This window comes from Mustelus asterias, chromosome 17 (genome assembly GCF_964213995.1).
Source record: "Mustelus asterias chromosome 17, sMusAst1.hap1.1, whole genome shotgun sequence".
NCBI classification, from domain to species: domain Eukaryota; kingdom Metazoa; phylum Chordata; class Chondrichthyes; order Carcharhiniformes; family Triakidae; genus Mustelus; species Mustelus asterias.
The window spans coordinates 37,088,339-37,160,427 of record NC_135817.1 but is presented as its reverse complement, the minus strand read 5'-3'; positions in this window follow the sequence as shown (position 1 = coordinate 37,160,427).

Here is a 72,089-nt window from a genome sequence, read left to right as displayed (position 1 = left end):
GAACAGGATTAGATTTTTGTAGGGCTGTGGAATCAAATGAGGTTAATGGACTTAAGTATCCATGGCAGCCACATGTATTTTCACTCCACAATATTCGGCAAAAATAAATTCTGCAAAAATAATCACTTGCATTCGGAGCATGGTACGAACACTTTTCCGTATTGTTTAACCATGTTTCATGTATCTAGGAGCTTGACTCTTTCCAAATCTTTCTTCATAACATCATGATGGGGTCGGGGTGGACAGGCCAAGGCTGGGGGGAAATGTGGGGAGGGTTAGGTTTTTGCGGAATGAGGCTTTGATGGGCCCAAGGAGTCAGTAAATACAGTACCTATCACCAGGCCTGGAACCTGCCCAAGCTCTCCACTTGCTGCCGGCCTTTGCCTGCAGCCGGCAAGATTGCAATGGGGGCCGGAAGAGGCCCTTAACTGGCTATAAATTGGTCACTTAGAGCCTCAGATGGCCCACGGGCAGGCGCCCTGCCAAATGCCTCCTCCTTTGCAGGTAAAATTGCAGCCAAGAGGACAAATAGGCACCAGGAACAGAGCCCTTGGCATTGTGCCCAATTTTGCAACCTCTGCCTGCCTGCCAACCCACCTATTGGGGCACATAGACTTCATGATATTGACTGTCTACTGATGCGTCCAGTGAATGAAAAGCACAGTTAGCACTGGCTAGGCACAGAGATTATCCAAATGGGCAGTCAACATAGAGTTGGCCCACTGCCTGCATTGTAATCACATATCACTATCCAATTCATCCCCCTTAGACTCTACCCACTTCCAACTAATGGAGGGCAGCAGTGACATAGATCAACGAAAGGTTACAATGGACAGCACGGTACCACAGTGGTTAGTACTGCTGCTTCACAGTGTCAGGGACCCGGGTTCGATTCCCGGCTTGGGTCACTGCCTGTGTGGAATCTGCACGTTCTCCCCATGTCTGTGTGGGTTTCCTCTGGATGCTCTGGTTTCCTCCCACATTCTGAAAGACGTGCTGGTTAGGTGCCTTGACCTGAACAGGCGCCGGACTGTGGCGACTAGGGGAATGTTACAGTAACTTCATTGTAGTGTTAATGTAAGCCTTACTTGTAACTATTAAGTCAACTTTAAATGATTGCAATAAGGAATTCAGGGGAAACCTCTTACCCAGAGTTATTTAAATGCGGAACCCACCACCACAGAGAGACTGAGGTTTCACTGTGCCGTGGCACAATAGTTAACACTGCTGCCTCACAGCACCATAGGCCCGGGTTCAATTCCCGGCTTGGGTCACTGTGTGGACTTTGCACATTCTCCCCGTTTCTGCATGGGTTTCCTCTGGGTACTCCGGTTTCCTCCCACAGTCCAAAGATGTGCGGGTTAGGTGGATTGGCCATGTTAAATTGCCCCTTAGTGTGAGGGGGACCAGCTAGGGTAAATGCATGGGGTTATTGGGATAGGATTGTGGTCAGTGCAGACTCGATGGGCTGAATGGCTTCCTTCTGCACTTTAGGATTCTATGATTCTACATGATACTAGGAAACAGCATAGTCACATTTACAGCAAAGTTAGATGAGTATAGAAAGGAGTTTGAGAGGACGGAAGGTTGTTTGTGTGGAGCAGAAATAATTTCGTAGACTTGTTAATGTAAATGGTCAGACTCTCTGCTGTGAATTCTTATAATAAACAATTTAGTTCAATATCAGCTACAGCATATACAAACATACGAATTAGGAGCAGATGCAGGCCACTCAGCCCATCAAGCCTGCTTCAATAAAATCATGGCTGATCTGATTGTAACCTTGTAATAAGTCCTCGGAGGCAGAGGTCCCTTGACCAAAATCCCTTTATTTACAAGTCTGACAACAGCATACAGAGTGCTTTCAGTGAGTAGTCTACACCAGGAGTCCCAGAGGAACTGACACTCATGGTTAAATACAAAGCAAGCGGCTCCCTGATTGGCCCATCAATTTGGCCCTTAATCAGGGAGTTCATATTCGAACAGGCCCACCTCAATTGCTTGATTAAAGTCATTACAAACCTCAGCCCCACATTCCTGTCTACGCTGATAATATTCACCCCCTGTTAATCAAGAATCTATCTAGCTCTGCTTTAAAAATATTCAAAGACTCTGTTGCTCAAAAGACAGAGGGAACAGAGTTCTAGATTCTCATCACCTTCAGAGAAAAAAAGGTCTCCTAATTTCTGCTTTAATGAGTGACCTCTTATTTTTAAACTGTGACCACTAGTTTTAGGTTCTTCAGCAAAAGTAAAAATCCTCTCCACATCCAGCCTGTCAATGCCCCTCAGGATCTTAAAGGTTCTAATCAAGTTGCCTCTTACTCTTCTAAGCATTAGTGGATACAAACCTAACCGGTTCAACTTTTCCTCATGAGACAACATTCCCATTCCTGGTATTAGTCTGAACTGCTACTAATGCATTTACATCCTTCCTTAAATAAAGAGACTAATACTGTATAAAATACTCGAGTGGTCTCACTAGTATCCTGTACAACTGAAGCATTGCCTCCCTAGTTCTGGAATCAATTCCACTCACAATAAACAAGAACATTCTATTAGCTTTCCTAATTACTTGCTGTACCTCTATTACAGCATTTGTGATTCATAATCAAGGATACCAAAATCCCTCTACACCTCAGAGCTCTCTTACCATTTAGATAATAAGTTTTTTTATTCTGCCTGCCAAAATGGACAATTTAATCTTTGCCCGGATTATACACAATTTGCCAGATCTTTGTCCAATCACTTTACCTATGCCTCTTTGAAGCTTCCTTACATCCACTTCACAATTTACTTTCCAACTTATTTTTGTGTCATCAGCAAATTTAAAGTTTAAACCACATCTTCAGTCCCTTCATCCAAAATCATGAACAAACTATACATTTTTTAAAGAAGGCTGATCAGGTCACTCATCACCTTGTTTCAATGGAAGAATGTGCATGGCATACAACAGGACATTTTTAAATCAGAGCATAACTTAAGTATTGTATTCAGTTTAGCTCAAGAAAAATCAATGAAGCAATAAAATCTGTGCTGAGGAGAACCCTGAGGCTGGTGTCAGGGGTCCAAGTTATGAAGAATGATTGGAGAGGATCAAACTCCAGATATATGAAACATAGTTAAATGATATAGTAAGGAAAATCCCACAAAGTGTTCTCAATGCGCTTACAATGCAAGTGATTATTTTTGTAATAGTTGCCGCTAGGCCTGTGTTATGGTTCAGGTTAGAAACTCCAAAGTGTTTTATAAAGCCTGCTTGAATCATAGGTTTTGCATTTTGAATTTGGCTAGGATAAGCATGAAAGGTTTCACTTCAGGTATGATTCAAGTGACTCACTAGGGGGCTTTTATCAAACAAAGTTTATTTAAGAGTATAGTTAGAAAATTAGAAAGACCTTTTATCAATTAATCATAGAAATCATAGAAACCCTACACTGCAGAAAGAGGCCATTCAGCCCATCAAGTCTGCACCGACCACAATTCCACCCAGGCCCTATCCCCATATCCCTACATATTTACCCGCTATGCATCTCGGAACATTAAGGGGCAATTTAGCATAGCCAATTAACCTAACCCGCGCATCTTTGGACTGTGGGAGGAAACCGGAGCACCTGGAGGAAACCCTCACAGACACAGGGAGAATGTGCAAACTCCACACAGACAGTTTCCCAAGCCGGGAATCAAACCCGAGTCCCTGGAGCTGTGAAGCAGCAGTGCTAACCATTGTGCTACCGTGCCGCCCACGATTACAATCACAATAATGTATAACCCTTAATGAATATATATATATATTACAATCACAATAATGTATAACCCTTAATGAATATATACGCTGTCCCAAGCAAAACCAACATCTATAGACAAAAGACCCTTTTCACAGGTTTAATACAGCACAGACTAATGCTCACATGATACTGGGATCGAGGCCGTTAGTTGAATTCTGCAGTCAAATGCTCTTGAGCCTCAGATCAGTTTGAAGACAAGATAGCTTCCCAAAACACAGAGATTTTGCTCCAGCCCCCAACAACAGCAGGTTTTCACCCTTCAGGAAAACAATATATTGTTTTCAGCGAACCAACATAATTTTCAAAATAACAGGGAGAGAGGGAAAATACTTCTTGTTAGCTTGCTGTAACTTCTAAAACTAAAAACTCAAAACTTGCAGCTCAGAACTGAAACTGTAAATGGAATCCCTGTCACCTTAGCTACACAGTTTTTTTCTCCTCCCAACAATGACATCACCCGAGACTGTGAGCATGAATTTTTAAAAAACCTCTTAAAGATGTACTAAGATTGCACCTGTAAGATACCATTACCCAGTGACAGTCTATCTGCAATCAACAACACCTACTTACCTCTGGCTTCTGACTCTCAGCTAACTCAGCATTGGGGACTGACTGGTTTCCTGCACTGCCAGAAATGTTGAGCTACAATTGGACAGTTGTTTGGACCCTTCAATTCACTGCTGAAATATAAACGCAGCCCTGGTCTCACACTGGCAAGACAGGCAAATGGTGGGTGAACTCCTCCCATCCATTCTCCACGCAGAGCAATATATTGGTCATAATTATTTATTCTTAGCTGCAAGGGCCATTTCTTAAAGTCTTCCATGACAATAATAACTATAAGCTGAGGAAATTTTGAAAATGACATCTAATTCCTTGATGAACATTAGATTTGTATAATTAGACTTTTCGCCAGTTTTCACATAATTAATTCATTAGTTTGTCTCAGTCTTTGAAAATTTCAGTGAACTTGCAAAAATGGTCAGTATGGAGCATAAATAAGACTTTTGATGGGAATTGAGGGTTTACTGAAAAATAAATGACCCACTGAATTGGGACTACACAAATCACTCACTTTTCTGTGAGGTGACTTACGTGGCTGCCCTTGTTTAGTGGTTTGTATTGACCACCAAAGATCACTCATGGTCCGAGTGCACACAGCTACATAAGAACATAAGAACTAAAGGGCAGGAGAAGGCCATCTGCCGCCTCGAGCCTGCTCTGCCATTCAATAAGATCATGGCTGATCTTTTCGGGGACTCAGCTCCACTCACTCACCATAACCCTTAATTTCCTTACTGTTCAAAAATTTATCTATCTTTGCCTTAAAAACATTCAATGAGGTAGCCTCAACTGCTTCAGTGGGCAGGGAATTCCATCGATTCACAACCCTTTGTGTGAAGAAGTTCCTCCTCAACTCAGTCCTAAATCTGCTTCCCCTTATTTTGAGGCCATGCCCCCTAATTCTAGTTTCACCCGCCAGTGGAACTAACCTCCCTGCTTCTATCTTATCTATTCCCTTCATAATCTTATATGTTTCTACAAGATCTCCCCTTATTCTTCTGAATTCCAATGAGTATAGTCCAAGTTGACTCAGTCTCTCCTCATAAGCCAACCCTCTCAACTCCGGAATCAACCTAGTGAATCTCCTCTGCACCCCCTTCAATGCCAGTGTATCCTTTCTCAAGTAAGGAGACCAAAACTGTACACAGCAAGGTGTTATGTTGGATGAAGAGGATGTGGAGGCCAAACAACCGGGCATCGCTGGAGAGGAGGCAGCCCAGCAGGAAGAGCTGCCCAGCAGGAGGAGGAAGAGGAGGAGCTCGACAACAAAGAGCAACACGACCAAGGCGCTGGAGGGCTGGCGGCAGCAAGTCAGGCATGCAGGGGCAGCGAGGGAAGCCCTGATCAACAAACAGCTTGGCCACTAGGAGCCTGTGCTGCAACACGTTGGTTCCATCCGCCCCCTCCCCCCACCCCCCTCCCTCCCAGAGTCCTACAATCTCCTGCAGCATTGTAACACCATTGTAACAACATGCTCCATGTCTCCAATGCAACATGTAATACCCAACCATCATAGAGACTGTTGTGCCCTGGCTCAATGTTTGATAATGTCAAGTTATTCTTGGTGAATCTTCTGGATGATTTTCAGGCAGAGAGCTTGTGGTACCACCAATCGGTTATGAAGAGGTCATCTCTGATGCTAATGTGATGTTGATCAAAGGACTGCCTCAAGACAGGGTCACTAGGAATACACTGTGGCCATCCATCAAGGAATGTATGTGTAAATCTGCATACACTTTTTCATCTAGTCTTTGTACCTCTCGAAATTCTTGCAACTTCTGCTTTGTTGCTGTCAAATATTGAGTGGCTAAGGTCACAAAGACCTTGACTTCCTTAATGAAAATTTTATCTGTGTGTTCTGGGGAGTTGATGGCTATCCGTAATTGAGGGTCAGCTAGCTGTAGTTTAGTATTTGCCCTGCATAATATAGTGTTGTAATGCATGAGCCTCAATTTGAATCTCTGTATTGGGGGTGGCATCTTGGTGATTTCTTACATATTCAAAGTTACCTGTGGCTTATGGTCAGTTTCAACTTTAAAATGTAGACCCAAGATGTAATCAGAGAATTTTGCTGCAAGGGCTTCTATTCCTTTGACAGTATTGCACAGTCACCAGCCATAAAAGTTCTATTTTACTTGTTTACTTGATGCTCTGTCCAGCACCACACCTTGTCTTGTCACAAAAGTTGACTCAGTTAGCCCAAGTAAATGAACTCCGAAGCGAGGTAGGGATTTTCCAGTCGGTTCACCATCCCTATAAACATATTTTGTAGTTCGACAATATTCTTGAACAGGGGGAAGTCCTTATGACTTTTGTGGGTCTGCAGGGACTCCAGTTGCCTGTATAATATTCCCAAGGAGTTTTATTGCTAGTTTGGAAAACTCACATTTCACATTGAGTGTCAAGTTAGCATCTTGCAGCATTTATAAGCCTTCTCTTATTCTTTAGCCTTATTCTTTCTTTGTTGAGCCATGGATTAACAGGTTGTCTATGTGACAGATGAAATCTTCCATATCCTCTCGTATGTTGGACATCGTCCTTTGGAAAATTTCTGGTGCAAATATGATGCCAAAAGGCAGGTGGTTAGGAGTTTGGGTCCCTGATTCAGTGACAACTGCCACAATTAACTGTTTGTGTTGAGCTTGGTAAATGGTGTACTGTTTGTGTTTGGTGAGGTTCTCATCTACCGATACATTCGATGCATTTCTCATTCTACTGCATTATTCATTTGCATCAGGTCCACACAGATTTGGATGGAGCCATTTGGTATAGAACTGCACCTTACCAGAGCACCACCTGGTTGGTTTAATGGCTGGAGAAATAGCCCCTTGTGAAGTATTGCCTCAGTCTCATTTCTGACCTATTTCAGAAGTGGGTGTGGGATCTTCTTGGGTATAAATAGGCAAATGGGTTTTGCATCCATCCTGATCATGATTTTCAATGTTCTCAAGCGTCTGAAGACTTTTAGGGATTAAGTTTAGACCTGTGCAGGTTTTCCTTCTCAAAGAGCATTTGTGATTCTCATCATTGTACTTTAGGGTTGCATTGAGTTGACTTTTAACCTTTAGCTTGATTCGTCCTGGATCTTGGAATTGAATTGATAAGGCTGACAGGGTCATTATGAAGCAATTGAACTCTGTCAGATAAAACTGAGACTCCAGTTCCTGGATCTAATTTAAATTCTGAATGATGCCCATTTACTTGAAGATGAGCATTCCAGGATTAACTTTTTTTTTCTATATCTCCTAGGTAAGTGATTTCTCCCTGATATCTAAGCCCATTTTACTTCCTGCTTCTTCCACGACAAGGCCAATCAAATATTCAGTAATTGACCACTTACAGGCCTTAATTGGGACAAAGATGACCATCTCATCTGAGGCCTTGCCTGTCCCAGTATAAAACCGCTGTGTAGTCAGGGCGGGTGAGAAATAGAGGGAATCCCATCTCTTCAACTTCATGCTCTCTCCCCCACTTAAAAACTCACGGATCACATTTCATAAAATTCAGGTCCTGGTAAGGACACAACAAGTTATGTGTCCAATGTAAACGAGTTTGTAGTTCTTGGACACAAGAGAACAAAATCTGTGCTATAGAGGAAGTTTTACTAGGATCAAGGTATTAAAGGTCAAGGTGGAGGAATTGTTAGATAATTCAACAATTGCAGAGGTATTATAGTGAATAGAAAACTAAAAGCTATGTGATTAGAGGTTTTGAACCACAGTTACAAACGATTTGAGGAAGACCTTAAATGGCCATGTCACAATCTCTTCCTAGAATTAAAGCAAGCATTGTTCATAAATGGAAAACGTCAGGACTATGACAGTAGCCATTCCATTTGAGTAATTTACTATAAATTATTTCAGTGTACTTCTCACAATGACATTATAATAGCTAATTCTTCAAGTGCTTGACTGCATAACAGTCATTGAATTTGGAAGTAATTCGTTGTATGCGGAATGTCTCTAGATATTTGGGAGATGTAATAAGTCACTATATGAAAATGTAAGTTTCTCTTTTGTTCCGATCATCAAGACACTATCAATACTCAATTAGCACAAAAGTAGTCTCAGAACTGAATAACATAATCAAATAAAATTAAAGTGACATATTATTTAACAAAGAACCTATATCCTCTAGGTGATTTCAGGGGAATAATCTTATTTCAATTGACGGTTATGGATGTCACTTGAACATTTTGACTAGACTTCTGTCTCGGAGACAGTATGAGAAATACATTATTCCCCTTATAATCCTCTTAGTAACCTTTAGAATACATTTTAGATTTGTTCATATTGTCAGTTTATTCTTCTGGTTCAACCATGGCTTCCTAAAACGAATGTTGGAGGAACTTGTTATGCCTTTACCAACACAGCAGTTAGCACTGACAATATGTTCCTGATAGTTGTTTTGTTCTCAATATTCTAAAAGTATTATGTTCCTGAATGGACAATAATCTGGAGGTTCCTCCAGATTGTTCAATATATATAGGCATGCGTGTACACACATACCTAAAGCAGAAGGAACAGAAAGATGACTTGATACTGATAAAAAGTAATGCAGACGGGGAAAGAACTACTACAACAATTATTTTAATGGCAATATTGGTTTTAAAGGGCTATTCTGACAGAGTTAAGCATGCTGGGACCTTTGGTTGTCAAGTTGCTGCAAACCATGGCCTGGTTTGGGAACAGTGATCTGAAGCTTCCTCTGTTGACCAAACATGGGAAGTTGTTTACATTGACTTAACCTTGACGGAATCAAAGTTTATGGGGTTTATGTGAGCTATGTGCAATCTGAACCATGCATAATGGCGTCGTTTACAAGTAATTTTATTGGCTGTTCGAGTCATGGGATCAGTTTCCGGTTACACCATTGGCTGGATGCCAGAGGATTTTCTGGAATCATGTGAAATATTTTTGAGGATAAAAAACACACATGCAGCTTTATCTCCAGCGACAACTCTAGAGATCAACCATCACAAGAAGAAGTGTGCCCTGAAGAACATCTTCAGAGAGACCATGCGGAACGGATTCTATATCGGGAACAAACCTGACCACTTCATTCTAACTGGGTAGTTTTTGTTTTCAGTTAAAGCGCTAGGAGGCAATTCTCCCATCCTGCTGCACTATTTTTTTAGCGCAGCGGGCCGGGAGATTCTCGGTTCGGCTGATTTGCGGGATTCGCGCATGCGTACCCACCCCGATAGCATCTCCCAATCCAAGTTTTTTGGCAGCGATGGAACCATGCTGAAAATCAGCATAATGAATATCTGCATGTGTTTACATACCTTACCGTCTGATTAGTGGATCCGCGACAACAATCTCCGCCCTCGTTAGCATCTCCCACCTCTCTGGCGTGATGTCACTCTGGTGCGGTTTACAACTGCTATATAAAAGTCGGGAGCTGGTGTGGTAGCGTTGAACAGGAATAAGGAGGTAGGTTTTATGGAGCTGCAGCCCCTGGAGTGCTGGGCAGGTTGGAGGTAGGGCTTGGAGATTTGCTGCTCGCTGTGGGGAGCTTCCTGGAGATCTTCAAGTGCTGTGTCCTGGCCCTGTGGGGGGGGGGGGTAGGGCCCTTAATGGAGTGCTGGCCAGGCTGCTCTCTGCAGCCAATGTGCTGTTCCTTTGTTCTGGCTGTGGGGTGTGGTGAGGGACTGGACTGAGTGCTGTGGTTTTAGGGGGCCGGGGGGTGGCGGGGGCGGGGTTGGTGAGAAGGGCACCATGTGCTGCTTGAGGGCTAATCAGTTCAAGCAGCTGGTGCTCCAAGCAGGGGTGTCCCGGTTAACACAGACACTCATACTGCATGGAAGTGAATGCAGTGAATGGGAACCCACCTTGTGATAATTAGGAGCCTGTCCCTGCCCCGTGTTCCTGACCTGTAACACATGCCTGGGTGGGAATGCTGTCGTTACACTCATGGCAATGGCACAAGAGGGGGCAATGGCCACACCCGCACACCAACCTGCATCCTCTCCCTGCCAGCCCCGTCCATGGTGCCAATGGCAGGCAAATTAATCAGGTGATGGATGGCACCCCAGATTGTGTTGTGTTGCCAGCATCTACAAGTGGGAGAACTGGACACAATGAAGGATTGGCGGGTGGGGGGGAATGGTGCTGGGATAGATGCGAGCAATGACATGAAAGTACCAATCTCTCTCTCTCTAACCCCCTACTGTGCAGAATGGATCTGGGACTGATTGATTTAGAGCTGGCCATCATGGTGGCGGTTGAGGAGGAGGAGGCGGCTCAGGAGGTGCAGGGTGCAGTGGCAGGCCATCAGGAAGGAGGGGATGGGGCTGCCACTGAAGGCTAGGAGGTGGGAGAGCAGGCTCCCGAAAGGGTGCCCCGGTGAAGTAGGATGCGGAGGCAAAGACAGTACCAGACCAGGCATCCATTTGAGGGGCTGTCGGAGGTTAAAGTTATAGCAGCACTTAATTTCTATGCAACAGGATCATTTCAGGCACCCAGTGATGACCTCTGTGGGTTCTCACAGGCCTCCATCCACAGATGTATTCGCCAGGTCATGGTTGCCTTGTACACCCGGGCAGCTCAGGCTCACTGTCATCAGTCTGTGTCCTCTCTTTCCAGTTGTGTGCGTTTTTCTCCTGTGGGGACATAAGGGGGATTGAAAACATGGATATATTGAAGTGCGTGGGGTGCAATGTGTGCCTGAGGATTGGAGCTTGGGTTGGCAGTTTCACGGAAAAGGGGCACCACTGGGGGGAGTTGATTGGAGGGGAAAGGGATTGGATACAGATCTTGTGAGGGGGGAGTGATGGGGCTGGTGTTGGATGCTCTTGAGGTGTCTGAGCATAGTTTGACATTGTTAGTACACAGATGTGCAGGTTTCAGAATGGGACGCACACTCACCCTTGCTGCCCGAAGAAGGTCGTTTAGTATCTTTTGACACTTGTTCCCTGGACTGAGATGTCAAGGTCCTGACATTAAGTGCATCCGCCATCTCCTCCCACAATGCCTTTGTGACGCGACCCCTTGGGCGATGGCCCTAAATGGGGAACAGCAGCTGGTGCCTCTCCTCCACTGCATCCATTAGACGGACCTGGTCAGCCTAGCAGAGCCTTGGGGCAGGTTTATTTCCAGCCATCTTCCTGGTGTGACTGGCTGTGTGTCCACTCTTGCAGCTTATATACAGCTCTGGCCTGTTAGGGGAGTCCAGGTGCAGTCAGTTTGGGCCAATCATGGGCCCATTGGCAAAGAATCCTTGTGAGAAAAGTGAAGGGAACCTGATCTCAATCGAGGGTGAGCCATTTCCCAGGGTGCTGATTGACTCTCATTCAACAAGGTCCAGGGGGTGCAATGCTCAAGGCTCTCAATCAACAAGGGGGAACGTTCGCAGGCAGGGCTCGTGCATGGCAGCACAGCGCTATTTGTGTGCAAGGCAGCAGTGAGGCCTGCACGTGTGAATGGTGGCGGCGGGGTGGAATGGAAAGTGAAAGGCCAGCAATGTCTGTGGGGCGGTGAGAGGTCACCAATATCCATGGGGGTGGGGGGTGCGGGGGTGGGGTTGTGAGAGGCCAGCGACATCCGTGGGCGAGATGAGGGGAGGGGTGAGAGGCCAGCGATATCCATGGGGGATGCGGAGGCTAGTGATCTCCGTGGGGGATGTGGAGGGGGGTGGGGAGATGAGAGGCCAACGATGTCCGTGGGGGATGTGGAGGTGGGTGGGGGGGTGAAAGGCCAGTGATGTCTGTGGGGGGAGGGGGGGGCGAGAGGCCAGTGATGTCTGTGGGGGGAGGGGGGGTGAGAGGCCAGTGATGTCTGTGGCGGGAGGGAGCGGGAGGTGGGGTGAGAGGCCAGTGATGTCTGTGGGGGGAGAGGGGGTGAGAGGCCAGTGATGTCTGTGGGGGGAGAGGGGGTGAGAGGCCAGTGATGTCTGTGGCGGGGGAGGGGGTGGGGGAGGGGTGTGTGCGGGGGGAGCGGGAGGGGGGGGTGAGAGGCCAGTGATGTCTGTGGGGGGAGGGGGGGTGAGAGGCCAGTAATGTCTGTGGCGGGGGAGGGGGTGGGGGAGGGGTGTGTGCGGGGGGAGCGGGAGGGGGGGGGTGAGAGGCCAGTGATGTCTGTGGGGATTGAGGCCAGCGATCTCAATGCCGGGAGGTATTTTTTAGTAATCTCCCAGCAACGTGCGCATGCGCAGGGTCCTGCTCATCGTGCCGATTTCAGCCTCTTCAGCGGGAATAGGCCCGGCCCCCTGGTTTTTAATGATAATCAGACTAGTGGCCTCTGCAGTGCACAGAGTGTGGGAGATTCATTTCGGGAAACATGCTGAAAAAACCAGCACAATTTACTCCAGCTTTCACGCAAATTTGATACTTAAGATTTTTTGGGGAGAAAATTCCAGCCCTAATGTTCAGTTAAGAGTTAAAGTTCAGTATAATAATTAAAAATTGTTGCAACTGTTTAAGTTAGTACCTAAAGTGTTAAATAAAGGAGAATTGTTAAGAGAATTAAGAGTCAACTCCTGTTCTTCTTTGGCACATTAAACTGGAATGCTTGGAAGGTATTTAAATTAGTCGCTGAATAACAGTAAGAAGAATAGTGACACTGTGACTGATATATGAACAGTATACACAGCCAGCCAAGGAGAAGGTGTTGCACACGTCACAAAAACAAAATGGATGTCTTGGCGTGTACTATCAATAATATCAAAGTTGTGTGATCAACCACACCTTCACAGTGGACAAAACTTGGCAGTTGTATTACACAATTTTAGATACATTCCATTATGAATTATTATGTATAGAATACCAGCCGATTTCAAATAGAAGTGACGTGAGGTTCCAAGCCTGCTAAAATTCAACCTACTTTACCCCTGACTCCTACAGAATACAGGCATTAAAATTCAGGGAGCGATATGATAAAATGATGCTAAAGTTAATCTGGGAGTTGTTTACTGCTACCGGAGCTGGCTTTATATCCTGAAGATGTCCATCAACATTGCAGGATTAATTTATACTGGCACCTTTCTGCAACACTGACCTATGGGATTCTATACTGATTGTCAATGATATAGCTGTGTTTTATGAAACATGTGCATGGAAAGCTTTTCAGTTTTAAATACCAACATTCTTTACTACATGCTAATCTCTGTGTTCTTGCTATGAAATTTTGCTGACACATCAGAGAAAGGCCATGAAGAATAATGATCAATAATTTACTATGTCAGGTTGTAAATGGGAGCACATATTTTACTGTGATTCTCTTGCATGTCCTGTAATAGTGGTTCCACTTGACTGCACCAGATATCGGAGAATAGTAAAACCAATAAATGGTGATTACCTTTTATGCATGTTAAATTCAACTACAATTATACTTGCATGCTTCATTTTACTAGCAACAGTGCAAAATCATGAAACATTTACAAATATCATCAATATGAACGTGGCTTGAAAATTATCTCCTAAACCAGGTCAGCACAAGGTGCAGGATTTTCCCTGTGCAAAAGGGGAACATTTTTCAATCCTCTTGCATTGCTCCTGTAAATGCATGATGATTTCCCTCCCTCCACACGATTCAGAACAGATGGATTACTGGCCTGATCAAAAAGAGTTGTTGCACATGCGTCTCAGCCGAATAAACTTCAAAAGTGACAATAAGGTTAATTCTTAGATACTATCATTTTAACAAGCTGAAATTTGAAATAAATGGAAGGGTTACTATTGTTGGGCTGAGTGAATACAAAGTCCCATAGGGCGCATGAGTTTCCCACACTGAAGAATGAAAAGTAAGCATGAATAATGCACAGCGGCATTAGCAGTACTTTGTAGATTCACAAAAATGGTTTAGCAATATTGTTGCTGGCATTTCCTACTCTGTAACTTCCATAAAACAATCAGTTGCAGATGTGTTAAATAAAAATGACTTTCAGGAATCTCACTGGAAAACTCTGGTACATATAAAATCCATAGAATCATAGAATCCCTACAGTGCAGAAGGAGGCCATTCGGCCCATTGAGTCTGCGCCAACCACAATCCCACCCAGGCCCTATTCCCGTAACCCCACATATTTACCCTGCTAATCCTCCTGACACTAGAGTCAATTTAGCATGGCCAATCAACCTAACCCACATATCTTTGGACTGTGGGAGGGAAACCGCAGCATCAGGAGGAAACCCATGCAGACATGGGGAGAACGTTCAAACTCCACACAGACAGTGACCCAAGCCGGGAATCTGTTGCTGCTGATTTCAGCTGCAGAGAAAATGTTGATTTTGATTGGAGGATTTGTGCTGTTGTTAGTTTTAATTTTGCATATTGTTGGAATCATTTGTTGTTTGTACTCTGACACACTGTGGCAATGTTACAGTGATTTTGCGAAAGTTTAACCAATGTGCTTGATTGTATGCAACGATTATTTTCTTCCCAATTGTAAAATATCTCTCTAAGCTTCTATTCATATATAGATCTGTTGCCACTCAATGCCTTGTCGAATTGATTTTCTGGGTAGTTCATGATATGTGAGCTGATGCATTTCATTTTTTTCCATTTAGTAATTCTTGCAACATCCTTCCAATATTATTTTTATTCTGTTGGTCTTACTAGTTCTAAGATTCAATGTACAGTAGGTTTAATTTCTTACATGTCACATTGATTTTAGTGCCAACTTTGAGCAGAATTCAGAAAAATGTCAACTCTATTATAGATTAAATTGATCATTCGAAAAGAATGGCCAAATTGCTGGGCATTTATAGAATCATAGAATCATAGAAACCCTACAGTGCAGAAGGAGGCCATTCGGCCCATCGAGTCTGCACCGACCACAATCCCACCCAGGCCCTACCCCCACATATTTACCCACTAATCCACGCATCCCAGGACTCTAAGGGGCAATTTTTAACCTGGCCAATCAACCTAACCCGCACATCTTTGGACTGTGGGAGGAAACCGGAGCACCCGGAGGAAACCCACGCAGACACGAGGAGAATGTGCAAACTCCACACAGACAGTGACCCGAGCCGGGAATCGAACCTGGGACCCTGGAGCTGTGAAGCAGCAGTGCTAACCACTGTGCTACCGTGCCGTGTTACTACAGTGTAGTCTGTAGGCTGAGCAAATAAAAAAGATAAGTTGAAGGGTTAGACAAAATATAGAAGATGCCTGGGGAGCATAAACTCCAGCACAAATCAGTTGGGCGTAATAATCATGGGGGACCTCAACCTGCATATTGATTGGCTGACTCAAGTTGGAAGGGGTGGGATGGAGGAAGAGATACAAATGGAAGAGGAGAAAGTAGGGTCCCATACCACTGTCCTCTGTTTGAACAGAGGGAAGTACGATAGGATGACGGCTGAATTGGCTAAGGTGGACTGGGAGAGCAGACTGGTAGGTAGGACAGCTGAGGAACAGTGGCGGATTTTTAAGGAGACCCTTTTCAGTACTCAGCAACAATATATTCCGGTGATAAAGAAGGGTTGTAAGAAAAGGGATAACCAGCCGTGGATAACAAAGGAAATTAAGGAGACTATTAAATTAAAGACCGATGCGTACAGAGTGGCCAAAAATAGTGGAGAATCGGAAGATAGGGCGGCACGATGGCGCAGTGGTTAGCACTGCTGCTTCACAGCTCCAGGGTCCCGGGTTCGATTCCTGGCTCGGGTCACTGTCTGTGTGGAGTTTGCACATTCTCCTCGTGTCTGCGTGGGTTTCCTCCGGGTGCTCCGGTTTCCTCCCACAGTCCAAAGATGTGCGGGCTAGGTTGATTGGCCAGGTTAAAAATTGCCCCTTAGAGTCCTAAGATGCGTAGGTTAGAGGGATTAGCGGGTCAATATGTGGGGGTAGGGCCTGGGTGGGATTGTGGTCGTTGCAGACTCGATGGGCCGAATGGCCTCCTTCTGCACTGTAGGGTTTCTATGAATCTATGAAAACTTTAAGAAACAACAAAGAATGACTAAGAAAGCGATAAAGAAAGGAAAGATAGGTTATGAAGCTAGGCTAGCCCTAAATGTAAAAAATGATAGTAAAAGCTTTTACAAATATATAAAAAGGAATAGAGTGGCAAGAGTGAATGTTGGATCCTTGGAGGACGAGAGGGGGGATTTAATAGTGGGAAATGAGGAAATGGCTGAAACTTTAAATAAGTTTTTTGTGTTGGTCTTCACGGTGGAAGACACAAATAGTTTACCGAATATTAACGATAGAGAGTTGGTAGGAGGAGAGGTATTCAATACAATTAATGTTACCAGGGAGGCAGTGCTTGGTAGACTAACGGGACTGAAGGTGGACAAGTCCCCGGGCCCGGATGGAATGCATCCCAGGGTACTGAAAGAAATGTCAGAGGTAATAGCGGATGCGTTACTGGTCATTTATCAAAATTCGTTGGATTCTGGGGTAGTGCCGGCGGATTGGAAAACGGCTAATGTTACGCCGCTGTTTAAAAAAGGAAATAGACAAAGGCGGGTAACGACAGGCCGGTTAGCTTAACGTCTGTAGTTGGGAAAATGCTGGAATCCATCATTAAAGAAGAAATAGCAGGCCATCTGGATAAGAATAGTTCGATTAAGCAGAGGCAGCATGGATTCATGAGGGGAAAGTCGTGCTTGACGAACTTGTTAGATTTTTATGAAGATGTGACTCGTGCGGTTGACGGAGGGGAACTGGTAGATGCAGTGTTTTTGGATTTCCAAAAGGCATTTGATAAGGTGCCTCACAAAAGGTTGCTGAAGAAGATTGGGTCACACGGAGTTGGGGGCAGGGTGTTAGCGTGGATTGGGGATTGGCTATCCAACAGGAAGCAGAGAGTCGGAATAAATGGGTGCTTTTCTGGTTGGCAGATGGTAACTAGTGGCGCGCCGCAGGGATCGGTACTGGGGCCTCAACTATTTACCATTTATATAGACGATCTGGAGGAGGGGACTGAGTGTAGGGTAACAAAGTTTGCAGACAACACAAAGATAAGTGGAAAAGTGAATCGTGTGGAGGGCGTAGAAGGTCTGTAGAGAGATTTGGACAGGCTGAGTGAGTGGGCGAGGATCTGGCAGATGGAGTATAACATTAACAAATGCGAGGTTATTCACTTTGGAAGAAATAATAGCAAATTGGATTATTATCTAAATGGAAAGAAATTACAACATGCTGCTGTGCAGAGGGACCTGGGGGTCCTTGTGCATGAGACGCAAAAACCCAGTCTGCAGGTGCAACAGGTGATCAAGAAGGCAAACGGGATGTTGGCCTATATCGCAAGGGGGATAGAATATAAAAGCAGAGATGTCTTGCTGCATCTGTACAGGGCATTGGTGAGGCCGCAGCTGGAATACTGTGTGCAGTATTGGTCCCCTTATTTGCGGAAGGATATATTGGCCTTGGAGGCAGTGCAGAGAAGGTTCGCCAGGTTGATACCAGAGATGAGGGGTGTTGATTATGAGGAGAGACTGAGCAGATTGGGTTTGTACTCGTTGGAATTTAGAAGGCTGAGGGGGGATCTTATAGAGACCTATAAGATGATGAAGGGGCTGGATAGGGTAGAGGTGGAGAGATTCTTTCCACTTAGAAAGGAAACTAGAACTAGAGGGCACAGCCTCAAAATAAAGGGGGGTCAGTTTAGGACAGAGTTGAGGAGGAACTTCTTCTCTCAGAGGGTGGTGAATCTCTGGAATTCTCTACCCACTGAAGTGATGGAGGCTACCTCGTTGAATATGTTTAAATCACGGATAGATGGATTCCTGATCGGTAAGGGAATTAGGGGTTATAGGGATCAGGTGGGTAAGTGGAACTGATCCACTTCAGATCAGCCATGGTTTTATTGAATGGCGGGGCAGGCTCGAGGGCTAGATGGCCTACTCCTGCTCCTATTTCTTATGTTCTTACGCTGTACATTCTATGTAATTCTGTGCAAGGTTGGTAAAAGCTGTTCTAGTTTTCACAATCATGAAATTTTCTTCACTATATAATGATTAACCTTAGTACACAGAGCAAATTAATGTAATCACTAATTGGGTATGGGACAATAATAAATTTGGGTATCAGTATTAATGAAGAAGATGGTAACAGTTAACTAATACTCAGAATAGCTCCCAGGAGTGAAAAGGTCCAATACAGAAAGTAAACTGACCTTGAAGTAATAAGCACTCAAGTCAAAAAAGTCAGTTAATTAATGGGGCATGTACACAATTTACGTAGTGTTTATTTGATCCACACAGCACCTTGATTTATATCATTAAATTGCTTTAAGCGTCAAAATTAAATGAGCAAAGTTTGAAGACAACTAGAACAGAGAGATTAAAACTCAAAGAATATTCTTTTGGCGATCACAATAGCAAGGTGGCAACATAACATTTCTTTTTCCTGAAGACAGCAGAAGATGACTGTTGTACTATGTGCCTGCATGCCAATGTAATGTAAAAGTGCTCAGCAGATCAAGGGTTAATGTGGGACTGGAGAATAGCACCGCCCATGGTATGATGTATCGAGACACATGGTAATAGATTCATAGAGAACACTCTGAAAGCAGCCAACATGGAGAAGTAGCTTCATAGAATCATACAGTGCAGAAGAGGCCCTGTATCAGAGTCTACACTGACACATAGAAACACCTGAACTCCTACCTAATCCCATCTGCCAGCACTTGGCCCATAGCCCTGAATGTTATGATGTGCCAGTGCTCATCCAGGTACTTTTTAAAAGGATGTGAGGCAACCCACCTCTACCACTCGCTCAGCAGTGCATTCTGGACTGTCACTACCCTCCGATTAAAAACATTTTTCCTTACATCTCTTCTAAACATCCTGCTCTGCACCTTGAACCCATGGCCCCCCAAAAACTGACCCTTAAACTAAGGGGAACAGCTGCTCCTTATCCACTCTGTCCATGTCACCCATAATCTTGTACACCTCGATCATTCTTCTCTGCTGCAACGAAAACAACCCAAGTCTACCCAACCTCTCTTCATAACTTAAATGTTTCATCCCAGGCAACATCCTGGTGAATCTCCTCTGCACCCCCTCCAGTGCAATCACATCCTTCCTATAATGTGGTGACCAGAACTGTACACAGTACTCTAGCTGTGCCCTTACCAAAGTTCTATACAATTCCAACATGATTTCCCTGCTTTTGTAATCTATGCCTTGATTGACAAAGGCAAGTGTCCCATATACCTTTTTCACCACTCTACTATCATGCAGGACAATATCTGGGATCTCTAAACAGTTGAAAACTAACAATAAACAATTCATATTTAAACATAGTAGTCTCAAGATCTCTTCATTGAGACATCTAAAGAACCCATGTTACAACAATGGCAATTGAGAGGTTCAGGGGCATGGAGACAAACCTTCAGGATTCAGTTATCCGTATGTAGTGTATATATTGCAAATTTGTAAGCAACTTGGACTTTTGTGAATAATGGAATGCAAGGAACCTACAGATCCCCATGACTATAATCTCAGCTGGTAGAACCACACCTGCAAACAAGGAAAAGCAACCAGACAATGCACTCAATAGAAATCAAAATGTTCATTGTTTTATCCCAGTCAGTGATTGCATCAATACCTTTCATGCAACTATAGAAGATGCTGTCCTTTAAAACAACTCAGAATATATGGTTAATAGCTGCATTAAAAATGTAAGATTTTATGCAACTACTACATTTTAAAAAGTGCTAATTTTCTGGGGAAAACTGATAATGCAGACATATCTATGGGTTCATGGCTTGCCCAGTTGTTCAAAATGGGGAACTGAATACAAAGTTGATGTCTCGAGGACATGATTTATATTTTCCTAATGTTGTTAACACCCCAGTGAAATTTCCAAAGTCAAAGAAAGCTTGATACACGTTTCATAGTCTAATTATCATAGAGGAGACCACCAGCTTCTTAAAACATCTGGACATACTGCTTCTAATTGCCCAGCCTTTATTGAACCTACTGTAATTTTATTCCATTGAATTCAATGAAATAAAATGAGGTGGGTTCTCTAATAGGTATGTGATGTGCCCCCTAGATCACTAGTCAGGTGGTGAAGAAGAAAATCTCTGGGCAGGATATTTCATCACCCCCGCAACACATACACACATGGCAATGGGTTTACCATTGGTAGGACTGGAAGATCTCACCAGAGGGAATAGCTGGAAAATTTAAGCCTATGTCTTAACACTTAGCCTCCTTGTTAAAATTAGGAGCTGGAGAAAGTTGTGGTGCTAATTATAGCATACTTCATTATACTTCCATTGAAATAGCCTTTCAAGTTCTTCCTAAATAGGAAGTGCAGTAAATTCCCTTCCTAACATCACTCTGGATGGACCTACGCCAGAAGAACTACAGTGGTTCAAGAAGACAGCTCACCACCACCTTCCAGGGAGCATTAGTGATGGACAACAAATGCTCTGGTGATGCACACATCCATGAAGGAATTTTTTTTTAAAAAGGTTTTAGGAAGAGAATAAGGCAGAGCAACATGCATTCAAAAAACAGCAGGAGGAGCTGTCTAAACTCTTATAGGTGTCAGGGCACTCTGCCACAATTGCTCTTCCTTGAGTTCTGACAGTCCTTTTTGTTAATGAAAGTAAAGATGCCAAACTTTGGAAAGACTAAGCAAAATTGTTGGGCAACCTTAAAAATAAATAAGTGTTGTCCTTTTTTATGCTATATCCAGTTATACAGTAACAAGAACCAGGGATAAGATGTTGAAATGGTTTGTATGTTGCCCAATGATTTTATTTTGTTCAATAAGTGGACTAACTACACTTAACAAAACAAAAATTAATCATTGAACTGATTTGGTTTAATTAGAACATTTAACAGTGAAACATGGAACATTTTCCTTTTCCTCAATACGTAGTAAATATACCACTTACTTTTTCTTCTAACTGGAAGTTTACTTGTGATAGATTTAATGTTATCTATTTGTCTTCCTAGGCCATGATAAAAGCTTACAAGCACACTGTTCTGCATCTTTAAAATACAAATACTGACCGACTCCCAAGTAAAACAAGTTTCCTGCAGAACCAAAAAGGCACTTTCAACTGCTTTTGATAAACAATTTTCTACAATGAATGAAAAAGCAACCTTTTGCAAACACAGTAAAGTTTGTAATGGTTGTAGTCAAATGAGCGGTGCATACTTCACATCATTCAATATTATTGGCAAAGACCTTCACCTTGACAAGTCCTTTCAGCCAAACTCTCTGATCTGAATGAATGGCTTTTTTCTCAAAACACATTTTGCATGGCATTTGATGTTAACCCCTTGCATTTTGTTTCTAGCAATGCAAAACATAAGTTAAAGATTCCAGACAGGAAAAAAAAAAATCCTTACTTGCCATATTGCCTTTTTTCTCACTTATGAGTTTCTCAGTCTCTTAAAGTTTAAGTTTATTTATTAATGTCACAAGTAAGACTGACATTAACACTGCAATGAAGTTACTGAGAAATGCCCCTAGTCGCCACACTCCAGCACCTGTTCGGGTACACTGAGGGAGAATTTAGCATGGCCAATGCACCTAACCAGCACGTCTTTTAGAATGTGGAGGAAACCAGAGCACCCGGAGGAAACCCATGCAGACATGGGGAGAACATGCAAACTCCGCACGGACAGTGGCCCAAGCTGGGAATTGAACCCGGGTCCCTAGCACTGTGAGGCAGCAGTGTTAACCACTGTGCCACCATGCCACCCCAGGAGAGAATAATTAAATTAATCTACTCTCGTCATGGCTTATTTTGGCAGTTTTATTCAAATCAGGTAACTATTTCCATATTCTTATTACTAAAGTGGAGAGAAAACATTTTATTCATGTCATGACCGGTTGACTCTCACCGACACCATGCCCTTGATTTAATAGTCCATTTTACTTATAACCCAGAAAAAACATGAGCAGTAATTGAAAAAGGCCTCTTTTATGAAGCAAGTGATTAACATACACAAAAATGTTCCATAGCACTTCAATTTGTGTGTCTCACCAAGCAATCACCAACAAACCATTTATTTGTAGTAATTACCTACATCTTCTGAAGTTTACCTGGTGGCCAAGCTGCATTATTTCAGCTCTGCTAATACTGGTTCATTAGTTGTGCATTAGTGGCAAGACATATGTCCATGAAAGTATCATGAGCAAAATCATGCGTTCCTTCAAATGGACTGAAAAAAAGAGAGAAGTCATTATATATTTAACTCATACTCAAAAATCCAACAGAATATTAACCCCCCCCCCATATCTTTATGCTAGTCTTATGACCTTGGGTAATAATACAAAACAGAAATTATGGGCAGGATCCCCCGGCTGGGGGGGGGGGGGGGGGGGGGGGGGAGGACGGGGAGGACGACATGGTGGCAAAGTGGTTAGCACTGCTGTCTCACAGCACCAGGGATCCGTGTTCGATTCCTGGCTTAAGTCACTGTCTATGCGGAGTCTACATATTCTCCCCATGTCTGCATGGGTTTCCTCCAGGTGCTCCGGTTCCCTCCTACAGTCCGAAAGATGTGCTGGTTAGGTGTATTAGCTATGCTAAATTCTCCCTCAGTCTATCCGAAGAGGCACCGGAGTGTTTCGACTAGATTTTCACAGTAACTTCATTGCAGTGTTAATGTAAGCCTACTTGTGATGCTATTAAATAAACTTTAAACTTTAAAACAAAAATGCCAGTGTGTCAGAAATCTGACATGGTCCTGCAAATTTCTGGCTTTTATGGGCATGGACTTTCGAAGGTGCACAGGAAACCTCATGGGGATATTGGATTTCTAATCTAAAAATGTTAAGAGCCCACTAATTCATAAGAACATAAGAAGTAGGAGATGGATGCGTCAACTCAATTCGACCTTGCTGCACTACCCCCATATCCCTTAATTCCATGAGTACTCAAATTTATTGACTTCTATCTTGAATATATTCAAGTGCTGAGCATCCACAACATTTTGGGATAGGAATTTCTAAAGATCGACAATCATTTGAGTGAAGGGATTTCTCCTCAACTCAGTTCTACGATTCCTTCTTTTGAGACCATGACCTGGTGTTTTATATTTCCCAGCTAGATTAAACATTTTCTCATCATCTACTCTGTCAAGCCCCTGAAGAATTTTATGTGCTCCAAGTAGATCATCTCATTCTTCTAAGCTCCAAAGAAGAGGCCTGATTGACTCAATGTCTCCTCATAGGACATCTCATCACAGGGACTCGTCCAGTGAACCTTTGTTGTGCTGCTTCGGGCAAATACGTCATTCCTTAGGCAAGAAGACAAAAACTACAAACAATACTCAAGGTCTGGTGTTATCAATTCCCTACGTAAATGTGGCAAGACTTCTTTAGTCTGATACTTCAATTCCTTTGTACCAAAAGCTAACATGCCATGTTGCCTTCCTAATTGTTTGGTGTACTTGCATGCTAACTGTTTGAGATTCATGTAAAAGGACACCCTGGTCCCTCCAATTTAAAAAAAAATTAATTCATTGGACATGGGCGTCGCTGGTTGGCCAGCATTTATTGTCCATCCCTAGTTGCCCAAGGGCTGTTGAAAGTCAACCACATTGTGGCTCTGGAGTCACACGTGCCTATGGACAGCAGATTTCCTTCCCTAAAAGACATTAGTGAACCAGATGGGTTTTTCCGACAATCAATAATGATTTCATGGTCGTCAGTAGATTCTTAATTCCAGATTTTTTTTATTGCATTCAAATTCCACCATCTGCTATGGCAGGATTTGAATCCGGGTCCCTGGAACATTAGCTGAGTTTCTGGACTACTGGTCTAGCGATAATACCACTAGGCTATCACCTCACTTGTAAAGATTTCCCAATTTTAAACCATTCGTGTAGCTTTCTGACCAAAGCGGTTAACTTCACACTCTGCCACAATGGGCATGAACTTACCGACCATTCACACCTCGCTGCAGCGGGGATGGGAATTTGGTGCCCAGCCAAATCTCGGTTCACTGCAGCAGGAGCAGAAAATCCCACCGGCGTGAACAGTTGTAAAATTCTGGGCCATTGTATTCCATCTGCCATATTGACTTTGCTTAATCATATTATAATTACTAAGTATCCTGTCATTAAATACTGAATAAATTCAAACATTTTCTGACTATTATTGTTAAATTAACTGACCTAGAGTTCCCTTTTTCTTTCTTCCTCCTTTCATAATTATCAGTATTATATTTGCGACCTTCCAGTCCTTGGGAATTGTTCTGGAATCTAAGGAAATCTGGGATTAATACCAAGGTATCCACAATCTCTGCAGTTACCCTTTTTAAAACGTTCTGCTGAAGGTCATTAGATCACAAGATTTGTCACCATTTAGTCTCATTCATTTCTCCAGCACTATATATTTATTTGGACTGGATTTTTTAAGTTCTTCATTATTACTGCAATGCGTTTCATATCTTTTACTCTGAAGACAAACACAAGGCCGCAATTCTCCCGAATTGGGATTATGTGGATAGATTCCCCACTGGTTTTAGCAGCGTCTCTCAGGTGGGATCCTCCTGTTCCCATTTTTAAAGAGCAACTGGATCTCAGTGCTCAGAGGCAGACCCCCTCCCATGTAAACATGGTGGCCCCCACACTTACCAGAGGAGCCCTCCAACCCCTCATCTAAGAGGGACATCCTCATCCCCATCCACAAATAATAGGTAATTTCCCCACCCTCACCACAACAGACGAGCTTGAGGGTGACCCGACTCCTCTCCCCCATTCAGCACCCTCTCTTCTCCCTCTAAACCCCACTCTACTTGGGCCTTGGCAGTGTCAACAGTGAACAGCCTCCTGGCACTCTGGCACTAATACCTTGGCCTGGCACCTTGGACCCCATGGGGCTCAAAGCGGTAGGTCCAGCCAGGCTGTGGAGGAAGGGTCCCTCAAGGATCCTGGGCGTTTGGCGGGCTCAGGCTGGGGACAGGGTATTAACCTCGCCACTCTCTGCCAGGAGGGGGGTGTCATGGCCCAACTGCCCCTCCTAGCCCTGGCAGACCTGAAGATCACCCTGACATGGTGATTTCAGGCAGTCCTGTGATTGGTTTCTGCATTCCTGCCTGTCAGCTGTGCAAATTCTGAAGTGGCCAGGTCACTTTAATCTTCACACACCCACCCCGGTCACCTGGCAGGATTTTAAATAATTGCAGCACTCCATTCTGCAGCAGAGATTTTCCTTTCCCTGTCAAAAGCTACAGGTAAGAGCAGACCTCCAGCTTTATTCAGTGGAAATCTGACATTTACCTCAGCTGCCCACTTCCTATTTATATATCCATAGAAATTCTTACTGTTTGTTTTTACGCTGCATGCAAGTTTCCTCTCAAAATTCATTTTCACCCTCAAGAGCTTTTTAGTCTTTTGCTGCTGGATCCTAAAAACTTCCCAGTCCTTTAGTCTACCACTGTCGCTTGCCACTTTGTGTATCCTGATTTTCAATTTAACATTATCCTTGATCCTTTGTTAATCATGGATTTTGCCTCGAGCTCCTGGAATCCCTCTTTTTGATTGGGATAAACTCCTGCTGAGCATTTTGAACCAGCTGTTTGAATATCTGCCACTACTAACCTGTATTTTAGCTTGTTTACCTACATTTTTGGTTTCTGCCCCCGAACAGTTCTCTTAATTGAGAGCTTGCATTCAGTTGAGCAGAGTTTGTATTATTCTGCAGGCCTCAGTGGAGATTCTCCACTGCTGCTTGTCTTCAGCACCTGCTCCTGATCAGTTGTGACCAGCTAGTTATCTGTTTTACAGGCCCAGCAAGGTGTTAATTAAATGATTATCAATTGCAGGGTCATAGCAATCCTTCTACAAATTGGATCGGAGAATGCACTAATTGTATGATGGTGCTTCCATGGAGTGCAAAACCTCTTCTGAGGTTTCCCTCTGCCTTCTGCCTCTTCAGCTCTTGTATCATGTTTGATGGAGCTGTGCGAGTTGAAAGAAATGAATTAGAACTGACGTGGTGCAAGCGTAAATAACCACCAATGTGCACATGCTCACTTTCAGTTAGTGGTGATAGCAAATCAACATTAGTGGTTGTTTTCTGCCAAGTGGAAATGTACTTTCTGATTTCGTCACCGAGATATCTTGGAGGCACCATATCTCTCCATTGCCAGTGATCTGGCAAGCTGCAACCCTGCCCATCATGAGGCCTCCCCCACAGCAGTGGCATGGCTATGAGAGTAGGCCACCCTGCCCATCACTGAGGCCCCCCACAGCAGTGGCATGGCTGTGAGAGTAGGCCACCCTGCCCATCACTGAGGCCCCTCACAGCAGTGGCATGGCTGTGAGAGTAGGCCACCCTGCCCATCACTGTGCTCCCCCCGCCCCACCCCCACAGCAGCACATGGCTATGACTAGCAGGCCATCCCAGTTCTCTGTATCTCACTGGAGTCGTGTGCTCTCTTCTCCAGCAGGGAAGAAAAGTGGGGAGTTGAGTGTGGCAAATGAATGTTTTGTAGAGGGTGCAACAAGAATATTTGTGAACAGTGACTGTGAACAGTGAATTGTGAGGGATGGGTGTGAAATGTTAAAAGTGATGAGGGCTGAATGTCAGTGTTGGATGTTCAGATGAAGGTGTGAGATGAGGCCTCGATAGAGGGATGAGTGGAGCTTGTGGTGTGTTGGTCATGAAATTGTGTGCAGCATTTCAGGGGGTGTAGGGTTGGCATCTGAAAGAGGAATGCCACTCACCTTTCCTCCTCACATGAGGTCACTCTCTTGTGGCACTATATGTAACTGCGAAGGACCACACTCCTGCTGCCGACCTCTTCAACCACTTCCAGCCACACTTATTTGTCTTGAGAGGCTGGCTTCTTCCTTCCATTTGCTGCAAACAAAACCCCTCTGTGTCCGCACAGTCTGCAGCATGAGCTCCAGGATGAGCCAGGGGACTGCTGGTTTGGGCAGGGTTGGAGGTTGAGGGTGGGGGTTGTGAGGGGTGGGAGTGTTGTGGTTAGCAGTTGGCAATTCTTTGTCTCTCTCTCCTCTGTCTCCTCTTTCTTTTTCCTTCTGTCTGTCATTCTGTCCATTTTCTCTCTCTATCTTAGGGATATTGTGCTTTCAATGACATTACAGAAAGAAGGCTACTTTGATTGGGTACCATGGTACCAGCTTTTGCAGGTGTTGTTGGCAGTAATTGTGGTGAATGCTGTACACAGGGTCCAGCTCAGCAAACAGTCGCGTACACATCTGTACATTTACAGCAAGCATACTTGCAGCAACCATTCAGCGCACACATCCAGAGATAGTCATGGTGCACTGGAGCCTGTAATTGGCTGCACCTCCTTGCCATCATGCTGTAATGATGACCTGTAAGACTAGTACCAGAGAGTGACATGGAGGATCACCCTCCTCATCCACACCCTCGACAGTATCAGAGCAGAGTTGGGGTCCTGAACCATTCTATCACTTGTTGAAGTTTCATGATTGCATTTTTCTTCTATGTTCATTTTAGTCCATCCTCAGTGGTCTCTTTACTCTTTTTTCTCTTTGCAAAGGAGTTAAGATGCCTTTGAGTCCTTGCCAAAGGATTTCTGAAGTTTTGCCTCTGGTTCTCTCATTCTTTAATTGTTTATTTCTTTTGAAATTTCATTTTGCACTATTTTCATAAAACCATCGAATCATACAGTGCAGAAGAGGCCATTCGGCCCATCGAGCCCATCCATACCAACTGATACCATTTTATGTCCTGCACCCCCCACCAATACTTCATATCAACCTATGCCCCTCTACCCACACACCATAGCCCCTCACACCATCTGTACTAACCCATGCCCCAAATCATCTCAACGGCCCTTTATAGCCTATATGCCAACTTGGTGCCTATTCATAATTTCCACAAGCCCCCTGATACTCACCATGACAACTCACCCAATATTCACTCCAGTTTGACCTCAGGAACCATGCTGAGATAAAGTAAAATAAAGTTCTAAGTATCTATTGCAGACTTCATTATATTAAAAAAGAACATTCTAATTGATAAAAAGCCTATTCAATATTGTGATGATAGTAGTGCAATTGATATAATATATATAGTTTATTTTTATGTTTAAGGGAAATGTTCATAATTGAACTTTATTCTACAGGCATTTGGTATGTCTGGAAAACATTTAGCTCAGATGTTGCAAAATCAGGATAATTACTCCTTTCAGCTAGGAAATTGTTACTTTGAAAGAGCTAGTGGACTTTTGTTTGCACAGAAGATTCTTTGGGAAGCTGATTGACAGGTCCATGTGATGATGTGGTTAATGGGCAGAGCTGTGTCTGTAGTAGAGAGAAGAAGTTTTTGCAGTTTACAGTTGCAGTTTGAGCTGGGGATTATTTGAAGACAAACTCATTTTTCTCCTTGAAAGCTTCAAGACTGTCTACACTCATTATAGCAAGTATATTTATGATTGCTAACTAAATTTAAAGTGACATTTAAGTCTGTAAGAGGAATGTTGCTTATTTGGAATGGAACAGTCATAAGCTAGAAAGTAAAGTTGCTTCCTTTCATTTTTAAATATTGTTTAACTGATAATGGTTGAGCTGCTTCATTTGTTAGAGTTATATTTGAAGTGCATTATTTATTAATAATGTTTTACTATAAAAGATCCCTAATCTGTCAGTGGAATTACTCCTGGAGTGAAGCATCCTGTCCTCACATTTATGCCAAAATAGAAAAGAAAATCTAGTCTGGCATCCAAATAACTTTGGGGTTCTAATCCTGATTCAAATCCATTCACCTACTAAATTCCTCATAAAAACAAACATTTCTTGACATATCCCCACATCAAATAACCACTTTGAGCTGTTAACCAAGCTGTGGATCGATACAATCTCCACTGTAATAATGATAGGTTGTGGAAACAGTCAAGCAGTACTAACATTATAATGACAACTATCAGGTTAATGTCAACAAACATCAATTGAAATTGAAGCACATTTTTTTCAACTGAGTGACTCTGCACACTGTGTTTTCAATATTTAAAGAGCAGTGGATTTAAATGACTTGATAGCTTGACAGTTCCACAGATCTTATCCAACTTATCTTATCCAACTATGCATATTCATGGATACTCTTAACAATCCCAAAAAGGTATCTGACCTCTCCAAAGATCTCCCATAGATTTAGACCATTTCTTCAAATTCCTAAAGTTCTTAAATTATGTTTCAGAAACCTGGATTATGAAAATTGCTAATGAGTGACAACATCTTTTTTCTTATTTATTCAAGCAATGTGGGCATTTCTGATTAGGCCAGTACTCACTTGCCATCCCTAATTGCCCTTCAGAAGGTGCTGGTGAGCTTCCTTCTTGAAGCACTGCAGTCCATGTGGTGTAAATGCACTCACAATGCTGTTAAGGAGGGTGCACCAGGATTTCAACCCAGCTACAGTGAAGGAATGGTGATATATTTCCAAATCCAGATGCTGAGTGGCTTGGAGGGGAACTTCAAGGTGGTGGAATTTCCATGTATCCGTTGCCTTTATTCTTCTAGATGGTAGTGGTTGTGAATTAGAAAGGTGCTGTCTAAGGAGCCTTGGTGAGTTCCTGAAGTGCATCTTGTAGATGGTACACACTGCTGCTAATGTGCATCGGTGATGGAGAGAGTGAATGTTTGTGCAATTCTAAGAGTGTCACTGCCTCCATGAACCACAGATGTGTGAATTACATCCTGCCCCTTCTCACTTTGTCAAAAATGGTGGGTGACAGATTTGGGGCTGGGACTTCTAAATTTGGGACTCCTCTATTATTTTGGCTAAGGCACGGAGCCCTTCCAACTCCATAAAATTCAGGACATTGCATCCAGAAAAACATCTCATAGCTTCAGTAGAAAAGTTTTGGAAGCTCTGGGAGTCCAGCTTAGATGTGATAGAAGTGCTGTTAGATTTCTGGCAGCAGAGAGGGAGAGGTAAAGACACTGATATGTGTTGTGTGCTCACCATTTTTTAATACGTTCTATATCTGATTTATCTCAGAACAATGCAGAAATAGCACTAGTAGCTTTGTCGACAACATATTTTTATCACAGGATTTCTACAAACACGATCACAACTCAGATTTCTCTACTTTTTCAATTTGGAAGCTTGGTCGCGATTTTCCCATCCCACTGCGTTAACTTTTTAATGCAGCGGGCCGGGAGAATCTCACGGCGCATTATACATGGGATTCACGCATGTGTTCCTGCCCCGATAGCATCTCCCATTGCCAGATTTCTGACGGAGTCTGCTCCCTGCCAGAAATCAGTAGGGAGGCGCGTAAGTATTTTCAATATTCTTTTAAATACAATTTAAATGCTATTAGTGGGCCTGGGACTAAAGTCTCCAGGCCTGCTTGCATCTCTCCCACTGCCAGAGTGGTTCAGTCCAGTGGGATTTAGAGTAGCTTTCCACTAACAGGAAACTAGTGGCCCAATCCCACTGGAGTAAAGGTGGGGCAATCGGGGCCCCCTAGAGGGTTGGGTGTGGGAGGGGTGTGTTCCCTGGGCATTGACACCTTGGCAGTGCCAGCCTGTTCCCCGGCACAGCCCAAGGGGCAAAGTGCTGCCCACCGGGCATCGGGTAGAACCAAGAGGGCAGGACCTGGAGGCGGGGCCAAGGGGGCAGGGACTGGGGGGCGATCAGTGGGGGTAGGGAGTCCTACTGACACTCTGCATAGGGATCGGTGGGAAGGGAGGGAAGGAGGCCAGCTATCAAGGCTGGCTGGCGAGGGTCAGGTGGGGGCACGGTCAGCCTGCTGGGTGGTTGACACTGCGTGGGGCGGCATCAGGACTGGGGGGGGGGGGTGTAACTGTCGGGTGGGTAATCTGTGGGTGGGGTGGGCTGGAGATCAGGGCGGGTGGAGGGGGGGGAGATGGGGCTGGGCCCAGGAATGGTCGGGAGGCCAGCAATCGGGTCGTGCAGGGGCAGAGAACTGGCATTGAGGGGGTCACGGGGCTGGCCAGTGATCAAGCTGGCCAGCAATCAGGAGGCCATCAGTGTGGATCCCGGCACTGACAGATCGGCGCATGTGCAGTGGCCCGCTCAGCGCACTGATTTCAACCTCTTCAGCGGGGATAGGCCCTGCCCCCTGATATTTAATGATATTCACGTTGGTGGCCTCTGCAGTGTACAGAGTGTGGGAGATTCTTCTCTGAACTCCCACTGAAAAAACAGTGTGAATAACTCCAGTTTTCACGCAAATTTGACACTTAGATTTTTTTGGGGAGAATTCCGGCCCTTCTCTTTACTTTTCTTTCAAAGGATCCACCCAGACTTAGGCAATTAAGCACAGTGAACATAGATCAGTTACCAGACCAACATAATTAAACACCATCAATTAAACCATTGAACACTACAGTATGTACTATTCTGTTGATTAATGAAATCAGCCTTGCTGACAGATTGAATGGATGCAGCGATGGACAGCTGAATTGAGGGGCAAGCCGAACACCAAGCTTCCACACTTCTGAGTTTATTCCAAGGAGGCACCCAGGGGGAGAAATGTCTAAGGAGCCTTGGTGATTTCCTGAAGTGCATCTTGTGGATGGTACACACTGCTGCTAATGTGCGTCAGTGATGGAGAGAGTGAATGTTTGTGCAATTCTAAATGTGCCACTGCCTCCATAGACCACAGATGTGTGAGTTTCACCCTGCCCCTTCCCACTCTGTCAAAAATGGTGGGTGCCAGATTTGGGGCTGGGACATCTAATTTCGGGACTCTTTCAAAAAATGGTAACACTCGGGATTTATGATAAAATAGATAAACTATCTTTCATATGATTTTTAAAGTGTTATTCTGACTGAGATCAGAATTGAACTTGGGTCCCTGGCACTGTGAGGCAACAATGCTAACCACTGTGCCACTGTGCTGCCCAACTGGCATCACAGGGTTAAGAGTGTCTCGCAGATATCAATAATAGCATGCTGATTTAAGGTAGCTGGTAGCACTGGATGTTTATTTTAGCATTTCTTTTTGTTTTATTGGACCATCCCATATTAATTAAAAAGGGGAAATAATTTCCTGACCTGGTCATCTTACTGGTCCGTAAAAATAGGACCAACAGTCCTGAGCTTTGGATTCTGCTCCATTTGATCTTCCATACAAACCCCACCCCCATTCCCCCCAAAGCCCACCCCCAAGCTCACACACCATACATAACATGAGGCATGTTGGGAAATGTCCAACATTACTTAAATGTTCTGCCCATTTTGCCCTTGGTAAGCCTCAGCAGAACTCACATCAGCTGACAGAAACGGAAAGGCAAAGGAGCAAGGGGCACATTGGTAGTGAGAGGGGAGGTATAAGTGATTGAGGAAGAGGTGGGAAAGAGAGTCACTGATGCTTACAATTACCCTGCAGTTACCAATCCCTACAGCAACAAACCAAAATCGCATCGCATCCCCCACCTGAAAGGAGATAATATGAAAAACAAACATTAAAGAAGAGAATGAAAAAAAGCTACAGAGAGAAAAATAAAAGGGTGACAAGAAGCAAAAGAGGAAAGACAAAGAAATAGAACACAAAGGCTACAGAGACATGTAAACGAAACCATATCCACTGACACTGTATTCAACACCACAGGAGAATGACTAACAAGCCTTTAAATAACACTGTGAGGATATTAGCATACAAGCGTATTAAGCATTCAAGTGCTAATATTTACAGAGCATAATTAGAAAGCCACCATTTTATTCAAATGTAACTTGCCTCATTGCTCAGATCTTGGTCTCCTGAAACAGGCTTACGATGAGAATAACACTTTAAAAATCATATGAAAGATAGTTTATCTATTTTATCATAAATCCCGAATGTTGCCATTTTTTGAAAGAGTCCCGAAATTAGATGTCCCAGCCCCAAATCTGGCACCCACCATTTTTGACAGAGTGGGAAGGGGCAGGGTGAAACTCACACATCTGTGGTCTATGGAGGCAGTGGCACATTTAGAATTGCACAAACATTCACTCTCTCCATCACTGACGCACATTAGCAGCAGTGTGTACCATCCACAAGATGCACTTCAGGAAATCACCAAGGCTCCTAAGGCATTTCTCCCTCTAGGTGCCTCCTCGGAATAAACTCAGAAGTGTGGAAGCTTGGTGTTCTGCTTACCCCTCAATTCAGCTGTCCATCGCTGCATCCATTCAATCTGTCAGCAAGGCTGATTTCATCTGCTCAAATGGAGTTTGCATGCTCTCCTCGTGTCTGCATCGGTTTCCTCTGGGTGCTCCGATTTCCTCCCTGTTAGAAGAATTTGAAATACCACATGATTTAAAACACTAATAAAGACTATTAGAACAGAGTGGATTAATTTTGGATAAGAATCATAGACTGCCTTATATATATTTTACAGAGGTACAGTCTGCATAGAAATGCATATAACCACAATTTAGAGGATTTAAACATGTATTTTTAAAAGTGTATTATTGAACAGACATTCACCTTGGCTAATGGCACAAGATTCTAAGCCATCATGGGAGATTGGCCAGTAAAGTGAACTGCATTCCTTATAATAATACACCCATAGAAGCATAACTCTTATCAGCATGTATAACAGACAGCTCAGTTAAAGAGACATTCATTGAGCAAGGACAAGCTAGTGATTCCAAGGCAGCTCAGTGAATAGACAGAGTCTTCAACAAGATAAGAGAGTCTGGAACTGGCAAGAGATGGCCATGGGAAAGTCAGGCAGAAACCACGAGAACTTATTGATCCCATGCTTTCAGAGAATATCTGTAATTGGCCAAGGTGTATGAGATGTACTAATGATGAGTGGCTCATGATGAGCCAGAGGGTGGGGAAAATGTCTTTTGGAAAATGTATACTTGTAATGCCACTATGATGTAACTTTGGAGAAGAGTTGGACTGTCCAGCCCCTTCTCTCCCAGTGTGTGTTCGTCAATAAAGAACGTTTTTCACCAGGATACTGTGGTCGCGAATCCCTGTATTAGCTAAAGTTGAGCTCAAAACTGCACTCCCCAGGGGCGATTCTCCCAAAAATATTCCAAGTGCTGAATTGTTGGGAAAATTGGTGTAATTCACGATTGTTTTTTCAGCAGGAGTTCAGCATCGAATCTCCCACACTCTGTGCAATGCAGAGGCCACAATTGTGAATATCATTAAAAGCTCAGGGGCAGGGCCTATTCATGCCAAAGTCTGATAGTTCCGGGCCTCTGCACGTGCTCGATCACTGACCAGCCCGGGACCCTCGCAGTGTTACCCCTCCACCACCCCCCACAGCCCAATTGTAGCCCCCACCAGCATTCCCGGGCCAGCCCTGACCCCCCCTCCCCCGGTCCCGGCGCGCCCCGATCTCCAGCACCCCCCAGCATTGGCAGACCCCAACCACCCTGGCAGACCCCCTCCATGGAAGGCAAACCCCCCCTGGCAGACCACCCCCTCCCAGCCCGCCCCGATCGCTGGCCTCCCTCCAGCCCGACCGGTCCCCATTCAGAGTGGCAGTGGGACCCCTACCCCCACCAATCGCCCTGAAGCCCGGTCCACAATAGGCTCCACCCTTTGGCCCCATCCCCTTGGCACTGCTCCCTAGGCTCCACCCCTTGGTGCTGCCCAATGCCTGGTAGGCACTGCCAAGGTGCCCCCAGGGCATAGGCACTTTGCCCCCTGGGCAGTGCCAGGGCGCACAGGCTGGCACTGCCAGGGTGCCCATGCCCAGGGGGCACCAACCCCCACCGCCTGACCCCTGGGGGGACCCGATTGCCCCCCTTTCACTCCAGTGGGGTCTCCCACTAGTTTTCCAAAAGTGGGGATCCACTCTAATCCCCGTCGGAGTGAAATACTGCTGGCGGGATGGGAGATGCTATCGGGCCTGGAGAATTCAGTCCCGGGCCGATAATGACATTTCAATCACATTAAAAATTGATTAATATCACTTACCTGGTCTTCCCACTGATTTCCAGTGTAGTCCCGACCGTGCCTGCCCTGGCTGTGGGAGACACGCATGTGCTGGGACGCATGCGCAAACCCCACAAATAGGCGTGCGCATGCTTCTCCCAACCTGACCCACCAAAAAACTAATGGGTCGTAATGGGCGATCGCACCCTCCCACAGTCCAAAGATGCACAGGTTAAGTTGATTGGCCATGCTATATTGCACCTTAGTGTCAGGGGGGATCAGCGGGGTAAATACATGGGTTCACAAGGTTAGGGTATAGGTGGAATTGTTGTCAGCACAGGCTCAATGTGCTGAATGACCTTCTTCTGCACTGTAGGGATTCTATGCCCACCAATCACAGAAGGCATCAAATGTACCGATGGGCACCAAATGCATGAAGGATCTTCAGGGCTGTCCGATTGCCTTTTTCTCTGTTTTTCCCTCCATATTTTAGGTTCAGCAATTGTAATCTCTTTCACAGTTGGAAGCAATTATCATTTACCCTTTCTAATGGTCAACAAAGCAGACAAAATTCAACCACAAAATTTTACTGTTTCTTCTAAAAATGTAATTATTATCACAAAGGACTCAAAATCTCACTGATAATAAAGAGTAAAAAGGGAGAATGGAAGGTGGGAACATTGTGAAGTGGCAGGTACAGAATCCGATTTCACCCCAAGTCCCAACTGGTGAGACCTAAATTGTGCGAGGGCCAGCCGAACTCCTTGCCTGCCACCCGTTAAATCTCAACCAGGAGTGGGTGGTGTGGTGAACCATCGTTGGTTCCCACTGTGGGATTGTTCTAATGTTGTTGTTGGGCTAGGGTGGGATTAATACACCTGTGGTTGTTACTGTTGTGGCACATCCCAGTCGGGCTCCGCCTCCTGGGAGAGGTATAAGACCCCCTGCTCGGGCGGGACCCCTTCAGTCTGGGATAGTGTGTGAACGTTCTATTAGTTCCATTGTTAGACAATAAAAGCCTTCTTTTACCGAAGCTTAGTGCCTCGTGTTCAATTGATGCGCATCAATTTTATTGTCTAACATTAAGCTCTCGACGGAAGGAAAAGAAGAAAGGAGAGTATGGAGCAAATCCTAAAGCCAGAACGTCTGACGCTAGATCCACGTGCGGTGGGCGCTTCTAACACCTTCGACCACTGGCTGAAGTGTTTTGAAGATTACCTAGCAGCCTCCGCAGCGGTCACCACAGATGATGACAGACTCCGGGTCCTCCATGCGAGGGTAAGTGACACTGTCTACCTCGCGATCCGTGCGGCCACCACTTACCCGAGGGCCCTCGAGCTTTTAAAAAAGCGCTACACGAAACCTCCCAACGAGATCCACGCTCGTTACCTCCTCGCTACACGACGTCGGCAGTCGGGCGAAACCATGGAGGATTACGCCAATGAGCTCTTGCAGCTTGCCAGGGGCTGTGACTGCAAAGCTGTGTCGGCTGAGCAGTACATGTATGACCTCGCCCGAGATGCGTTTGTGGCAGGGGTAGGATCTTCATACATCCGTCTCAAGCTGCTAGAAAAGGGGAATCTCAACCTGACCCAAGCTATGGAATTAGCTGAAATGCTTGAGGCGGCTTCGAAGAGCTTGGTCCGGTATCCGGAGGACCACGTGGAGACAACGTGGCAGGAGCAGTCGCAAATCCCTCCTCGCCCCACGGGCTCGAAATGCAGTGTTATGGCGTGCTCCCAAGTGGACCCGACGACGGCTGCAGCCCCATGCGGCCCGCGGTGCTACTTCTGCGAAGGAGCCAAGCATCCACGACAAAAGTGTCCCGCTAAAGCGGTAGTCTGTAACCTATGCGGTAAAAAGGGGCATTATGCGAAGGTGTGCAGATCGAAGCCCAAGAACGGCAGTGCAGCCTGTGACCCTTCAGAACGGGGATCATCACCATCGTCGTCGAAGTACTCACGGGGTTCGTCCACGTGCGAGTCCAGGACGACGCCATTGTGGTCGACGGAGTCGGAGGAGGATGACCACCAGGAGTCGCTACGTTTGGCGCCCTCAACCATGTGCGATTCATGGGGGCGGCCATTTTGGTCGACGATGACCATGAGCGACCAGCAGGGGTCCTCAGCATCGACCTCAGCTGCCTGCAGTGATGTTCACGGACCAACGGTGGCATCGATCACCCTGAACCAGGCTAAGCACCACAGGCTTGACTGTTCGATGATGGATATACAGGTAAATGGTCGTGCAATTTATTGTCTGTTTGACAGCGGGAGCACTGAGAGCTTTATTCACCCTGACACTGTAAAGAGGTGTAGACTCCAGATTCAACCTGCCAAACAGACAATCTCTATGGCATCAAGGTCCCGGTCTGTCCCTGTGCTAGGACGTTGTGTGGTAACCTTGAAAGTGCAAGGCACAATTTACGAGCGATTCAGGCTCCTTGTGTTGCCGCATCTTTGCGCACCAATTCTCCTCGGACTAAACTTTATGGTCCACATGAAGAGTGTGATCCTACAGTACGGTGGGCCACTCCCTTCGCTGACAGTAGGGGAACAGCTGCAGTCTCCAAATTGTCCAAAGCGCCCTGCATGCAATCTTTCTACATTAAAGATCACCACACCCTCTTTATTCAAGAATCTGGTACCAGGCTGCAAGCCCATCGCTACTAAAAGTAGGCGTTACAGCACTGAAGATCGGATCTTCATCAGATCTGAGGTTCAGCGACTCCTCAAAGAAGGGATCATACAGCCCAGTGTTAGTCCGTGGAGAGCACAGGTTGTGGTGGTCAAGAGCGGGAACAAACCCCGGATGGTCATTGATTACAGTCAGACCATTAATCGATATACGCAGCTGGATGCGTATCCCCTCCCGCGCATATCTGATATGGTCAATCAGATTGCGCAGTACCGGGTGTTCTCCACCATAGACCTTAAGTCCGCCTACCACCAACTCCCCATTCGCCCAGAGGACCGACACTACACGGCCTTTGAGGCGGATGGTCATCTGTATCAGTTTCTTAGGGGACCATTTGGTGTCACCAATGGGGTCTCGGTCTTCCAGCGTGCTATGGACCGAATGGTGGACCAGAACAGGCTGCGGGCTATCTTCCCGTACCTGGATAATGTCACCATCTGCGGCCGTGATCAGCAGGACCATGACACAAATCTCCAGAACTTTTTACGTACTGCATCTCGCCTGAATTTGACCTACAACAGGGAGAAGTGTGTATTCCGTACGCGCCGGTTAGCCATCCTGGGATACGTGGTGGAAAACAGGGTCATTGGCCCTGATCCCGACCGTGTGCGCCCCCTTGCTGAACTTCCCTTGCCCGCTAGCGCAAAAGCACTGAGAAGATGCCTAGGCTTCTTCTCCTATTATGCGCAGTGGGTCCCCAACTACGCGGACAAAGCCCGTCCGCTTATTAAGTCCACGACATTTCCACTCACGCCAGAGGCCCAATTGGCCTTCAAGGAATTGAAACACGACATCGCGAAAGCCACGATGCACTCGGTAGACGAATCCATCCCTTTTCAGGTGGAAAGCGATGCATCTGATTTCGCCCTGGCCGCCACACTAAACCAGGCAGGCAGGCCCGTCGCGTTTTTTTCCCGCACCCTCCAAGGCCCCGAAATTCGGCATTCAGCGGTGGAAAAGGAGGCCCAGGCCATTGTGGAGGCCGTCAGACACTGGCGCCATTACCTGGCGGGAAAGCGGTTCACCCTGATCACGGACCAGCGGTCCGTGGCGTTCATGTTCAACAACACGCAGAGGGGCAAGATCAAGAATGATAAGATCTTGCGGTGGAGAATTGAACTCTCCACCTATAACTACGATATCATGTATCGTCCAGGGAAACTCAATGAGCCCTCGGATGCCCTCTCGCGCGGAACATGCGCTACTATGCAGGAGGATCGCTTGAACGCCCTCCATAATGACCTGTGCCATCCTGGGGTCACTCGGCTCTACCACTTAATCAAAGCCCGCAACCTGCCTTACTCGGTGGAGGACGTCAGGTCGGTGACAAGGAGCTGTCGGATTTGCGCGGAATGCAAACCGCACTTTTACCGACCTGACCGGGCACATTTGGTCAAGGCCACTCGCCCCTTCGAGAGGCTGAGTGTTGATTTTAAGGGCCCCCTTCCCTCAACAGATCGGAACGTGTACTTTCTGAACATAATAGATGAGTACTCCCGGTTCCCGTTTGTTGTCCCCTGCGCGGACACGTCGACTGCCACGGTGATCAAGGCATTCCGTGATCTTTTTACCCTGTTCGGGTACCCCAGCTATGTCCATAGCGACAGGGGCTCGTCGTTCATGAGTAATGACTTGAGGCAATTCCTGCTCTCATACGGGATTGCCTCTAGTAGGACCACGAGTTACAACCCTAGGGGTAATGGACAGGTGGAAAGAGAGAATGCTACAGTCTGGAAGGCTGTCCTATTGGCGCTGAAGTCCAAAGGCCTTCCAGTCTCCCATTGGCAGGAGGTCCTCCCAAATGCGCTTCACTCCATTCGCTCCCTCCTGTGTACGGCAACCAATGCTACTCCCCACGAGAGGATGTTCTCATTCCCTCGGAAGTCGTCCTCGGGGATATCTTTACCAGCCTGGTTGACGTACCCAGGACCCGTCCTTCTGTGGCGACATGTTAGGGCCCGCAAGTCCGACCCCTTGGTCGAACAGGTCCACCTCCTCCATGCCAACCCTCAGTATGCCTATGTGGCATATCCTGACGGGCGAGAGGACACAGTCTCAATCCGAGACCTGGCACCCGCAGGGGACGTAGCAACTCCTGTCGCTCCCGTACCCCAAGTGACGAATCCCTTATCCCTTATTTCTCTCCCGGACGTGGTGCGGACAGCACCGGGACCATTGCTTAACAGTTTTACTCCAATGCACAGCTTGCCTGAGCCCCGGAGATCGGCGCCATCGCAGAATGTACCGGGATCCCCTGCACTACCGCTTCATCAGGGTCAACCAGCCTGTGAGTCCATGGGAGAACAGCTGGACGCTGTTTTGGGGAGAACGCCACAGCAAGCACCTACTCCGGTGTCACCGCCGGTATTGAGGAGGTCACAACGACGGTGCGGTCCTCCAGACCGTCTGAACTTATAATCTGTTGACATTTTAGTCTGTTTTCGTACCCCGCCGGCCTTTGTTCTCAAAGGAGGGGTGAATGTGGTGAACCATCGTTGGTTCCCACTGTGGGATTGTTCTAATGTTTTTTGTTGGGCTAGGGTGTTCCCACTGTGGGATTGTTCTAATGTTGTTGTTGGGCTAGGGTGGGATTAATACACCTGTGGTTGTTACTGTTGTGGCACATCCCAGTCGGGCTCCGCCTCCTGGGAGAGGTATAAGACCCCTTGCTCGGGCGGGACCTCGTCAGTCTGGGATAGTGTGTGAACGTTCTATTAGTTCCATTGTTAGACAATAAAAGCCTTCTGTTACCGAAGCTTCGTGCCTCGTGTTCAATTGATGCGCATCAGGTGGGTAGGTGTTGGGAATGACATCTATGGTATTTTATGGGCCTCCCTCACCCGTCAACCCACCCGCGGGGAACCATAAAACTCTGTCCACTATTGTCTGTTGTGATGGATACTTCCAAAGTTCCCTCTTTGATACAGGCTGCTCAAACTAAGTATTTAAGTGACCGATCCCATAATTTGAAATTGGATTGATGTTTTTCTCCACAGTCGACTGTGTACCATTCACAGATGCACATTTCCAGAAGGACTTAGTGAATTGCAATCAGGTGTGAAAACACTAAGCTCTTTTTACCTTCACAACTCAGGTGAAATAAAAGGAATTCACACTGGCGGGATTTTCACATCCCGCTACAGTGAACGGAGATTTGACTTGTCGCCAAATTCTCCGTCTTCCCTGCAGCAGAAGCATGGAGTGAACGGGCAGTAAGATTGCACCCTTGTGTCTCTAATACCATCACTAGTTGTGATCAACCAATTGTTCTCTGGTAAGGATGTAAATGGAAAGTGGGAGGCCTTCAAAGGAGAAATTTTGAGTGCGCAGAGTTTGTATGTTCCTGTCAGGATTAAAGGCAAAGTAAATAGGAATAAGGAACCTTGGTTCTCGAGGGAGATTGTAACACTGATTAAGAGGAAGAGAGAGTTGTATGAAATGTACAGGCAGCAAGGAACAGATCAGATGCTCGAGGAGTATAAAAAGTGCAAGAAGCTACTTAAGAGGGAAATCAGGAGGGCTAAAAGAAGACATGAGGTTGCTTTGGCAGACAGAGTGAAGGAAAATCCAAAGAGCTTCTATAGGTATGTTAGGAGCAAAAGGATAGTGAGGGATAAAATTGGTCCTCTTGAAGACCAGAGTGGTAGACTGTGTATGGAACCAAAAGAGGTGGGGGAGATACGAAATGTTTTTTTTGCATCCGCATTTACTGAAGAAACGGGCATGGAGTCTACGGAAATAGGGCAAACAGGTAGGGAGGTCATGGAACCTTTACAGATTAAAGGGGAGGAGGTGCTTGCTGTCTTGAGGCAAATCAGAGTGGATAAATCCCCAGGACCGGACAGGGTATTCCCACGGACCTTGAGGGAAGCTAGTGTTGAACTTGCAGGGGCCCTGGCAGACATATTTAAAATGTCAGTATTCACGAGGGAGGTGCCGGATGATTGGAGGGTGGCTCATGTTGTTCCGTTGTTTAAAAAAGGTTCCAAAAGAAATCCAGGAAATTATCGGCCAGTAAGTTTGACGTCGGTGGTGGGCAAGTTATTGGAAGGTGTGATAAGGGATAGGATCTACAAATATTTGGAAAGACAGGGACTTATTAGGGAGAGTCAACATGGCTTTGTGCGTGGTAGGTCATGTTTGACCAATCTATTAGAGTTTTTCGAGGAGGTTACCAGGAAAGTGGATGAAGGGAAAGCGGTGGATGTTGTCTACCTGGATTTCAGCAAGGCCTTTGACAAGGTCCCTCATGGGAGGTTAGTTAGGAAGGTTCAGTCGCTAGGTATACATGGGGAGGTAGTAAATTGGATTAGACACCTGCTCAATGGAAGAAGCCAGAGAGTGGTTGTGGAGGATTGCTTCTCTGAGTGGAGGCCTGTGACTAGTGGTGTGCCGCAGGGATCGGTGTTGGGTCCATTGTTGTTTGTCATCTATATCAATGATCTGGATGATAATGTGGTAAATTGGATCAGCAAGTTTGCTGATGATACAAAGATTGGAGGTGTAGTGGACAGTGAAGAAGGTTTTCAAAGCTTGCAGAGGGATTTGGACCAACTAGAAAAATGGGCTGAAAAATGGCAAATGGAATTTAACGCAGACAAGTGTGAGATATTGCACATTGGAAGGACAAACCAAAGTAGAACGTACAGGGTAAATGGTCGGACTCTGAAGAGTGCAGTTGAACAGAGGGATCTGGGAATACAGGTACAGAATTCCCTAAAAGTGACGTCACAGGTGGATAGGGTCGTAAAGAGTGTCTTTGGTACATTGGCCTTTATAAATCGGAGTATCGAGTATAAATGTTGGAGTGTTATGGTAAGGTTATATAAGGCATTGGTGAGGCCGAATTTGGAGTATTGGGTACAGTTTTGGTCACCTAGTTACAGGAAGGATGTAAATAAGGTTGAAAGAGTGCAGAGAAGGTTCACAAGGATGTTGCCGGGACTTGAGAAGCTGAGTTACAGAGAGAGATTGAATAGGTTGGGACTTTATTCCCTGCAGCGTAGAAGATTGAGGGGAGATTTGATAGAGGTGTACAAGATTTTGATGGGTATAGATAGAGTAAATGCAAGCAGGTTTTTTCCGCTGAGGCTAGGGGAGAAAAAAACCAGAGGGCATGGGTTAAGGGTGAAAGGAGAAAAGTTTAAAGGGAATATTAGGGGGGGCTTCTTCACGCAGAGAGTGGTGGGAGTGTGGAATGAGCTGCCAGATAAAGTGGTAAATGCAGGGTCACTTTTAACATTTAAGAAAAACTTGGACGGGTTCATGGATGAGAGGGGTGTGGAGGGATATGGTCCAAGTGCAGGTCAGTGGGACTAGGCAAAAAATGGTTCGGCACAGACAAGAAGGGCCAACAGGCCTGTTTCTGAGCTGTAATTTTCTATGGTTCTATGGTTTTAAAGAGTGAGGATCAATCCTGGAACATTGAGGGTCTATCTATTTGTCTCAGTTACTACATAGGTAAACATGCTGTATATCTAATGTTAAAGTCATCATTGTTTACAAAGAATTCATGACATTTTGGAGCTAATAAAAACCATCACTATTAAAACAGTAATCATTTATTTTGTAGCTTAACTGTGCTGGCCCTAGATTAGTACTTGTTAATCCACAAATTTATTTTAAAATTTGATTAGATTTTCTCACAATTTGCCTTGTTATGTAAACCTTTAATACCTGTCAGATTCGGAATCTCTTGTGGATTGGCTCAAAATGGAGGTGTGAGAAATTAAATTCTCTTGAGATAATATTTATTATTTACAGGCAGATGGAAAGTGTCTCAAATAATTATATGTACACTTAGCCTCGATCTTAACTGCGACAGTTCCTGATCTGCAGATTGGCTCTCTGTCACATCCCATTTCCTATTCATGTGTTATTGTCCCCAGGCCACCAATGACTGAACTGTCTCTCCAGTTGACAGCAAGCTGTGCAAGTTCTAGCTCCAAGGAAGGAGAGCTGAGAGCTTGTCTTATCTGAGCTTCCAGGATGTGTCACTGAGAAATATTACATCTGGGTTTTATATCTTAATGGACGCTGAGATCACCCAGATTTGGGATCAAAAACTGCATCCTCGCCTTTTATATTTTATCAGCTATTTAGTAAGCTAATCTTCAAAACAGTGAGGCAGCCTTTGCATTTTTGCTTAAGTCTCCAATTTTCACCAATTACTGCCATCACTGCAAGGCATGGAGGCATCTGCATATTTCACGTTCCTCCTCTTCATTTGTTGAGATAGTAAAACTTGAATATAAGTTTGACTATCAACTGATAGGATGCCAGAAGCTGCCAAAAGTAAGCTGTGTATCAGAATATGCAGCATTCTTCTTTCCAACCACATGATATTGTGTAAAATACATGAACACCCAACAGACCAAAACACTGGGCAGAAGTTCCCCATCCCACCTGCCACGGGAATCGTAGTGGGCGGGACAGGTCCATGCAAAGGCGGGATGTTCTAGTCTTGGGGCGAGTGCGGCCATAAAATCCTGCCCACTGTCTCAAAAGCAAGTAAACATGAATGCAATGCTTTAATCTATATATCTATATAGCAACATCACCCAGAGGACTGATTTCAAGGATTTACTAACAAAGCCAAATTAAATTGACATAAATATATAACCATTAACACTTTTCAGTGACCAGACAATTTTAGCTGTGCATGCTTTAACTGAATTCCTTTGCACCTCTGATATCCCAGTTTATCGGTTTGTAACATATTTCACATTCACTGTTCAAAGAATAAGTCAAAAAAAATTCAAACGTATATACTTTTGAAAAAAAGTGAAGGTTAATGATATTTCTTATCATTATTAGTGATTAAAAGAGACTGTCACTAAGTCGATTTCAAAATTAGCAAACAGTGTAACAACCATTTTGTATTGCTACGCAACTGCTAGGTTCCAAGACCTATTCACAAAAATGACCAAAGAAAATAATATAATATCTGAAATGATCATAATATAGCAAGGTCTATTTCAATTTAAACAACATATAAAACAAAACGTACTGTGGCAATATTATCACCAACGTTTAAAAAAATTCCCGAATAATGCAAGTTTGAGTGTGTTTGTTGCATAAATAAAAATATAATAAAGTGTCCTCACCAAGTTCATCCACAATAAATTGTGCCAATTTATTAAGAATGAATGGGCCGATGCAATTTCATAAAAAGGTTTTTCACAGATGGTTTGGGTTATTAACATCTGAATAAGATGTTACCAGGGGATATAAACTCATGCACATCAGTCCAAAACGCCTGATGGATTGAGAACAGGACATTGCTTCCATGGGTAGGATAGGTCTAACACCCACTAACATGAATCTGCTGCTTTCCTCCCAGAATCCTCATTAGCCATGCAGAGAAAAAGAACCATAAAATAACAAAAGATGAATGTGTCGTTCCTGAACCGCCCAAGCAAGGAGATCTCCCAACTTTCTTTGAATGCAGCCCATTCTTCAGAAATTTTCTGTAATCTTTTGGCTTTCAAACATTCCTCAGAAATGATACTATGTTAGATAATGTTAACGTAGAAAGATAAGATTCTTGCAAAGCACATATTTTAAATGGACTTGTCATTTTAAATAAAGGGCTCAATGTCTCCATTAAATGGTGGACACCGCAGTTTCACACAAGTATATTCAGCTAATTTGACTTACAGGCTCATATGTGTTTTGCAACATCGGCCTGAATTTTCTGTGCAATGTGCATGCACGACGGGTGAGCACGGAGGTTGCTGCATTTCCCAATCCCACCCAAAATTACGATATTACGCTGGCTGCCCACTTAAATGGGCAGCCAACTTGAAACATTTCCAGTTAGGGTCAGTGGGGTTGACAGGGGTGGGCAAGTGGCAGGCACTGATCCAATTGCAAACCAGCACCAAGTTTAAAGGGATCTACCAGAGGCCACTGACACACAAAGGAAGAGGCAGTGGGAAGACTGCATCATGGCAGTGGCAGGAAGACACACCAGAGGGTAGGGGACTTCAGGTGGATAGCAAGCCCCCATTTCTCAGATGAGTGTCCACGTGCCATCCTTGTGGAGATGTTGACAGCCAGCTAGGTCATCCTCATGCTGCGACATGGAGGGAGGGGATATTCCCACCTCAATAAGAAGGCCTGGTAAAGGTTACAGCTGAGGTCAGTGGGCATGATATAGTCTGGCACATGTGAATCCAGTGTCAGAAAAGCTTCAATGATCTTCTGTGCTCAGCAAGAGTGAGTTCTAAGTGGGTATTGTTCAGTGCGGGTGACTAGTGCCCAATCAAGCGTGTGGGAATCAGAGATTCTCAGAACACACATCTGCCTGTGGACGTTAAGGCTGAAGAGAAGATCCTCAGCCCTGGGTCCATCAAAGGATTAGGTGTGCAAAGGGGTTGGGAACGTCGACATGCCTCGCAGGGTTCGAGTGGGATGGGGGAAAGGGTGGTACGGTGCTGAAGGTGGAGTGTTGAATACTCAATGGAGTCCTGCGCTTACTTACAGGAGAAACATAGCCTTAGCAACATTGACGGGTCTGCCACTGGTGGTGGGATGCCAAAACTGGCACTATTCACCAACCATGAGTTGGAAGCCCTGGAGCTCGAGTGCAAGCAGGGAGGGAGGTCATCAGGTTGCGGAGAGGCAGGTATCTTGGAGAAATATAAGAGTTCCATGGGCTGAAGTGTGACAAGCGGAAAGTGAAAGGAATGTGGGGCCATCTCAGCCCTCACAAGGATTTCAGTGATACACCAATCACTGAGCCACTGTGATGCTATTGGTACCACTCGCACTAGGCAGCTTATCATGGGCATTGACTCTGTGTGATGTGACTAATAGTTTTGGCTGATTGTTTTCATCCCTCAGATGAGCCATCCACCAGGGCCAGCCAGGGAGCTGATGACCCTCCATTGACACCAGTGCAGGCGACAAGGAAGCTGCACTTGTGGAACACCCTTTCTCAGCACCAAGCAACAGTGCAGATATTGACATGTCAGTGGGCAATAGTACATCAACTCAGTTAGTAGTGCAAGATGGTGAGGGCACATCACGCTCACTTGAGCAGATGGTAGAGGCGGGAAGTGCCCAGAGTGCTGGCAGTCAGAGGACAGTTGGATACAAAGAGCAGGCTGAGGCTAGGCAGCTGGTGAACCTTCCATGAATCATCCATCAGGTAGCATATGCTGGATATACAGGGAGGTCTGGTGGAGGTCCGTGAGAGTCTGTGTGCCATGGTCTCAAAAACGGAGAAGTCCTTGTGGAGCACGAGTACTGCATCAACCCTTAGCTCTGAGCGCACAGTCTCATCCACTGAGAGAGTGGCGACTCTTATGAAGGGGCAGCTGCAGGAATGGAATGAGGGGTTCCTAGGGTTGTGCACGGATCTGCAAGCCCTCACAGTGACACTGGCCTCAGGGGGTAATTGCTACTGTGGGAAACTGATGTGGCACCAGTCGTCAGATGGGTATCCATCCTTTGGTGGTGAACAGGGAGGTTCAGACACACCTCAGAATAGTGGCCGAGCTGGTTATCATCTCTGGGGCTTCCTGTCATGGTGTCCCGGATGAGGACAACAGCTACCCCACATCTCTACCAGTTACCAGGCCATCTTCAGAGTCCTCGGCAACTGAGGAGTGCCCGACCATGTCACTGAGTGCACCCTCCGAGGTGGAGCTAGTGTTTAGTACTGTTCCAATTGGATGTCTTTGCTTTGTTTCACTATAATGTTATGACAATAAATTACTACTTGCTCACGAGCTATGAGTATCCCAAATAGCTAACTGGTGTTTGCCTCATCAATGCCTGGTGAGTGACATTTGGGGCATCAAGACAGTAAAATTGTGAAGCAAACAGTCATAGAGCTTTACGACACAGAAATAGACCCTTTGTCCCATCGGGCCCGATTTTACCATTGTGTCGCTCCCGTTTTCGGGCGCAAAAACATGGTAAAGTGGGGCGTGAGGCCATTAATGCGATCTGCGCCCGCGTCCACGCAGATGCCCGCTTTACCGAGACCCGAAAATGGCCGCAATCCGATTCGCCCCCGAAACGGGCACAACAGCGATTTAAATGCATTTGCATGCATTTAAATTGAATTAATGAACTGCCCGCCCAACTTTATCAGCATTTCCCCCTTTACCACCACGTTCGCGTGTCCAGATTTGGTGTGAATCAGACATGCTTGACAAAGGTCTGTTTCGGGCACTCCAGCTGCTGAAGAGGTAAGTTCAGAGCTTCCAACAGCTCTCTGACTCAGATCGGTGGTGGGGGGGAGGGGAGGTGGGCCAGATCATTCTCTAGTAAGGGGGGTGTGGGAGAAGGGAGGCTCGATCATTTCCTGGTGGAGTGGGGTGGGGGGGAGGTGGGTCAGATGTATTTCTGGTGGGGGGGAGGGAGGAGGGAGGCCAGATCATTGTCTGGGGTGGGGGGGAGGCCTGATCATTCTTTTGGGGTGGGGGAGGCCTGATCATTCTCTGGGGGGGGAGACCCGATCTATCTCTGGGGGAGTGCGGGGGGGGGGGTGTGGCGGGGGGTGGGGTGGCAGGGGCAGGGGGGTCCGCTGCCACTCAGTGGGCGATTGGTGGGGGGAAAGGGGGCAGAGGGTCGCGATCGGTCTGAGTAGTGGGAGGGGGTGGGTGGATAAGGGGACAGTTATGTTGTGGGGGTGGGGTGATTTCTGTGGGGGCCATCGCTCCCCAGCCGCTTTATCTGCTTTTTTGCAGCCCGGGAACGATGTGACAGTGGCGCGATTTTCAAATTTTTTTTCTAACTGTGCATGTGTAGTTCAGAGCTCCGATCATTTTGCGCGCGCTAAGCCCTGCCCACAGCGCAACTCAGACCCATGATTTTTTTTTTTCAGGCTAAGTGCGTATCGGGGCGCCTGAAAGCAGATTTCTAAGTCAGATCTGAATTGCGCCCAGATTCAGCACTGAGAATGAAAATGGCAAAATCAGGCCCATAGTGTCTGTCCCGGCCATCAAACACCTATCTGTTATAATCACATTTCTCAGTCCATAGCCTTGAATGCTATGGTGTTTCAAATGCTCATCTGAATGCTTCATAACTGTTGTGTGGGTTCCCTCCTCCACCACCCTTTCAGGCAGTGAGTTCCAAATTTCCACCATCCTTTGGGTGAAAAAGGTTTTCCTCAAACCCCCGCTCATTCTCCTCCCTACCTTAAAACTATGCCCCCTGGTTATTGACCCCTCTATTAGGGGGAAACTTTTTTCCTATCTACCCTCTCTATATGCTTCATAATTTTATACATCTCAATAAGGTCTCCCCTTAGCTTTCTCTGCTCGAAGGAAAACACCCCCAGCCTATCCAGCCTTTCTTCACAGCTGAAACGCTCCAGGAGGCAATACCCTGGTGAATTTCCCCTGCATCCTTTCTAGTGCAGTCACATCCTTCCTAGAGTGTGGTGAACAGAACTGCACACAGAACCCTAGCTGTGGCCTAACAAGTGTGTTATACACTTCCATCATAACCTCCATGCCTTGGTTGATAAAGGAAAGTACCCCATATGCCTTCTTAACCACCGTATCTACCTGTCCAGTTGCCTTCAGGAATCTTTGGACATGCACCCCAAGGTGTCTCTGGTCCTCTGTACTTCCTAGCATCTTACCGTTCATTGTGCATTCCCTTGCCTTGTTAGTCAGAGTCATAGAGGTTTACAGCATGGAAACAGGCCCTTCAGCCCAACTTGTCCATGCCATCTTTTTTTTAAACCCTTAGGCTAGACCCAATTGCCCGCATTTGGCCCATATCCCTCTATACCCATCGTACCCATGTAACTATCTAAATGCTTTTTAAACGACACAATTGTACCCACCTCTACTACCATCTCTGGCAGCTTGTTCCAGACACTCACCACCCTCTGTGTGAAAGATTTGTCCCTCTGGACCCTTTTGTATCTCTCCCCTCTTACCTTAAACCTATGTCTTCTAGTTTTAGATTCCCCTACTTTTGGGAAAGGATATTGACTATCTAGCAGATCTATGCCCCTCATTATTTTATGGACCTCTATCAGATCACCCCTCAGCCTCCTACACTCCAGAGAAAAAAGTCCCAGTCTATCCAGCCTCTCTTCATAACTCAAACCACCAAGTCCCAGTAGCTTCCGAGTGAATCTCTTCCTAATTTAATAATACCCTTTCTATCATAGGGTGACCAAAACTGTATGCAGTATTCCAACTGTGGCCTTACCAATGTCTTATACAACTTCAACAAGATGTCCCAACTCCTGTACTCAATGTTCTGCCCAATGAAACCAAGCATGCTGAATGCCTTCTTCACCACTCTGTCCACCTGTGACTCCACTTTCAAGGAGCTATGAACCTGTACCCCTTGATTTCTTTGTTCTGTAACTCTCCCCAACGCCCTACCATTAACTGAATAAGTCCTGCCCTGGTTCAATCTACCAAAATGCATCACCTCGCATTTATCTAAATTAAACTCCATCTGCCATTTTTCAGCCCACTGGCTCAATTGATCAAGATCCCATTGCAATCTGAGATAACCTTCTTCACTGTCCACTGTGCCACCAATCTTGGTGTCATCTGCAAACTTACTAACCATGCCTCCTATATTCTCATCCAAATCATTAATATAAATGACAAATAACAGTGGACCCAGCACTGATCCCTGAGGCACACCGCTGGTCACAGGCCTCCAGTTTGAAAAACAACTCTCTACAACCATTGCCATGGGGAATTAGCTCAAATGGTACAGCGCTCGCTTTGCATGTGAGAGGTAGTGGGATCGATGCCCACATTCTCCACTCAGATTTGGGGCGGCACAGTAGCACAGTGGTTAGCACTGCTGCTTCACAGCTCCAGGGTCCTGGGTTCAATTCCCAGCTCGGGTCACTGTCTGTGTGGAGTTTGCACATTCTCCTCGTGTCTGCGTGGGTTTCCTCCGGGTGCTCCAGTTTCCTCCCACAGTCCAAAGATGTGCAGGTTAGGTTGATTGGCCAGGTTAAAAATTGTCCCTTGGAGTCCTGAGATGCGTAGGTTAGAGGGATTAGCGGGTAAATATGTGGGGGTAGGGCCTGGGTGGGATTGTGGTCGGTGCAGACTCGATGGGCTGAATGGCCTCCTTCTGCACTGTAGGGTTTCTATTCTATTCTATTCTAACCACCCTCTGGCTTCTGTCAAGAAGCCAATTTTGTATCCATTTAGATGCCTCACCCTGGAGCCCGTGAGATTTAACCTGATGCAACAACCTACCATGCGGTACCTTGTTGAAGGCCTTGGTAAATTCCATGTAGACAGTATCAACTGCACTGCCCTCATCTACCTTCTTGGTTACCTCTTCAAAAAACTCACTCAAATTTGTGAAACATGATTTTCCACTCACAAAGCCATGCTGACTGTCCCTGATCAGTCCTTGCTTCTCTAAATGCCTGTAGATCTTGTCTCTCAATATGCCCTCCCAAAATGCATCACCTCACAGGGTTAAATTCCATTTGCCACTGTTCTGACCAGTGCTGTAATCTAAAGCTCTCTTCCTCACCATTTGCCACACTGTCAATTTTCATGTCACCCATGAACTTGCTGATCATAACCCAACATTCAATTCTAGATCATTAATGTTCAGCAGACAAAGACGATGAGCGACACTCGCTCTGGCGGATATTTCAGGGCACCCCCAGAGTGGTCCAGGCATCAGAAACTCATTTCAGCAGGCCTATTGGCCTCTCCACCACCACCTGTGTGTACACATAGCAGCGACCATATCTCTCTTCTGTCCTTGGATGTCTGAGAGGCATCATCAGCCATCTTTTCAAAGGATGCCCCTTGTCACAAATCAAACAACTGTCAAGGCGAGCTGGAGCCGCAAACAGCCTTGACACTTGTGAGTATCTCGGTATATAGGCATCATGGGAGCTGACAAGATACCTTACGTAGACCTGGGTCCTGTGATCACAAACTATCTAAACATTCATGGAGTGAAATATGTTTAAAGCGCGGATGGATGGATTCCTGATCGGTAAGGGAATTAAGGGTTATGGGGATCAGGCGGGTAAGTGGTACTGATCCACGTCAGATCAGCCATGATCTTATTGAATGGCGGGGCAGGCTCGAGGGGCTAGATGGCCTACTCCTGCTCCTATTTCTTATGTTCTTATGTTCTTATGAAAGCTTTTCCTATTGACAAAGGCACCCGGCTGGTCGGTGACATGGGTGCAATTAATGGCACCCTGGATGTGGGGGATCCCTGCAATTGCAGCAAAGCCTCACACCCACTCAGCCTGACCGACATGATCTGTCCTGAAATGGATAAATGTTCTCAGCTGCCTAAACAGAGTGTCAGTCACCAGCTTGACACAGCTGTGTGCAGCTGACTGCGAGACTTCACAAAGTGACACAGTGACCTTGAGAGCAATGGACATTGGGTGTCCATCCACACAACTGGAGACTATCTCTGGCACAATTATCTGACAAATGGTCATGAAAGTCAGAGCCACCCATGGCATTGGACCTCTGTCATGCCGTTGGATCCCTGCCTGCACACCCTGGCAATGGGCTTGTGGCGTCTTTGTGAGAATGTCCTCCTTGCCCACCCTGCTGTCCCTGACCATCCAGTGCCTTCTCCTCTGCTCTAAGGTGATATCTGCAGCCACCTTGCCTCCTGTCTCTTTGTCCTGTCTTCCTCCTCAGAGGAGGTGCTCTCTGCTGAGTAGACTACACCTGTCTGCAGATTGGGCTTACCCGTCCATGAAGGGTGCCAGAGGGACACAAATCTCAGATGTCACAGGACTGCAATGCCCTGAAACCTGCAAAGAATGCAGTGAAAGCACTCACAATGCTCCAAACCAAACCCTCACTGAACTCCCAAAAACTCAGCCTATCTTTGCCCCAGACCCCTCTTATCCCACCATTGGATAGGAAAACTTCAAAAATGAATTGGCCACCTACCCACGTTGCCCATGCACTGATCTAAAAATCACATGGGCAATGTGACATTGTGGTTAATTGGATTAACCCTCTAGTGTATTTCCATAATTGGTGGGCATGCTACCAATTCGCACTTATGCCCACCAACCAAAATATCGTGCAAATGCACAATGACGTCAGGATGCACAGCCGACATCTTCACGTGCAATTTCAGGTGCTTCCGGTTCAGGCCCGCGTCCGCCCGGATCACGTAAGATTCTGCCCATAGAGAAGTGAACTTTAGAACGGTTCCAGATGCTGCAATTTAAAGGAGATAACTAACGCACTGATAAACCAAAATGTTCCAATCGTTGATCATCATCTCCAGCTCCCAGAAACAAATGAGGGAACTTAAGCCATGTTTTACGCTACATTGACCAACTAGTTGAGATGCCATATGAATGGTGCCATATGAAAGTCATCAAGTTCTAAGCATTCTATGAAGTGTTACATTGTTTTGGTATCCAAAATCATAAAAAAAAAGATCCAGGCATTATTTCCCATATGGATTGAAGTTTGTGAGATAAGGCAGCACATGAAACCTAAACCTCAATCTGTTTTCAGCTATAAGCACCTTTCATGGAGCGAGTCACTGAGCTGTGAATCTTATTATGAAAATCTTTTTTTTCCCATTTGTTTCAAAAGAATGAAGCGACAGACTATTCTCAATCATTTGCTAAATCTGCCCGATCTACTGAGAGGTGCATGACATTGATCTGATTTATCACTTTTCTTTTTTATTCCTGTGGTAAATCAAGATTCCTTTGTTTTATGCTTTACTTGTAATTCTGAGCTGAGATTAGGACCATTGTGTGAGGAATCATAGACTCAAATCCATCTCTTAAAACTTTATGAAGCAGCTCTATCAATCCATCCAATTTGAGTTTTGGGCGAAAGAAACAAAATCTTTGCTGAAGCTTTTGCAAATGAATGTTTATCTCATTCGTTTTTTAATGCAGAGATTTTTGCCTGGGACAGCATTTTCACACTAACTGGCAGAGACTTTGATGCATTTTCCCAACATTTCTAGCCAGTATAGATTACTGATAAAACAGAAACTAATCAATGGAAGTTCACAAATGGTATTCCAAGAGAGTAATTTAGGTTTATCAGACCAATAATTACTGTGCAAGGATTGAGATGGGAGTAGATTCAGATTAGACTCTGTGGAACAGTATATTAAAACATTCATCTGGATTGCTCCAACAAATGACGGCTTGAGAACGATTTTTATGAACAAGTAAGTGTATCAATGGGCATTTTGAGAAAGAATTATAAATGCTGGTTGCTGAACTTGCACATTTGGTACCTCACAAAAGCAATATAGAATATTGGGTGGCATGGTAACACAATGGTTAGCATTACTGCCTCAAAATGCCAGAGATCCAAGTTCGATTCCAGCCTTGGGTAACTGCCTATGTGGAACAAAGAACAAAGAACAAAGAACAATACAGCACAGGAACAGGCCCTTCGGCCCTCCAAGCCCGCGCCGCTCCCCGGTCCAGGATTGAATCCTGAATCCAGGATCCCCGCCCAATTTTCCAGCCTATCTACATCCTAATATCCTATCCACCGAGCTGTCCCTCACAGCTACGATGCTTTGTTCATCACAACCTATTAACTCACCCCCACCCCCCCATTCCAGACCATGTGATCTCCAGGGAGAGGCGAAAACCCAGAGTGAAAACCCCAGGGCCAATATGGGAAAAAAAAATCTGGGAAATTCCTCTCCGACCCCCTGAGGCGATCGAAACGAGTCCAGGAGATCACACTGGCCCTGATCAGAAAATGCTATCAACCCTATTCATTTCCACTTCTGCTTTACGAACACCATCTGAATTCCCTGCCCCCGAGACAGGTTCCCAACTATCCGCAGTCTCGCTCTGTACTGGCACCAGCAAGATGATCATAGAATGAAGCCTTGAAATGAGAAACAAAGAACAATTAGCCCGCGCCGCTCCCTGGTCCAAACTAGACCACTCTTTTGTATCCCTCCATTCCCACTCCGTTCATATAGCTGTCTAGATAAGTCTTAAACGTTCCCAGTGTGTCCGCCTCCACCACCTTGCCCGGCAACACATTCCAGGCCCCCACGACCCTCTGTGTAAAATATGTCCTTCTGATATCTGTGTTAAACCTCCCCCCCTTCACCTTGAACCTATGACCCCTCGTGAACGTCACCACCGACCCGGGGAAAAGCTTCCCACCGTTCACCCTATCTATGCCTTTCATAATTTTATACACCTCTATTAAGTCTCCCCTCATCCTCCGTCTTTCCAAGGAGAACAACCCCAGTTTCCCCAATCTCTCCTCATAACCAAGCCCTTCCATACCAGGCAACATCCTGGTAAACCTCCTCTGTACTCTCTCCAAAGCCTCCACGTCCTTCTGGTAGTGTGGCGACCAGAACTGGACGCAGTATTCCAAATGCGGCCGAACCAACGTTCTATACATCTGCAACATCAGACCCCAACTTTTATACTCTATGCCCCATCCTATAAAGGCGAGCATGCCATATGCCTTCTTCACCACCTTCTCCACCTGTGATGCCACCTTCAAAGATCTGTGGACTTGCACACCCAGGTCCCTCTGCGTCTCTACACCCTTTATGGTTCTTCCATTTATCGTGTAGCTCCTCCCTACATTATTCCCACCAAAATGCATCACTTCGCATTTATCAGGATTGAACTCCATCTGCCATTTCTTTGCCCAAATTTCCAGCCTATCTATATCCTTCTGTAGCCTCTGACAATGTTCCTCACTATCTGCAAGTCCTGCCAGTTTTGTGTCGTCCGCAAACTTACTGATCACCCCAGTTACTCCTTCTTCCAGATCATTTATATAAATCACAAACAGCAGAGGTCCCAATACAGAGCCCTGCGGAACACCACTAGTCACAGGCCTCCAGCCGGAAAAAGACCCTTCCACTACCACCCTCTGTCTTCTATGACCAAGCCAGTTCTCCACCCATCTAGCCACCTCCCCCTTTATCCCATGAGATCCAACCTTTTTCACTCGCCTACCATGAGGGACTTTGTCAAACGCTTTACTAAAGTCCATATAGACAACATCCACGGCCCTTCCTTCGTCAACCATTCTGGTCACTTCTTCAAAAAACACCACCAGGTTAGTGAGGCATGACCTCCCTCTCACAAAACCATGCTGACTATCGTTAATGAGTTTATTCCTTTCTAAATGCGCATACATCCCATCTCTAAGAATCTTCTCCAACAACTTCCCCACCACGGACGTCAAGCTCACCGGCCTATAATTACCCGGGTTATCCTTCCTACCCTTCTTAAATAACGGGACCACATTAGCTATCCTCCAATCCTCTGGGACCTCACCTGCATCCAGTGACGAGACAAAGATTTGCGTCAGAGGCCCAACGATTTCACCTCTCGTCTCCCTGAGCAGCCTTGGATAGATTCCATCAGGCCCTGGGGATTTGTCAGTCTTTATATTCTCTAACAAACCTAACACTTCCTCCTTTGTAATGGAGATTTTCTCCAATGGTTCAACACTCCCCTCCGAGACACTCCCAGTCAACACATCCCTCTCCTTTGTGAATACCGACGCAAAGTATTCATTTAGGATCTCCCCTACTTCTTTGGGCTCCAAGCATAAGTCCCCACTTTTGTCCCTGAGCGGTCCGATTTTTTCCCTAACAACCCTTTTGTTCCTAACGTATGAATAAAATGCCTTGGGATTCTCCTTAATCCTGTCTGCTAAGAACATTTCGTGACCCCTTTTTGCTCTTCTAATTCCCCGTTTGAGTACTTTCCTACTTTCTTTGTACTCCTCCAGAGCTCCCTCCGTTTTTAGCTGCTTGGACCTAACATACGCCTCTCTTTTCTTTTTGACCAGTCCCTCAATTTCCCTGGTTATCCACGGTTCTCTAATCCTACCCTTCCTATCCTTCTTTTTTACAGGCACATGCTTGTCCTGTAGCCCTAACAACCGTTCCTTAAAAGACTGCCACATACCAGATGTGGATTTACCCTCAAACAGCCTCTCCCAAATAAAGGGCTGCCAATTTCTGCCTGGAGTTTGCATGTTCTCCCTATGTCTGTGTGGACTTCCTCTGGTTGCACCAGTTTCCTCCCACAGTCCAAAGATGTGCAGTTTAGCTGGATTTGCCATGCTAAATTGCCCCTTAGCGTTCCATGATGTATAAATTAGGGGGATTAGTGGGATAAATGAATGGGGTTACGGGGATAGGGTGGGGGACCTGGTAAGATTATTTCTCTGTTGGAGTGAAGGTACAGGCTTGATGGATCAAATGGCCTCCTTCTGCACTGTTGGGATTCTATGATGATAGAATATGATATAGTTTTGAGAAGTCAAACACTATCATTTATTTTATGAATTTTACTATTTCCAAAATAATGGCTTTGATTTATAACTTTTATGAAAATATAATGACTGCTTAAAAGTTTCAAATTTGCACCTTTGGCAGAGAAAATGGGATTCATGTAAATAGCATATATTTTCCTTTTCAGTACTGGATATAAAAGCCTGGCCACCTGAGAGGCTTTAACAAAATATTGGGCAAAACTATACATGATTTTTGTTTACCTGAGCAGTCTGCATCCAAACGCTGTCATTTGAGCTTCTGCCTCATTTCGTTCTTATGTTTTGGTTCTGTAAATGAAAATCTATTCCAATAACTCCAGTTGGAAGAGATAATATTGGTCAACACAAAGGGTTGATAGTTTCCCTCTTGCTGTGCTTTCTATGATTCAATGATTGTAGGATTTTAGAATCCCTACGGTACAGAAGGGTACAGATTCGGCCCATCAAGTCTGTACCAACCACAATCCCACCCAGGCCCTATTCCCGTAACCCCACACATTTACCCCACTAACCCCCCTAACACTAGGGGGAATTCAGCATGGCCAATCAACCTAGCCTGCGTATCTTTGGACTGTGGGAGGAAACTGGTGCAACCAGAGGAAACCCACACAGACACAGGGAGAGCGTGCAAACTCTACATAGATAGTTACCCAAGGCTGGAATCGAACCTGGATCCCTGGCATTGTGAGGCAGTAATGCTAACTACTGTGTGCCCATTTTCTGGTAATGCTCGACCCCAAACCAGAAAATCCCGTCCAAGGTCAATGGACCTTTGCATTGTTCGCCCCTTGCCCACTATGATTCCCGTGGAGGGTGGAACGGGAAAAGTCGATAATTCAATGATTGTAAGACACTGTACCTTGAAAACAAAAGTGTGCCTCAGTGACTTTGCCTTGCTTTCTTTCAATTTGTAACTTTGCTAACATGCAGAACGTAATAAAATGGATTGTCATATAAATCTTGGGATTCAAATCCTTGCAGGGTAATTCTTAGATAAATGACTGTTTTTTTTCTAAATCTCACATCAAGTTATGAAACCATATTGTTATTCTGCCTGCAGCCGTCACAACTAAAACTCACCAAAAATTCTAATGTTTCCAGTATGTTCTCAGAATGCAAAAATATTTATCTTTTTATCTTTCCTTGATCTTCACAACAAAGTGGTTTTGCCCGTAGAAATGTGAATTCAGGTATTAACAATATTAGCATATTTTCATGATTTATTCTGTGTGACTGCATTATGGAGCTCAAGAACAAAAACCTTTTGAAGAGTTCCCTGATGCATAAACTCTCTGATTCTAAACCAACCAATGGATGCATGGTCTGTTATGATGATTAAGATTTAGCAATATGCCTTTATGAATTTCTAATAAATCTCACTCTGCAAAGTAATATAAACTCAGGAGTACAGTGCTGGGAAGCACGTGATGAGAAGTTATGACTTTTTGATAAAAGAATTTTAACAATATTTTTCAGAGGCTGGTGGTGATATGTATCTCTAAATCTCTCATCAAAATTATTCCATTCCAAGAATTGAAATTTTAGCTTAAGAACCAAAAGGCTTGGGCATTTGAAGACTGTTTTCTGTATGGAGAAAATAAATGAGCAAATCCTTTTAACACACTTAATGCTTTGCGAGCATTGTTGACTAATCCAACAAGGCAAAAATTATACACTTTTTTTTCAACCACATATAGATTGAAGAAACAGTCTGGTTTCTAAATTGGTCTTTTCAAGTGCAAGGTGCTGGTTATATTTGACATTTCATATTATATTGTAGACCAGCTCATGGGGTTAGTTGGAATTTAAAACAGCCACTGGATAACGAACAATCACAGTAACTATGCCTCAGAAGTCTAATGACAAGATAAAATACGTCTTGAATAAAACACCCAAACTTAATTGTAACTGTTGTGCTCCAGTAAAATGTAATTGATTTCTTTAGGACTCTATTACAGAAAGTCTATATCCGCTTCAATCAATCCTTCCAGGAAGCTGGCAACAAATTGAACAATACAGTCCATACAAAATTTAATTCAATAAGTGCACTGAAATAACAAGAACCTCTGGAGATCATTAGGTTTTTAACCATTTGTAAAATTTCTGTTGTTTTATCAATTTCCTCATTATTAGCGTATTATCTCTCTGCGGTACAGCAGTATACAGTTGGGAGGGAGTTGCTCTGGGAGTATTCGACATTGACTCTGGAACCCATGAAGTCTCCTGGCATCAGGTCAAACATAGAAAAAGAAACCTCCTGCTGAATCCCATGCATGTGCCGTGCTGTCGAAGGAACCTTGGTGAGTTGCTGCAGTGCATCTTGCAGGCAGTACACACTGCTGCCACTGTGTGTCAACACTGAAAGGAGTGAATGTTGAGGGTGGTGGATGGGGTGCCTCCTGCTGATTCCCATTTATGCGCTGCGCTGTCAAAGGATTTGACTGAGTGTGGCATAAAGGAACCCTAGCATTCACTGAAGTAAATGGGAATTAGGAAAGTTCTCCATTTATTAGTGTCACACTTAGAACAAGGAAGATTCTTGGAGCTGTTGGAAGTCAATCCTCTCAGTCCCAAGACATCACCGCTGGAGTTTCGTAGGGTTGTGTCCTAGGCCTAACTATCTTCGGCTGCTTCATCAGCCGAACTTTCCCAACATCATAAGGTCAGAAGTGGGGATGTTTGCTGATGATTGCATGATGTTCAACACCATTCGTGGCGACTCAAACACTGAGGCAGTCTATATCCAAATACAGCAAGACCTGGACAATATCCAGAGTTGGGCTGATAATTGGCAAGTAACTGGTATAATACCAGCAGCAGTGGGATGAGGCCCATAATTGGCTCATAATTGTCCACCGAAAGACTTGAATTGGCCTAGGACCAGGAAGGCCACCATTGACTTTCCCCACCCCTACCTTAATCGGGACAGTCGAGATGGCGATGAGCTCTCCACCCCAGGCCATCCTGCCCGATTACATACCCCTACTATCTTCCAGATATCTTCCAGGGTGGGCAATAAATTTTTGCCCAATATGTCTAGACTTTTGCAACTCATTTAATCAAGTTGGGGGTCAAAAAGGCAGAAGTCAATTTTTTTTATTATTTATTCATGGGATGTGGGTGTCACTGGCTGAGCCAGCATTTATTGCCCATCCTGTGGGCATTTAAGAGTCAACCATATTTCTGTGGGTCTGGAGTCACATGTCGGCCAGACCAGGTGAGGACGACAGATTTCCTTCCCTCGAGGACACCAAAGATTAAAGTTTATTTATTAGTCACGAGTAGGCTTACATTAGCACTACAATGAAGTTACTGTGAAAATCCCCCAGTCGCCACACTCCGGCACCTGTTCGGGTACAATGAGGGACAATTTAGCACGGTCAATGCACCTAACCAGCACATCTTTCGGAATGTGGGAGGAAATTGGAGCACCCGGAGGAAACCTACACAGACACGGAGAGTCGGGAATCAAACCCAGGTCCCTGGTGCTGTGAGGCAGCAGTGCTAACCACTGTGCCACCGTGCCGCCCCAGTGAATCAGATGGGTTTTTACGATAATTGACAACGGTTTCATGGTCATCAGTAGATTCTTAATTCCAGATTTTTCACGTTGAAGCCACCTGGGAGCATCTCATACCACCACAGGTGAGCATGTAAGGTAAACCCTGTGGGCTCACATTGCTGTGACAATTAGTATCATGGAATCTCTATAAGCCAACAGAATGATTAGTTTGCAGAAACATTTTGCTGTATTGCTGCACCTGAATGTTAATTGGCATTGATATCAGTGTTGGCCTTTGGGAACATGCCATTTATTTCATGGGAAGAGAAACTGGAACAGATATTGAACATGACTTAATGCAGGGGAATAGGACATTTTTAACTGATGCATTCTTTAATGAACTGTTGTTGACCTGAAATGTTGCTTCAATTTCTCTCTCCACAGATGCTTCCTGGCCTGCTGAGTATTTTCTATTTTTATTTCCAATTTGCAGCATCTACAGTGTTCAGCTTTTGTTTAAGTTTGCCTTGTGAGTGGGTGGGGATCAGTTGCAGTTTGGTGACATTGCGATACTGATTTAAATAGCCCCATTTTCCCATTTCCTATTTTCCTGCAAGTTGCTGTGTAGATTTTGGCCAAGCACATCAGATTGAATAACAGAATAATTGATATCTGTGCTGGCCATCAGCTATAATTGTAAAGTAGTTATTGTATACTTAGAGGTGATTATAATCACCTATTCAATAGTCTGTCAATCTACATAAGTTAACATTTCAAGCAGGTTGTTCTGGGTAGCAAACCACCTTTTGACTTGATTACTCGCAAAACAAAGAAAATTGAACAACTAGAGACATACGCCGGAACTCCACCAGCTCGCCCGCCACGGCATCGAGGGTCCGACAACGGAAATCTCCGTTGACCTCGGGCAGGAATTTCCGGTCTCACCCGAACGAGGCCATAAAATCCCACCCATAGGGTGCAAATTTAATCATAGCACGCCACTCCTGACAACAGCAGAAGTACAAGCTCTCTTGCTTTTTGCCAGTTCCCCATCTCATTCAAATTAAAATTTAACGTGTCAGTGAAATGCATGGGTGAATGTTCGATCACATAGCAGAGCATGCTTTTCAGTGGTGAAACCCGCTGTCTGCTGGCAATGCAGCTGGGTCGGATGGACTAAAGAGCCTCCTCAGGGAAGCTGTTCATCATGGCCACAACTGCCCTGCCCAGCTCCATTTATTGTGAGCACAAAGATGGCATGGGTTTTCACATTACATTAGCTTCACTTTATTCATGTGTGGATCTTTGTATTTTGTTGAAACTAGCTTAGTCAGAGAGTTAAATGTATTGTGCTGTGAAGTTGCATATGTAAGGTTAAAAATGTGATGTTTGACAAATGTAAACAGTGAAAAGAAATGCTAAAACAAAAAGAAGAAATCATATAGCATTGTCTCTTCAGATGTCTTATGCATGGGTTTTAAATTGCAGAGAGCAGGCTGCAGAAGTGATTTTGAAACATTGTATCAAGGCCTAGCAGTCAGTGTTCCAACCTAACCAAACAGGCTTTTGAATTGGACCAATGAATTTAAAGCAAGCATGCAGGGACACAGAACCAATGGAATTCAGATGTGAGGGTTGTTGACAGCATTAAGTCACTCAGGTCGCAGGAACATTGTGAGATAATTCCAGGTATATAAACCCGGACAAGAGGGGGGTAACTGGCTTGCCACCTCTTGCGTCAGAAGGAGGGCAGGTGAGGCACGTAAATCCTGCAATTTCATGTATGTGTTCATAAAACTACCCTCCAAATAGAGAGATACCAACCCAGAAAGTGTAACAGACATCATTGCAAAACGGTCATATTTCCAAAGATGCCTGTTTGTATTTTTACTTGAGTGACTAAAATCTGTAATAATTTATTCTACTATTCCTGAATGAGTCTTGTAGTATTTGAACAGCATTCTATTGGGATTTTATTCAGTTTGTTAATTGTTTTAATAAGGTTGTCATCAGTTTAAAAAATAAAGTTCTGTTAATTGTTCATGATAGAGAGTGTCAGACCCTGCTTTAATTTACCAAAATCAATAACTTCCTACTACCTCACACACACTCGTACAAGATTATGAGGTGAGGTATGTCCCTTTGAGTGGTTCCAAAATCGAACAGAGGGAAAAATCACCTCCGCATCGTAACAATTGGCACTCCTCAGGGTTGGCATACCTTGATGGTTACAGGGGATTTATAGACATTTCTTTATTGTGGAAGAAACAATGTTGTGTTTTTGCATTCACTCTTTAAGGAATGTTCATGTTAGTGTTCAGTGTTGTACTCACCACTCTATGGGACATGGCTGAACTTTCAGGCTTATCTGGCCCTCCATTCTATACATTGTAAAGGAGATTGTCTGAGAGCATTCTCAGTGGGGATAATTGAAATAGTGTAAGTGAACTCAAAGCCCAGTAAGGACTCTACATCCCGAGATGGACCCACATGTGGACAGTACTGACACCACCTTTTAGGTCCCTTGTTTTCACATCTTACCTCCAAGTCCACCAAACCAAGGACGCTAGGCCCTCTCCACTTCACTTTTCCATACCACCAACCTCACTTCACCACTATCTTAGTCTTAATGCTCCCAGGCCTCCATGTAAGCTGTCAATTTCCTTGGACTGCAGAATTCAACAGGGAAAATCACTCAGCTTAGACAACTGCACAAAGCTGACTGTTTTACCTCACATTTAAACATACATGAACTGGGTGCATGAGATTCACATGCGCTGCTGAATTGATCATGAAGGTAGGATATAATTACAGTTTTAATAATACGAATATTTATGGCACGCAAGTGTATTACAAACAGGAACTTGTCACTGGGCAGTATAAGGCCTGGCCTGACACAAACACACCACTGAGCACATTTCTAAATCTGAACCCTTCACCAGGAAAGTCACATTTCAACTCCAGTCAAATTTAGCCAGCGCACAAGAACCATTAAAAACCAAGTGTACCAAACGTCCTCGTGTAAAACCACAGCTGCTCCTGATAACAGCCCAAACAGTCAAAAAAACTATTTCAGGAGGTCAGATTATTGAAACCTGATTAAACAGGGACGGTGTGGTATTTCTCCAATTGGATAATGTGATGTTGAGTGTGTACATTAGTGGTTGGTTTGATAAGGCTCATTAGCTTTTGAATTGTAGCAAAGATACAGGAAAGGTGTCCCAGCAGACAATCAGGGTAGAAGTCTTCAGGGAACTCCAAGAGACTGTGAAAGACAGAGGGCATGAACACTTGGGGCAGAATTTTCCTGTCCTGCCCACCATGGGAATTGTAGCAGACGGGACACGGAGGATGCAAAGGCCCGTTAACCTCGGGTGTGGTTTTCTGACCTTGGGGCAAGCATGGCCCGAAAATCTTGTCCTTAGAGTTGCAACTTTTATCTGGGGTGAAACAGAGTAATAGAAAACCACCACAAAAATTACTGCTGAAATGATGTGATGTATTAAGTCTTACATGTACTAAATAAAATTCAAAAAATTGTCATCAATGTGGGGCAAGATCAAATCATTGGAAATTAGAACTCAAAAGGGCGAGACAAAGAGAACATATTTGCAATACTCCCACATATAGGACAGAATTTTATGACCTCATTGCACCCGTTTTGCGACGGGAAAAAGTCATAAAATCGCATGTGATACGACTGGTGGGAATGGCACACGTTTTCACGTTTATTTCCATTTTACCCAGAAAAAAATCAGCGGATCACAATCCCGCCCAAAACAGGCGAAAAGTTAATTTGCATATTTTTGCATTCATCACAATGTAAGCGAACTTCACTCCCAATCGTCCCAGCTCACCTGCCTGAACCGTTTGCTGCAGTCAGGAAACACCTCATGTCTAAACGTCGCATTCAGGCGCTTGATCAGAGAGGGTGAGTGAGGAGGAAAGTTTGTGCTTTCAAACTGCTCCATGCTCCTCAGGGGGGTTGGTTCATAGCAGCCATGTTGTGTTTCAGGCCGGGGGGGGGGGGTGCCGTGAGTGTGCGCGTGGGGGAACTGGGGTGGGAGCCGGTTGCTGCTCACGGGGTCCAATCTCGGACCCTCAGCATGGACCAGGATCAGAGCGCTGACCTCAGCTCTCAGCACTGACTCTGGGTCCTAGTGCTGGCAGCAGCAAGCACTGTTGCTGATGAGGGATTGGCTGGAAACTCTCTGAAGTGGCAGTGCTGCAGCTTCGGGACTTATCAAGCAGCACTGTCTGTGCCCGCTACTGCATGGGTTCTGGGTGTGTGTTTGTGAGTGGGGGTGGGGGGGGGTGGAATGGAGCGGGACTGTGTTGCCACTCTGGGATCTGTGGGGTGGGGGGTATGGGAAGTGTGTGTGTTGCTGGGGGTCTATGGGTGGTATGGGGAGCATGTGTGCTTGGGGTCCTATGGGGAGTGTATGTTGCTGGGGGTCTGTGGGGAGTATGGGGAGTGTGTGTGTGGTGAACCATAGATGGTTATCACTATGGGTACTTGTATATATGTTACTCTTGTTACTGTTGGGGTTAAGGTTGGGGTGTTCCACCTGTTGGTATTGTTCTGTGGTACACTCTGGTTGGCTCCGCCTACCATAGGAGAATAAAGGTCACTGCACTGCCTAGTGGCCCTTTAGTCTGGGATTGTATTGTTAAGCAGTATGCTCCATTCTTGTTACTAATAAAAGCCTTTATTTCCCGGGTACGATCCAGCCTCCCGAGTGAATTAATCGCGCATCAGTGTATTGCTGGGCTGGGGGTGAGCAGAGTTCTTTAACCTCTCCATCTGTCTTTTCCCCATATTCACCCCTCCCCCCTTCAGATTGACAAGATAGTTTTTGCAATGCAACCAATCGATCTTGCTGTTCTTTTGGTTGCTGCTGGAGTTGAGGAGGAGGAGCAGGAGGATGAATTGCAGGCACAGGAGGCCCAGGCCTTATCACTTGCAGGAGTAGAGGGAGATGGCTGCTGGAGGCAGGATGTAGCTGCCATTCACATCGGGGAGAGAGGTGGGGCAGGAGAAGAAGGGACCAGAGACCCCGGCAGTTCCGCATGCGAGTGTCCTCTGAACAACTGTAGGACATTGTGTGTCGCTGATGGTTCCAGCTCCGAATGGCGATGCCTGTGCCATTTATTGCAGGACCTAGCACATTGCGGCACGGAGAGGGGGGCACTCACTCCCATTGGCTGTGAAAATGACGGCTACCTTAAATCTTTACGCCACCAGGTCCTTCCAGAGCAGTAGTGAAAACCTTTGTGGCATTTCCCAATCATCTGTCCACAATTGTGTCAAGGAGGTCACGGATGCCCTGTATGCTCGGGCTGGCCAGTATATTAAATCTGACCTGAACTAGGCCCAGCAGGAAGCCCGGGCTGCAAGATTTGCGGCCATTGCGGGGATGCCAAATGTACAGGGGGCTGTAGACTGCACCCACATCGCCCTCAAGGCCTCAGTGAAAAATCCAGAAAGATTCATGAATAGAAAGGGCTTCCATTCAATAAATGTGCAATTGATGTCCGACCATCAGCTGAACATCATGCACGTCTGCGCCAGACACCCCAGCAGAGTGCATCACAGCTTCATATTGAGGAGTCCTGATGTCCCGGAGGTCTTTGAGAAGGAGCACAGGGTGCAGGGATGTCTCATGGGGGACATGGGGTACCTGCTTCAGACTTTAATGATGACGCCTGTGCGGAGGCCCGAGACTGATGTGGAGACCTGATATAATGAGGCCCACTTTGCCACCCATTCAATAGTGGAGCGGTGCATAGGGCTCCTCAAATTGTGGTCCAGGTGCCTGGACCGCTCTGGCAGGGCCCTCCAATATAGCCCCCAATATCGTCCCACATTGTGGTGGTGTGCTGTGCCCTATACAACCTGGTGCAGCAGCGAGGAGATCTTTTTTGAGGAGGAGGATGCAGAGGATGACCAGCTGGGCCTCGCTGGGGAGGAGGCCGCCCTACAGGAGGAGGAGGAGGAAGAGGGGGGTGGAGAGGAGGAGGATGGCGATGACGGTGAGCAACACCACCCAGGTGCTGGAGAGTTGGCGGCAGCAAGGATCAGGCATGTGAGGGTGGCGAGGGAAGCCCTGATCACCGTGCGTTTTGGTCACTAGGGGCCTGTGTTGCAGCACATGGGTTCCATTCCCTGCCCCCCGTAACCTTGGAGTCCTATAATCAATTGCAACATAGTAACACAAGAGTAGTGTACTGTGTTAGCGAGTTTCTGTGGCAGGCAGGAGGGTGATGACGACTCGCTGTGCATCATTGTGATGATGCCCTGATGCAAACTAGTCTGACTCCTACCTGAACCTGCACACTGGCTCTTGGGCCCACATCTAGGTGGTGGGTAAGGAGCACTAAACCCCCATGCATGGCCCCTGGGCAGGTGGTGTGGGGAATCTCTTGTGGGTTCTGGGGATACCATGGCAGATGCTATAAGTTGGTGCCAATGCATGCCACCCAGTGTAGCCAATGAATTATTTAAGCACCTTGACTTTCTCAGTAGCAGTGCACTGAGGGTCCTCCTCCACTGACATCAACGTGCAGGTTCCCTCCGACGATCATCGGGGTAAGTACATTCCTGTTAGAGGCTAATTAGAGACAAGTTAGTCACAGGTGTGGGGTGAAATAACATTTATTGTTGCCAATAACAGTGCTTTCAAAATAAGTGATAATATAAAAACATGTGAATGTGAGACTTTAAAGTGCCTAAATATTCTATCTACCTCGTGTGCCCTTCACCCGTGCCATCTTAATGCCACTAGAACGTCTGAAGCTTACGTGGCCTATCACTACATCTCAGGATGTACATCGGAGATGGAGGTGGCCAGCTGCCTACCCTGCCCCGTGACCTGTGAGCCCTTGGCAATCATCCTCTGGAGTTCCTGGACCTTGAGGGCCCTGCCCGGCTTCCAGCTGTCAGGGACGTATCCATGACACCCTCTTCATCCTGCTGCCTCTGAGATGTCCCAGTGTCAGGAAGGGGGGAGTCACAGCTGCAGTCTCCTAGGTGGAAAGACCCGGCACGGGCTCAAAACCTTCCTGCTCCCTTGGGGTTCCTGTCGGCTCCTGGGTCACTCCATGGGATGATGGCTATATTGGAGTTCCTTCTGGGACTCGGCTGAGGGCGGCCTGCTTTGACTGGGCCATCGCTTGGAACCTGCCACTCATGGTGAGGATTTCCTGCCCCAGACTTTCTACTGCAAATGCCACCTTTGCAGTGTTGGCCTGAGAACCGCACAAGACAGGCAATAGCTGGTCTGCCTGAAAGCTTTGGGGCTCCTCCCATCAGCCTCGCAGTTGGTCCAGTGTTGCTGTCAGCCCTCCTGCATTCTGTGGCTGTGTTGTGACTTTGTGGAGCAAGGAGAAGTTAGCCTGTTGTAGAACCAGAAATTACATTGGTCTTGTTCTTATAATGCAACACATATCTGCCTGAGGTACGGTGCACAGTTAAAGAGATTGTAAGACGTATCAGAATTGCATTAGGCCATTGATGTGAAAATACCTTTTTTCTTACGTTTGGTGGAATTGTTTCCTGTTAATTAATGTTTTATCTATGTTGATTTTAGACTATTTGGTGCAGTAAAAGTCTTAAACCAGGGAATCTTGTTGTTTGATTGTTTCCATTCGTTGGTTAGGAAATTCATTTAAAAAAAATTATTGGTTTCCATGGGGATCGTAACAGATTTGGATCCCGAGCAAGATCAAAAACTAATGACTGTAAAATGGGTACATTGGAATTTTCCAGAGTTGAAACAAATTGGAATCTGGAGGGTGGCTGTAGAGAGTTGTTTTTCAAACTGGAGGCCTGTGACCAGTGGTGTGCCTCAGGGATCAGTGCTGGGTCCATTGTTATTTGTCATTTATATTAATGATTTGGATGAGAATATAGAAGGCATGGTTAGTAAGTTTGCAGATGATACTAAGATTGGTGGCATAGTGGGCAGTGAAGAAAGTTATCTCCAATTGCAACGGGATCTTTATCAATTGGGCCAGTGGGCTGACGAATGGCAGATGGAGTTTAATTTAGACAAATGCAAGGTGATGCATTTTGGTAGATTGAACCAGGGCAGAACTTACTCAGTTAATGGTAGGGCATTGGGGAGAGTTACAGAACAACGAGATCTGGGGGTACATGTTCATAGCTCCTTGAAAGTGGAGTCACAGGTGGACAGAGTGGTGAAGAAGCATTCGGCATGCTTGGTTTCATCGGTCAGAACATTGAATACAGGAGTTGGAAAGTCCTGTTGAAGTTATACAAGACATTGGTAAGGCCACACTTGGAATACTGTGTGCAATTCTGGTCACCCTATTATAGAAAGGATATTATTAAACTAGGAAGAATACAGAAAAGATTTACTAGGATGCTACCGGGACTTGATGGATTGAGTTATAAGGAGAGGCTGAATAGACTGGGACTTTTTTCTCTGGAGCGTAGGAGGCTGAGGGGTGACCTTATAGAGGTCTATAAAATAATGAGGGGCACAGATCAACTAGATAGTCAATATCTTTTCCCAAAGGTAGGGGAGTCTAACACTAGAGGGCATAGGTTTAAGGTGAGAGGGGAGATATAAAAGTGCCCAGAGGGGCAATTTTTTCACACAAAGGGTGGTGAATGTCTGGAACAAGCTGCCAGAGGTAGTAGTAGAGGCGGGTACAATTTTGTCTTTTAAAAAGCATTTAGATAGTTATGTTGTAGGGAAATATCCCTTACCAGTGCAGAATAGAAGTTGAGTCGCAAATCAAGGTTCAAAGCGTGTCTTTATTGTACAATTACTGGGATCCCAGGGAGACCCCCGTAGCCAGCTCAGAAACAGTGGCTTGGCCACGTTGATCTCAATTAAATCACATCAGCTCTGGATCTTTATAGGGATCCAAAATTCGCGCGGGAACATTTGATTATGCCTTTTTTTACACAATGTATAAAGTGGTCTGTCAGTTTCAAAAGTCCCTAGGAAGTTTCATGGATTAGCATTTGTATGGTGTGTGTTCGTGTTAATGGGATTACTTGGTCCTGCCCCGGTGTCTAAATGCGTTTCCCATTACCATCTCTATGTGTCCTCTTATTTGAATTGATCCTATTGTTCCGTGTCTGTGTTTCCTGCTTGTGAGATTGAGTGTTAATGTCATCCTGTCCTGTTGGGTGTCTGGGGTATTTCATTCTTAACCTTTTATCCTTATCTCTTAGTTTATCAGATTTTTATGTCTGCCTTGGCCAGTTTAAAATGCAGCTGCGCTGTTGCTAGGCAGATTAGGGATCTTCCGTAGTTTCTGAAATTCGTGAGTCTCTCAGCTGTGCAGGGGGGGACCCGATCGAATATCCATCCGGGGGTGCCCCTCTGCATTGTTGGCCCGTTATGAGTGGTGCCAATTAGTCCAATATGTAAATATGTTTGATGATGCAAATATGGTTTTCTGGAAAATTTCCTCCTTCAGTCCCTCCTCTCGTCCAGGGGGTGCCATTCATGGCTGACCCCCCATGGACGACCTTCAGAGGAACAGTGATTTGTACAGCTGTTGTCCTTGCCGTTGTTTCTCTTCTTCTGTGTCGTTGTTAAGTTCTTGCATCTGGATACTGGCAGTGGGTAGCATTCTTGATGTAATATTTGCACATATCACTTTAATACAGGTTAGGCCAAGGCAGAGTGTGAACAGGATGGCTACTACTAGGATTAATCCCTTCATAATATATGCTCCCCAAACTGTGTTAAACAGCCATCCTAACCACCCATCAGTCCCTGTTAACCCCTGTTTAAAGTTATCCAATTGCTTTTGTATCCCGGACATGGCTGCTGTTATGTTTAGTGTCTCGTCGTGTACGTATGTGATGCATTTTTCCTTGATGATGGTGCATACCCCCCCTTGTCTGGCTAGCTGATAGTCCACCGCATATCTCGTTTGTTGTGTGTATAGTCTGAGTTCTGCGAGTTCTTGGTCAATTGCGCCTAATGCTTGTAGGGTGTTGTTTCCTAAAATGGTCAGTCCACATATGAAGAAGTTCCTATTACTGGCACTGATCACCCCTGCGGCGCCTCCCAGGGATAGTGTCCCCAGAAATCCATATCCTAAAGAAGACCCTAGTGTGACAGGGGCCTGCCAGTCGGAGCAAAATTCTGCGCTGATGGCCCTGGTCACTATGCGTTTCTGGACATGCCCTTCACTTGGGCATGGAACCGTGAGAGGTCTGATTGTCCCTACGGAAAAGAACCTTGGAGGCCTGTCTGTGGCCGTCATATATACATTTTTAAATAAAAACACGTACCCGTCTTTAACCCGATAACATGCATTACCCCGGGGTCGTTTGACCGCATGGCCCCATCTTGTGGAACCTTCCCTCCCCCTTGACTGTCCACTTGATTGTACCTCTTGGCGAGAATCAAATGGATATGTCCCCGAGGCTGAGCTTACGTGGGTGCCGTTGCACTTGCCACACATAAGCTGCCTACCCGCGGTGACTGCAATGCATTTTTGTTGCTTGCAGTCACAAGTGAAGTGTCCTTCCCGGACCCGGCACTCCTGGAGAGCACAATGTGCCTCAGCGCACGAATCATTTTTAGGGACAAAGGCATGCACGCACCCCCATCCCTCTCCCTTAAAACATTGTGGGTAGTTCCCAAGTGTCTCCTCCGGTTGGGGTCCCGTCCCCCTTAGAATTCCCGGCTCAGTGAGCTCTACACACCTTCCTTGTATCCCTTGCTTAAAGTACCCAATATGTTCTTTGCAGGGTGCCCCCGATGTGTCAATAGTGAATAACTCTTGTGGGAGCCACCCTGGTGTTGCGATGAATAGGGAGTTTACTGATCGCGCTGAGGGGTAACAAGCGGTCCTATTCCCATAGATCTGGATGTGTGTTTTCAGGAATAGGTTTCCTTCCATGATTGGTGGTTCTGCTCCCCTAACCCCCATATGTTGGAGTGTATTTACAATGGTCAGGGTTATTATCAGATATGTCCCTGTTCCCATATCGCTCTTTTTTTTTCAACAGTATTTTACAATTACAGTATATACAGAAAATAAACAGGCAATTAAATTAAAAGTAGTTGGTTCCGACGTCTTGATAGTAGATCTGGTCCTGGTTCCTGTGGAAGTTGAATGAGCAAAACGGTATTTTTTAGTTCATTTGTCCTCATATAGTTTTAATTGGGTCCAGTGTTTCCAGACCCCCTGTCCCCTTATATCTATACAGGCACAGGTATCTCCGCTAATAATGACCTCGTAAGGTCCGTGCCATCTTGGGGCAAATCCTGGTTTTGCAGGAAGCACTTTTGTTAATACCCGGCTCCCGGCTTTTGGGACTTCTGGTAATATTTCTGAGTCCCCCTCTGCGTCGACCTGTGCCTGATTAGAAATTACGGACCGGCGCATCCCCTTCAATTGGGTGCTAAGGTCTCGGATGTATTGTCGGATACATCCATTCATTTGTATGTAGTCTTATCAAAAGACATCGCTTTCCCCATTAAAATCACATGCCATACAGTTCCGATCTTTATATGAGTACTCTTACACTATCTCTAATTTGATCATT